The sequence below is a fragment of the Elgaria multicarinata genome, chromosome 3 (assembly GCF_023053635.1).
Source record: "Elgaria multicarinata webbii isolate HBS135686 ecotype San Diego chromosome 3, rElgMul1.1.pri, whole genome shotgun sequence".
Classification (NCBI taxonomy): Eukaryota; Metazoa; Chordata; class Lepidosauria; order Squamata; family Anguidae; genus Elgaria; species Elgaria multicarinata.
The window spans coordinates 121714543-121786631 of record NC_086173.1 but is presented as its reverse complement, the minus strand read 5'-3'; the positions used below and the strand labels follow the sequence as shown (position 1 = coordinate 121786631).

At 42.6% G+C, this 72089-nt stretch overlaps 1 protein-coding gene across 1 annotated transcript; it reads right to left on the bottom strand.

Moving 5' to 3' along the window:
- Window positions 1-25076: 25076 nt before the first annotated feature.
- C3H3orf20 (chromosome 3 C3orf20 homolog) lies at window positions 25077-68608 on the bottom strand. Its single transcript, XM_063121615.1, has 13 exons — window positions 68029-68608; window positions 65436-65546; window positions 64008-64136; window positions 62074-62167; window positions 57395-57586; window positions 53936-54088; window positions 51013-51133; window positions 49419-49550; window positions 44909-45029; window positions 34804-35008; window positions 33001-33319; window positions 32306-32413; window positions 25077-25223 (listed from the first exon to the last, which is right to left on the bottom strand). The coding sequence occupies exons 1-13, from the start codon at window positions 68606-68608 to the stop codon at window positions 25077-25079; spliced, it is 2412 nt and encodes an 803-aa protein (XP_062977685.1).
- Between the last annotated feature and the right edge of the window lie 3481 nt (window positions 68609-72089).

Below are 72089 nucleotides of genomic sequence, written 5' to 3'. Positions count from 1 at the left end.
TCTCCCCATCAGTACCACGGCTGAATAGAGATCTGAATTCAGGTCTCCATAGCCAAGTCCAGCACTCTGAGTCCTGGACAGATAGGGGAGCTGTGGTCCTCCAGCAATTGCTGGACTCTGACTTCTATCAGCCCAAGCCATCATGAACAATGGACAGGGATGACGGGAGTTGTAGTCTAACATTATCTGGAGAGCCACAAGTTCCCCACCTCCTGATCTAACAGCATCACAAACTAATTTAAGCCTCAGGATGAAAATTGCATGCTCTAAGTTTTGATATATAGAATTTATCATCTAAATCAATGCATTAATCAGAATGCTAGGGTGCACGTCTTTTTGACAGGCCCGCATTTCTGTTGTAATTTCCTAAACAAAACTAACTGTTCTTTATGAGATGCTGCTCCCTCCTGTGTTGTTTAGAGCTCTTGACAAACCATAAAGTGTACCCATTTCTAAAAACCTTACTTTTGAAAACATAAAGCCTATAGGTTGGAAGGCCACCTGGGGTATATAGGAATGGTGTGCATAGAGCTACATTAGCACATCTCCATATGCTTTAGGCTCACCAGGAACCCACACTGGTGCAAAGAAAAAATTGGTGATAGCTGCACGAATTAGGCTCCAGGCTGAAAGAGGCTTAACCTAGTCAGGGTTATTCAGGAGCTGCGGCATCCCCCAAAAGCCTCCAGTCACTTGATAACACATTACTTTTAATATAGTACAGGGGAGAGGAATACAGTAGCATTGGAAAAACACCAGCATTAAATAAGATAAATGTACATCGTAAGATGCTTGTTGGTGATGTCTGTTTCCACAGGAAGCCTTGCTTAGTTGCATCTAGAATGTGGTGATCAGTCTAGACATTCAGCAGAATTAAATGTTAAAGCTTTGTCCTTAGCTGTAACAGGGTGCATGGGCGGAGGTGGCAGAGGGGAGTCCTTATTGTCTTAATGTTCCCCCATGCAGAAGTAACACCCTCCCTTCCCACAGCACATAGAAAAATAGCATATGAAAGAGGACGCCAAGGCTGAGCCATTCTTCCCTCGTGTGCTAGTTTTGTATACACTGAGAGGGGATTTGTGTCGTGCACATTCTACCTCCGCCCCCAGGCAGCTTGATGTGCCAGAAAAGCTTTACCCCCTTGATTCTGGTAAACTATGTCCAACCACAGCACATCCTTGACTTTTCAACATGCATCTTCTTGTGAAACAGAAGCTTCAGCTCGTCCAACTCCACAATATCTATACCTTTAGGGTCAAACTACATGTCACGTTCATTGTGTAGCATGTAGCTGAGCCTTTTTTTTTTTACCTGAGAGTAAGTGACCATGGCTCTAATTTGGATCAGGAACAGCACACACTGAAAGGGTACAATTAGAAAATCCTCCACCAAACGTCAGGATCTTTTAAAAAAATAATAAAAAAAATTCCACTGAAGCCAAAGGAGGCCAGTTTTTCTCTTTTTTGTTAATCCCCACTCAGAGGGCAGGGGGCAAATTTCAGGAAGAAAATGGGTGGTGAAGGCTTCTTTTTCTTCTCCCAATGTGTACAGGACCTAATCCAAATTGGGGCCAAGCACACTTACTTTGAGTAGAAAAAGAATAGGCTCAGCAACATGCTACACGATTAACATAACAGGTGGTTTGATCCTCATTCTTCCTCTTATTTGCATGAGGGACCAAAGTTGGTAAAATCTCTTCTAGCTTTACCTTAATGATATTCCAGTTTTCTTGATTTTTTTTACTCATCCAGACACTTTCAGGTCTTTGCTTCCCCTGCCCTGCCATCTTGAGTCATTTGCCTTTTTGCTATTCTTTTTACATATTTCCACATGTGATGAGATTCTTTTGACCACATCCCCTACTTCCACTGCAAAGTCTTGTGGCTTTTGGACATTGTTAAGGCAGGCATCTGAGGCACGTAATTTCTCCTAGGACTTTCCCTGGCTATTTGGGGAACCAATTTCCAGATGTTTTAGAAAGAAAAGCTTTTCTATGAAAAACCCCAAGGCTGGCTGTAACAAGACCTCTTGGGTCTTGCTTTATAATGAATACAATCCAGTTAGCTATATCCACATCTGTGGGTACATAAAATATATCTGGGTACATCTATATCATACCAAAACAACAACAACCCCACATTCCTTCAAATCTCATTGTGCTATTTCTTTGTTTTTTTTCTTGCGCTGCTGACACGCTTTGACTTCGCCACCGTTTTTTTATCCTCCAAAGACGGTTGTTCCTCAGGTAGAAGCTCCTTAATTTTGGCCAAGTACAAACTAAATATAGAGAAAAATGAAGGGAGAAGGTTGTGTGATAAATTGTATGGCAAGGCCAATTATTTCCTGTTGGAAACCTTCGTAACGTATGGGAGACATCATTATGTAGCAGACATCATTATGTGAAAGTAAGTGCCCCATTGACACATCTGTGATAAAATTCTGAACCTTGGGTTCAGTTATAAGACAGCAGTGTTCGTGGAATATAGGGTGTTTCTATAAGTCACCAGGCTCTGTTCACATAACTGTCATGGGGATCATCCCACCTTTATGCAAACGTTCCGTTCAAATGCAGATTATGTGTTAATTGTAATAAACAGATGAAAGAGCATTAAAACACTAGACTGAAGTGTGTTATAGCCAACACTGGTTACAACAATACAAAACCCTAACCCTACCCAAACCCTATATGTTGGTCATGCTCATCAGTGCATTCAAACATAGAACCTAGAAAATAATTTTGCATCTTGAGAATAGCAGCTTCTATAGCAGTGTGTGTGTGTGTGTGTGTGTGAGAGAGAGAGAGAGAGAGAGAGAGAGAGGGAGGCCATAGCTAGATTTATTTATTTATTTATTTATTACATTTCTATACCACCCAATAGCTGAAGCTCTCTGGGCGGTTCACAAAAAAATAAAATAAAATGGGGCTTTATCCTGAGGCGATCCCGGGATCATCCCTGTGTGTTCCCATGACACACAGGGGATCCTGGGATCAGGGAGGGATGATCCCTCCCTTGCCCTAGGATAAGGCCCTACACTTTAGGCCTGCCTTTTCCATGGTCTCGGGATAATCCCAAGAACGCAGAAAGTGTGGCCCACCATCACTGTTTGTTCCGGCTCCTCGCGGTTACTCACGAGAAGCTGGGACCTGGGCATGGGGTGCAGAGCTCCTCAGGAGCTCTGCGCCCATCGGGGGTGGGGTGGGGTGGGGTGAGCGGGAATTTTTTTAAAAAATTAAAAACACTTACCTTTTGTGAACGAGCGCTCGTGCGCTGCTTTCTCTTAAAAAAAAAAAAACCAAAATGGCGGCCGTGACGTCCTCTCCCTCTGAGGTCGTCGCGCGCCACATGTAAACAGAGGGGGAGATCTCGCAATAAAAATATTGTGAGATCTTCACCCCTCCGTCGTGCTAGACTGGAAGGTCTAGCTAAGGCCAGAGAGAGAGAGAGTTTAAGTTCCTGGCCAAGAGAGTCATAGAAATATGTGAGAAACAACTGGTGAAGATTACAAAAAGTGGAGGCTGGTAGGCTGCATGTTTATTAATAAAGAAGTAAACTACAAATGCCTTTTAAAACTCATGAGACAGCACAGTGACAGTATCCTGCAGCCTCCTCCAACTAATCTACTGACTTTATATTATTCCCCCTGCTTGCTCTCTCACAACCATCTGGTAAGAAAAAAAACTGAAAACAAGTCATGGAAGTAAAATGCATTATGCATAAACAAATTTAATTTGTACAATTTATTACGAATGCATAATTTAGTTTTTGTGTACATGACCCTTTAAAGTTTAAACAACTGTAGAAACATATCCTATTCAAAGGGGATTCTTGCCGGTTTAGGCTGCAATCCTACATTCACTTACCTAGGAGGAAACACCATTGATCTCAATGGGATGTATTTCTGAGTAGACATGCATATTGCTCTGAAAATGTGGCTCCTAAGCTTTTCTTCTAGACCAACGTTCCCCAACCTGGTGCCCACCAGATGTGTTGGACTACATTTCTCATAATCCCCAGCAACTCACTTTCCATGTTGACTGGGAATGATAGGTGTTGCAATCCAAACCATCTGAAGGGCCCCAGGTTGGGGAAGGCTAAGGTCTGTTTAATCCAGGACAGTCTACTTTGACTGCAAGAGTCCAAGACCTCAGTCGGTTCACCAGCCCAGAGATCCCTTAACTGGACATGGCAAGGACTGAAAGTGGTCGTCATGTGTGCAAACGATGTGCACTACCAGTAAGCTGTGATTCCTCCCAAGTGAGTTTAGAATGTAAGAGGGGATCGACACAGCATACTGAAGGCGCACGCAAGCGCCTTCAGTGCGACCCGAAAGCGCGTGTGTAGATCCTGCCCTGGAAGAGGCGGAGGAGGAGGAGGAGGCGTCCTTGCCGCCGCCGCCCACCTCCCCACTGGCCTCCTGATCAGCCCGGAGGATATACTGGGGCTGGGGCTGGCCTGGGCAGGGAAGGAGGAGCCTGGTCCACGGCAGGAGGGGGTCTCGCCCCCCACCCCCGTGGCTGGGACGAGGCCGGCAGGGAGGTGGGTGGCGGCGGCAAGGACACGGCCGGATTCCCCAGCCTCCTCCTCAGCCTCTTCCAGCAGGATCTACACACGTGTTTTCGGGTCGCACTGAAGGCGTTTGCGTGCGCCTTCAGTACGCTGTGTAGATCCCCTCTAAGACTTGCCTTGCAACATTAAGCCAAACCCAGAATTCTGTTTCCAGTAATAGCCAGACAGATTCCTCTGGGTGCTCACAGCTTGTTACATAGACTGTCTTCCCTTCTGGTCCGTCCCCCAACGGCCCCCAGCATCTGCCCTCCAGAGGTATACTGCCTCTGTACAGGGAGGGACCTTTTACAAAGGAATTATTTGATTCAATGCATAAGAGCTACTTCCCTGATTATAGAACTGAGGAAGCACAAGCCTGTGTACCAGATGTACCGACGGGGTTCTCTGCACCATGGTGGTGCCTACACATCTTCTTTTTTTACCACATATATACTTTAATTGGTTCTGAGTGCCTCTGTTGAGTACATGCAGTGTACTGAAAGTGTTTTAAAAATACATTTATGGTACCCATATGTTATCATGGATGCATTCAAGGTTAACATGTACATTGGAAAATGTACACTGACATTTGTGTGTGTGTGTGTGTGTGTGTGTGTGTGTGTGTGTTGTTGTTGTTGTTGTTGTGCTACCTATTTATGTCCTTATGTCAATGGTTTTTATATTGTATAATGCATTTCAATGGTTTTTTAATTTTTGTGAACTGTCCAGAGAACTTCGTCTATGGAGAGGTATAGAAATATAATAAATGGAATGAAATGAATGTGAAGTGGCCTTTATGTCCACCACAGGGTAATTGCAGACATTTCTGTATAACAACACCTTTTTCATGTTCAGGTTATAACTTGTGATTGCATGATTAAGGAAGCCGTCATGGATTATGGCTTCTTGTCATACCAGCAGTAGGAACCCTGAGCCAGCTTGGCTAGGAGTCTCCCCACTGAAAGTGTGAATCCCCCATAAGTCACGTGGAAACCGAGCACTGAGCGACCACAGCAGAACTCAACTAGTGCTCCTGTCAGATGATCGCCACAGGTACTTCCAAACAACAAAAACACACTGGGGGAGGGGTTAATACTAGCACTAACCTTATCCCGTGGAAATTACAGCATTGTGGAAGAAGCAGGAGAGAGGAGAAGAGAGAGAACCATCCCCCCAAATTTTTGCCCAGGAGTTACCCTTACCATGGGCTGGGAACACTGGATGCCCTAGATTAATAATCCACTGAGGACACTTCTCTTATTCATTCACAGCAGATTGAGGATAAGAGAAGACCAAGGAAAATGTCATTGCACTCTCCCTGTTTTCCCTTCTGCCATCTCCTTTCGGTTTGCTTCCTCCCTTTTTATTCTCCCTTTCCTCCTCACTCTGCCACCTCACTCTAGGTATCCTTGGCTTGCCGTTCTCCCTCGTGTGGGATAGCCTTTTGCATCTTGACTGTGATCTCATCTATGACTGTGGTTTGATAGAACTGCTTTTCTGGGTTACATCCTAATGTCTCAGTTCTGCTTTCCTTTCTGGGAGGCCTTACTGAGATGCTCCACTCTCAAGGCCTAAGATCCTCAGCTGCTGACACTGTGCCTCTGTTAAAAGGGCAAATCATGCTAGTTTCTGGGTAGCTTTACCAGACTGACAGCAGCCTGTCCTCCAGCAGGAATAGTGCCAGGGGCCACAAAGGGAAAGAGTTCCCTTAGTGCCAGACAGAATTCCCTCAACTCAGAAAATAGGTTCAGATGGGTGTGAGGCACTTGTATCCCCAAACAAGCATCACCCCTTCAAACCAATCTGGTAAGAACATGAAAGCTTACAATGCAAGTCTGCTAGAAAACCAAACCTATGAAGAAACAGCATGGCATGGAAAAAGCACAGAAATGCAATGGCTTGGGAGGAGCATCATCTGGATTCTCAGTAATAAATGAGCAAACAGGTTGTTTCAATTCCAGAAAAAAAAGGACTCATGTGGAAGCAACCTCTTCACAAATTCACCCAAAGTATAACTAATATAACCTCCACAAGCACTGAGGTTTCATTTGAACAAAAATAATCGTTCTTTTCCATTTTTTAGTCCTCTCCAATCTGTATCAGTTGACTTACCGTATTTCTTCGATTCTAAGACGCACTTTTTTCCCTAAATAAAGCGCTCTAAAAATGGACTGCGTCTTAGAATCGATGGCGTCTTAGAATCGAAGCAATACGGTAAGAGGAAAAGAGGAAGCTCCTGCAGCAGCCTCGAGCCATGCGAGTGAGGAGCTAGTTGGGTAAGCGCCTGGTTTTTTGTTAGGCAAATTTATTCGTAAGTCCCATCGATTTCCATGGGACTTACTCACGTGTCGTCGTCCCCTGGTGCACAGACAAGTAAAGGGCGGGACTGGAGAGTTAAGTTTATTCTTCGTTTCAACGCCCCCCCTTCTTCCCACGCAAATGGCAGTTTCTTCTCTCACAGAGGGAAAAAAGAAAAGGACACAACCATTAGAAGAAAGCGCGGAGGGGTGGGGGAGGTTGGCTGGGCGGTGAGGGAAGTATTTCTTTGATTCTAAGATGCCCTTTTCCCCCAAATAAACATCTCTAAAAATGGGGTGCGTCTTAGAATCGATGGCATCTTAGAATCGAAGAAATACGGTATTTGAGAAAATGTGTGTGTGTGTGTGTCAGAAGAACCCAGGTTGAAGGAGCAGTTGATGGGGTGGCAGGCAGGGGGTGGGAAAGGATCAGGTAGTAGACGTTGAACAAGGCCTCTACCTGAGACTCTAGAGAGATACTGCCAGTCAGGGTAGACAACATTGGCCTAGATGGACCCAGTGGTCCAACTCTGTATGCAGCTCCTTCCTATGTTCATAATAAACCCATAGCTCTCAATTATACATTTTTATCATTGTATCCCGAAATCCCACCAATGGAACAATACAAACCTTTCTTCAGCGTCATAAGATACCTTCTTCGGAGTTTCAGCAGTGGGACTGGAAGGAAAAGTGAACAAAATCCATATGTTGTATTATTATTATTATTATTATTATTATTATTATCATCATCATCATCATCATCTCTATACCACCCCATTAACTGAAGCTCTCTGGGCAGTTTACGTAAGTTTAAAACAATTAAAAACAATATGTAAAATTTAAAACCACACAAACACGCAGCATACACAAAACATACATCTAAAAACAACTATAAACAACTTTGAGCTACGAACCTAAAAACAGATCCAGGACTGATGAAACTCATCACATATTGCTAAATGTCTTAGAGAAAAGTCTTGAGCCAGGGCTGAAAAGATAGCAATGTTGGCACCAGGCGGGCCTCATCATGGAGATCATTCTATAATTGGGTGGCCACCACTGAGAAGACCCTCTCTCCCTTGTTGCCATCTGGAGGAAGACCTTATATGTTGAATGTAGTGAATGGCTAGGTTTCATGCTGGTAGAGGTATTCCATCAGGTATTGTGTTCACAAGCCATGTAAGGCTTTATAGGTTAGAACCAGCACCTTGAATCGGGCTCGGAAATGTACAGGCAACCAATGGAAGCAGGCCAGAGTCTGTCTTATATGTTTGAACCTTCTGGTCCCTGTTACCAAGCTGGCCGCAGCATTTTGCACAAGCTGCAGCTTCTGAACCATCTTCAAAGGCAGCCTCACATAGAGGGCATTGCAGTAATCTAACTTGGAGGTAACCAGAACACAGACAAGTGAAGCCAGGTTATCCTTGTCCAGATACGAGTGTAGCTGGGCCACCAACTGGAGTTGGTAGAAGGCAATCTGTGCCACCGAGGCCACCTGAGCCTCAAGTGACAGAGATGGTTCTAGAACCCCCAAGCTGCAAACTTGCTCCTTCAGGGGGAGTGTAAACCCATCCAGAACAGATTGAAAACCCTTCATCCGGTCAGAAGAACCACCCACTAACAGCATCTCAGTCTTGTCTGGAGTGAGTTTCAATTTATTAGTCCTCATCCAGTCCATTGTCGCAGCCAAGCACTGGTTCAGCATGTCCACAGCCTCACCTGATGAAGATGAGAAAGAGAAGTAGAGATGTGTGTCATCAGCTTACTGATGACAACACACTCCAAAACTCCTGACGACTGCACCCAGCAGTTTCATGTGGATGTTGAACAGCATGGGGGACAAGACTGACCCCTGCAGAACCCCATACTGGAGAATTCACGGGGCCGAGCAATGTCCCCCAAGCACCACCTTCTGGAGTGGACTCACCAAGTAGGTGAGTCCACTGCAATGCAGTACCTCCCACTCCAAACTCAGACAGTAGTCCCAGAAGGATACCATGGCTGATGGTATCGAAAGCTGCTGAGAGATCAAGGAGAATCAACAGAGTCACATTCCCCCTGTCTTTCTCCCGACATAGGTCATCATACAGTGCAACCAAAGCTGTTTCTGTATCAAAGCCAGGCCTGAAAACTGACTGAAATGGATCCAAATACTTGGTCTCATCCAAGAGTGTCTGGAGCTGCACCAACTGAAATTCATACAAGAAAACTGGACACCTCTGGATGTGCTCTGGATACCTCGCCCGATTCACCTGCTATAACATTGGAGTCTAAGGTCTCATCTACACCAAACACGATATTCCACTATGAAAGCGGTATGAAAGCGGTATCTAAAAGGCAGGAGCCACACTGCTGCTTATAGCGGTATTGAAGTGCACTGACAACTGTCAGGGCCCATGACACACACCATATACCGTTTTCATTGTGCTATATCCTGCTTGGAATAGATGTGTCATGGGCCCCAACAGTTGTCAGTGTACTTCAGTACCACTATAGAGCAGTAGCGTAGATTCTGCAGTGGTTAAATACCGCTATAAAGCAGTAGTGTGGCTCCTGCCTTTTATATACCACTTTCATACTGCTTTCATAGTGGAATATCCAGCTTGGTGTAGATGAGCCCATAGTCCTGCTGGATGCAAGAGATTTTATTCTGGAAGTGCCTAGCAAATATATTAGGGAGGGCCTCAGATGGTTCTACTCTGAAAAGCTCTGCTGGGTGGCAGATTGATGATTCAATGGTGGCATCAAAATATTGTGGGTTTTTTTGCTGCCCTTACTGCCCCTGACTATGCCTTACTGCAGGCACTCACCAGTGTTTGGCTGCATCCACTAGGAGTTCTCCTCCATCTGCACTCAAGCTATCTCCTGTTTTGTTTCATCGCTCTCATGGAGCCGTTTGAGCTCTACACAGGAGAGGGCGCTCAGGAGCAATCGTGTCAACCTCCTGGATCATTTCCGCATTCCACAGATCAACCAGGTTTTTGACAGGAGCACCAGCCCTATCAGCTGGAAAACTCCCCAGAGCTCTCCAGATCCATTAGCCTCCGGGGTGGTGGTGGACCATCTTAATGGGTCCCCCACCCTTGCAGAGGGGGAAAGCTGCTGTAAGTCTAAACCTATGAATAAACATGTTTAGTCATTTTGTGCTACTCATTATGTATAGTTTAAATGAATTGTATGAAATTCTATTTTTTCTTAAGCCAATGTTGCAGAGAGCTGTTCACCTGGTGCAAATAAAAACAACAACAAAAACTCCTAACTATTTTGCTCATCCCATTGCCTTGGGACACACGCACATAGCAGAAATATATAGATAACAAAAACATCTTATAAAATCAATCTAATTGGATTGCTCTCATGGTACTTATGAGTACTTCGTCTTTGCAAGTTCCATTTCCCTTAATAGTAGTTACTATTATGTATTACATTTTATTTTATCCCACCCTTCTTTCAAAGAGCTCACTGTGGCATATATAACCCTCCACCCTGACTGTTGCTATCTTCAGAACAATCCTTTGAGGTAGGTTAGGTTGAGTGGGGATTCAAACCCAGGTCTTCTTGATCCTAGTCCAACGCTCTAACCACTACATTACACCATCCTGCTTTGTTAAGTGCAGACTTAAGCAATTTTGGACCCACCCACTAACCAAGCATGATGTCCCATCAGGGGCTCAATAAATTCCCTTTTTGGCTCCTAGCAAAGTTGAGAATGCAAATTTGTGCAAATTCAGGAAATTGGAGGGGGGGGGATCCAATTCTGTCCATGAGCAGACGATGGAACATGAGAATCCATGAAATGCTGATGGAATGGATTTTACGAAATCTGTACATCCCATGACAAGAAATAAATATAATCTATTGTCCCAGCCCAAATCACTCAAGTCATAGGTAAAGGGTGAAAGATCACAAGACCTCATACTCCACAGGAAGGGTTAAAGCATCACATACATCTCATGAACTGGAGCTGAATAATGGTCCTAAGAGGAGGGTTCTGACATTTGAAAAATATCCTCTGCTTATGCTTTAGCAAACTTATGTCCAGTTGATTCCACTGAGATTACAACCTAAACCTTCATTTAGTGCATCAAACTGGATGAGGCATCTTTAAAATGGTGGTTAGAGGTACAGAAAGGAAGTCTACAATGAGTCAGTTATAGCTCTGCAAACACCAGTTATTAGCTTCTGAGGTCTTCAGGGAAACAAAACAGCTTTACGGCATGCAAGCCATGGCTTGTTCACTTAATTATTTTTTAATTTGAGGATTCAATCAACGCAATAACCAGGAAACAGGCTGTCTACACAGAGGCACAGACTATGCTGATTAGCTGGTGATGAGTGAGGACAGTTTGTCCCTGTGCCTCTTCCTCCTGGACCAGTCAGGTGAGAGATAACCTCGACTAGGAGATGTCAGCAGCTTGCACCTCCCCTCATAAAAGGTAAAAGCTTTCCTAGGGAGCCCTGACTCACACTTGGAAAACCATCATCCCAAAATTAGTTATCTGCCATACAATCCCATAATACAATCCCATATATATATATATATATATATATATATATATATATATATATATATTCCCATACAATCCCATATATATATAAAAGTATCTCATACCTTTATATATATATATATATATAGAGAGAGAGAGAGAGAGAGAGAGAGAGAGAGAGAGAGAGAGAGAGAGTGTTAGGCCACCTTTTAGGGCCATGCCCTCCCAAGGCGACTTCCAGCATATAAAGCATAATACAGCATCAATATCACAACATATTAAAACACCATAAAACAGCCTCAGCCAATGTGTGGTCCTCCAGATACTTTGGACTACAACTCCTAGCATTCCTAACCAATGGCCATGCTAGCTGGGGCTGGTGGGAGTTGAAATCCAAAACATCTGGGGGTCACCAAGTTGAAGAACACTGCAAAAACATAATACAACAGTAAAGTCCAACTACAAGAAAATTATCAATAACAGCAGCAGCCCAGCATGATAGTATTAAAAATAGTTTACGACTACTTTAAAGCCACAGCATCCATTTTGGTTTAAGGCAATGGTTCTCAACTGTGGTTCCCTAGATGACAGACTACAGCTCATATCACCCCCAGATTTCCTGGCCTGTGGATGGGGATAAGGGGAGTTGTAGTCCAAAGGCATCTGACGACCCATGGTTGGAAAGTACTGGTCTAAGGATGGCACTTTGAAATAAACGGGACTTTGAGGATCTGAATCCATGGGGCCAGTTGAGATAGAAGTTCACAAATGTGGGGTCATGGCTATCAGTTGCAAGGCAGTAAGAGTAGGGCCGCCTTGAAGCTTCTGCCTGGCCATTGTGGGAGATTAGGGTCATTTCTACACCAGCCCAATAGTCCAGGCTGGTCACGGCTGTGTCCCTGTGCATCCAAATGACACACAGGGACTCCCAGGGGTGGCCGGGGGGGGGGGGGGGATGGGCACAGGTTTTCCCAGGGATAAAGGAACCCTGGGAAAACCCAGTTTTACCCATGGTCCTGGGAGCATCCCATGTACTGTGGGCAGTGTGGGCACCCGGCCCGGCTTCCATCCTCCCCTCGAGTAGCAGGGGTCAGCAGAGGGAAGAAGCCGGGCCAGGAGGAATGCAGGGGCATCGGGGGTGTGGAGGCAGCAGGGTCGGGGCATTCTTTTTTTACCTTAGCTTTTGCTGGAGCACAAGTGTACTCCAGCTCCTCTTCTTTCTTTCTTTCTTTTTTAAAAAGGTGGCTGCAACAGGCGCAATGCCCCTCTCCCCTTCCAGGACATTGCACTGCCATCTGGATGCCCTGGGACGATCCGGGATCGCCCCCCCCCCTCTACACCCTTACATGTAGAAAGGGCCTAGATAGAATTTTGGAGTGATCCAGCAGCGCTCTTCTTACCAAATTTAAATTGGCAGTCCCCATATATAGAGATTGCCAGATTTAATAGAGGACACATTCCCTGTACATTGAAGGGTTACAAAGTAGGTCAAATTTTATCCGCAACAGCAGTAATGATGGCAGAAGGGCCAATGGTTGAAATTCTTCCTTCTAAGCCATTGTGAACACCACAGAAGAAGCTCTTGACTCTATTTAATCTGGCAGCTCTGGTTCATGAAAGGCCTTGCCATTAACCCTAGCAACAACCTGCACTTGTGTTAGAAAGTACTCTCAGGTAAATTGTTCAGGCCCAAGACACATTACATATACTGTTCTCAAAGCATTTTCAAAGTGTTCTGCCCTGCTTGGTGTAGATCTGGCCTCAAACTCTGGACTTCCCCAGTTAAAGAGACATATACATAGACAGCAGAATCTTTGCTCAGAATTATATTTACTTCGCTCCTTTTTAAAAGGAGAAAGATTACAGCTGCGACCCATTTTCTTCCAGACTTGTGCTCCTGTGGTTGCAAGTTGCCTACCGAATGAAGGGAGAGGGATTGCATCTTGATCGAAAGAGACACCATTAATTTCTTTTTTTCTTATCCCTGCACAAAGTCTGAGGAAGATTTAGTTTACAATTGGGTTAGATAAGAACCAGCAGAAATCCCAGGGGGTCAGCAAAAGTAATTCACTCCTGTGACCCATCCTTCTTTAAAGCTCGAGGACCTCGTGTATAAAAGAAAATGCCTTTTGCCAAGGCAACTTCATTGGATGCTTAGTTAAGATTATGGGTATACAGGAGCATTCTTCACTCCCAGGGCCACCGGCAGTTCCCAGTCACCTCAAGTGCAGCTCTCCACCCCTGTCTCATTCAAACTCTCTTTCACACACACACACACACACACACACACACACACACACACACACACACACTTAACATGGGCTCCTTCTAGCTTTGCCTTGTCGTTTACTTTAGCGGTGGGCTGGCTGCTGCGATCTGGTCTACTAGAGGAAGCCTCAGGACACCCGCAGCTCATCACCTCTAAAGTATTGGCAAGTGGGTTGAGGAGAATGTAGGAGCAACCAGCCAATTAGCTGTGGTGGGTGAGGAGCCCCAAAGGCGAAGAGCACCATGATTGGCTAGCTACTGTGGTGCACCGCAGAAGTAGTGGAGAGGTAACTGAATGTGTGGGTGTGAGAGAGTAATATGGACTGGCACTGGGAGATTTTGCAGCACTGAGCAGAGTTCTCTCAGTGACGACGACAACAACAACATCCATCCCCATCCAATGCCCTAGAGTGAACCTACTGGAATTTGCCTGCCTGATGATTTGGGGACTGACTGATAAGGCCTTGCTTGGATGACATGGTAACTAAGCTCATCATTTTAATAGCTGGGCCAGCCTGAGGAGCAGAACTAGAGAGGGAAAGAGGGGCATTAGAACTGAAAGGAACTGTTATTCCAAGTTTGTTCAAATTTGTTGTGAGCTAGGTTTATTAGGAGGCTGATATGGTATTATTGTCCAACACTTATGAGGGTCCCTCATTATTATTATCATTATTATTTTAAAAAAAACAACCCTATATATCACCTCCCCTTATTTTATATCTTCTGTCTGAGGACAAAGAATTGTTTACAAATTCTATTATTATTATTATTATTATTATTATTATTATTATTATTATTATTATTATTATTATTGGTAAAAACAACAACCATTTCATACACTACCCGTTTGAATGCAGAACTCAGAAGTAAGTTACATCTGTTCAAATATGCAAACAGTGAAAAGGCTGTTTTTCATCCTCCCTTTCACCTTGCCACCTTCCTCTGCTTTTCAGTGAAAAACTCTCAGCTGCAATCTGCAGCTCAGCTCTAGCCTAAGCACACAGATTTGCATCTTGTGTCCCCCATTCTTCACACTGTTGTTTCCCTGTACTGTCCAAAGTTCAACTGTAAGCTCCTCAACTGTAAGACCTTTGCTTATATTTCTGTCTAAAATGCCATGCATATGTATGGTGCTATGCAAATACCAAATACTGCTTTTGGATCTTTATAGTGACTTCATACTGACATCTTATGTTCTCCCTAGTGATCATTCAGTAGTCAGGGACACTTATTTTCTGTAAGTCAAAAACAGACTTACAGAAGCAGGAAAGTCAGTTTTTCAAAGACTGGTATGAAGAGAATTGCTTATGCTACTGGATTGGGATTATCTTGTAACTTCATACCATTTGATTTAAAAACAAGGTCTGTTCTTAATTCAGTCTGGTGTATTGACTAAATATTAGTCTGGGAATTAGATTTCATGATTCTTAGTATAAAAGCAGTTGTGACAAATGTTGTAGGCTATAAAATTTCTGTTGTTCTTGTTACTGAACTTCTGTAATAGGATGGGAGATCTTTCGTAGGAAAGAAGAGATTCAGTAAAAGGTTCATATAGGACAACTGCAATAAGTCAGATTCAGGCCCCACAAACTTTAGCAATTTCCTAAGTATCTTCCTTTATGGCTGTTAGTCTTTACACTGTTCCTTGTCTCAAGATAAAGCAGCACAGCTTTACAAGAAGCCTAATTCTGAAAGGATGGTGTGAACGGAGGAAACTTCATTACAGGAAACTGGAATGATGGCTTTGCCTAATGAAGTGATCAGAAGAGCCCACCTGTGCACAGAGCTATTGTTATGGTCCAATGTTGGCTTGCAATTTTCTTGTATTAGCCATGTCCTCTTTCATTCTTAAACATTTTGGGGTGGAGCGGTAAACTGAACCATGAACCTGACTGCTTTCCAAAGCCCAGCAGGTTGTACTTGTAAAGTACTTTATATCGATAATACGTAGTGTGTGCTATGTATGTATATGAGAGAGAGAGAGAGAGAGAGAGAGAATGAGAATATCAGTGAATATAGTGTTCTGGTTGTATTGGCAACAAAACTGGCTAATATACATCAATTAGTAGAGTAAGAATTACAGGGTGAGGGTCCTTTCCTAATTTGGTGGAGTCTGGAGAATTATGCATTAATTCACATTTGCGCGCTCACACACCCTGCTTCTCTACTTCTGTTTCCAAAGCTGCTTTTTTAAAGGCATCCAGTGGGCTTTTGTTACGAGTGTATTTATATAACAGTGCTTTTCCACTCTGAGATTTCATTCTGCAATACTAGTTTAATGTTTCCATTCCTTTTAAAAAAACAAAAAAATAACCCCACTGAAATCTGATTTTAGGGCAATTGTTTTCCAAAGCCCTTGGGATGAGGTGAGTTAGAAATCCAACTAAGTAAAATACAGTTCTTGAAAAATGACCCCCAAGTAATACAGTGTGGGTAGAAAATAAGTCCCATAAGGAAAAAAAAGAGAGAACAATATGATTAACCCCCTCTAACTTATTCAACGTATATTTGAAAAGCTTTGGGCCATAGTCCTATCAATTTGCTTAAAGTCCAGTGGCACAACAGCAATTTAAGACTGCTGCCCCATGTTCAGAATCCATCCCTTTACACACACACACGAGCAAAACAGACATTATTTTAAAAGTGTGTCTAGCACCTATGTCTTCTTTTCATTTTTACTTGAGAGAAAGTGCAGGGGCCATGAACCAGAACTTAGAAGTCCCCTACCAACCCCTACACACACACACACACACACACACACACACACACACACACACACGGCCTAATATGAATCAGGACCCCTGCACCTACTCTACATCAGGCCGCCCTGTTTTCTTGGGGTCAGAGGCACATTTGTATTTTTGAGTGTCATGGTGGACATGGTTGGTCAGAGAACACTCATTTCCTAGAAACTGGTGAGACTAAAATAAACATAACTTGTCTAAGAACCTACGTACAAGGCAGAGATTAGGGCACAGCTCCAAAACTCAAAACCACTTTTTTGAACCCATATGGAAGTAGAGGTCGGCCCTTCACTTTGCAGCAAGTCAGCCTCCCAGTTAAAAAAAGTTTTTTTAAAAAATAATAATCTTAAGTAATAAAATTAAAATCAAGAGGAGCGGGGAGTCTGGCAGGTGCTAAGAGAGGTGTCTGTTGTCACAGAGGCCCTAGCTCTAGAGTAAAAATGAAAAAAGACATAGCTGCTAGACACACATTTAAAGTAATGTCTGTTCCCCCTCCCCTCACTCACAAACACATGCACCACTATCAAGTATAAGTGGCTGCATTAGGGGGCATGACGGATCCAGTCCCTATTCCCACTTGCACCAGAGGTGCATTCTGACTGTACCCGACATGTACTGAGATGAAAGCATCACTGCAATGGCATCAAAGGAAGATGCTTCTCTAGGCCTGGTGGTTTGGTCTAGGGCAGACCCTCATGCATTGCCCCCAAAAAGAGGAAATGCATCACTATGAGAGAGGACACTGATCTGCATAAAATTTGCATGTACTCATTTATAGGCATATGTGCAAATTTTAATAGAAATTCAATGCATCTCACTACAGTGGGGAAAACTGTGACCACGGGGTGAGCTGTGTGCCTGTTCAGTGTACTGTCCAGGTGCTAACAGGCAACTCCTGCTCTCCCAGCTTTTTATGGTTCTCTGTCTTTAAACTGGACTTGGACTTCAAACAACCCTTCAAACAGAGGACTGTCCTCTGGAAAGCAGGTCACATGGCCACCCTAGCGCAGCCCGACCATTGGTACAAGGAAGGAGCGAATAAGCTGTGCCTTCCTAGTGCTGCCAAGGTTCTCATACCAAATCCTATGATAGCAACCCATAGGACAGGCCTCAAACACTGTTTTATGTTTGGTGTTTTGAAAGGACAGAGGGGTTACGCAGGGGAACTCTGCAAAAGCAGTATCTGTTAGGGCTATTATATAAACTTCCAAACAGGCAGCAACAAAGGCCCAAATGTCTGGGGATCTGAACATGATTTACAGGCAGTTTCCATATTTCTCCCATTACTTGCTTTAATTCAAAAAGCATTTTAAGTATTAGCCAAGTTCCAGTGTGTGTCACCACACTCAATTATTCACAGCAATGGAGAGAGACATTGACCAACTGCACAAGCATTAATGCAATTTAGGAATAGGGACTGCTGGCTCCCCGATAATTTATTGCAGATGATTATGCAGACCAGGAGAAAGTCGAGGGCTTACTTACAATAAATGTACAATCCATAATCCACCACTAACTGAAACATACACTGCATATCCCCAGTTCCTTAGCCTCTTTGGGGTTCAAGGCCTTATTAGCAAGGTGATTTTTGATCTTCTTACATTCTGTTGTCCAAGACACTTAAAACACTCATTATCTCTCTTCCTATTGGACTATACAGATGTGCAGCAAGTGTGGGCATTAGTAGCCCCGAGCGGCGCTTTCTGCCCCATTACAATTTGATGCAGACATTTGCTCGAAGTCCACAACTCTCAAAAGTTCATTTTAAACTGGCTTCTGTCTTGCTTGCCAAAAAAGAAAATGTTTGAAAATGAGAGCTGAAAAACAGAGAACGTACCATGCAGCACCCAAATGTACGTTCTAAGCACGACTACATTTATATCCCTTTCTTAAAGGAAGTGTGTTGGAGTGAGGTCACGTCGGCTATATCACATGCCAGGCCTAGCAAATGCAGCAGGCAACATGATCAGGCAGTTGCCAATAGCCCTGTACTATCTCCTCCTCTTCCTCAGCCACTACACTGCTGCCCCTTCCTCCATCTGTGTTGCTGGTACTGCCTTCCCACTGTGTGATGGGATGTCCCACCCATCTGCTGATTGATGCTGTGCCTTATCCTACCCACTCAGATCCTGCTGTGAGTTTTCTTCCTGTCCAAGGGAAGAGAGGAAGGGGGTAATCTGGTTTGTAAGAGAGTAGACAGTTAATTCACTATCTCCTGACTATCTTGACTGGTGTAGCAGGAGTAACCTGCCCACTTGCCTCATAGAGAATAGTTCCTCTGCAAGAAGGAGGTTTAACCTTCTTCCCCCACCACACACATATGTTGTGGTCTCAACAAAACTCCCTCAGCCCCCGGATGCTATTTGTTCCAGAAAGAAAGCTGTCATTGGCTGGGATTACTTTTGCTAGGGTAGCAGTGGAGGTGGGATGTTTTTCTATTCTGACTATAGTCCAAATCAGTCACTTTAGACTCTCTAGCATTGCAGGAATCTTATATACTAATAGAGAACTCATTCTCTGGATATGGATCCTTACATAGCCAAAATGGCACCATCCACACACAAGAGACAGGTACTTCATTGGCTTCCAATTCACTTCAGAATCCAATATAAACTTCTCCTGTTGACCTACAAAGCTTTTCACTGTCTAGCTCCTTCCTATCTTTCCTCTCTCATCTCACACTATTCCCCTGCTCGTGCTCTTCGCTCCTCTGATGCCATGTTTCTCACCTGCCCAAGGGTCTCTACTTCCCTTGCTCGGCTTCGTCCATTTTCTTCTGCTGCCCCTTACGCCTAGAACGCTCTTCCAGAACATTTGAGAACTACAAGTTCAATCGCAGCTTTTAAAGCTCAGCTAAAAACTTTTCTTTTTCCTAAAGCTTTTAAAACTTGATTTTGTTCTGACTTTATACTGCTAGTTTTACCCTACCCTGTGCCTGTTTGGTGCATTCTCTTCCCCTCCTTATTGTTTTATTATGATTTTATTAGAATGTAAGCCTATGCGGCAGGGTCTTGCTATTTACTGCTTTACTCTGTACAGCACCATGTACATTGATGGTGCTATATAAATAAATAAATAAATAATAATAATAATAATAATAATAATAATAATAGTAGGAGGAGGAGGAGGTTCAGAAGAACTGCACTACAGAAAGAACAGAAACAGTACAGAAGTGCAGGGGGGGGAAAACTTTGTGGGGGTGAACCTAGGAGGGAACCGCACCCCCACCCCAAAATCAGGTAGGTCTTAGGAGGGCACTCCACCCTAAACAACCGAGTCAGGACTGCACATGGATTGCTGCCAAGTCAATTGATGGGGGTGGGTGGGAATGGATGGAAAGTGTGGGTGGGTGGGTGAGTATGGGGTCGAAGAGGACATGGCTGGCTGAAACCCTGCACAGGAGCACTGCACATTCTGGCATTTTGTTGCTGGTCCTACTTGCTTGCCTATTTATCTTCTGACAAAGTGCTTGTGTGTGCACCTTCCTCTCACTCCTACGATCTCTCTTGTTTTAACAAGATGTATATTGATTATTCCCCATAAAGACTTAGCAATCCAGTCAGAGGACAGGATGTGGAATGTGTTTGTTTGTTTTTAATTTGTTTTTAAAATGTCCTCCTCGTCACAAATTCAACCACCTTCAGCTTTTCCTGAAAGCTGATGCCAGAGATTTGCGAGGCTGACCTTTGAACGGACAGACTTTCCTTTTGACCGCTTTCTAGCATTCCTTTGCCATGTCGAATGCATCCTACTTGACAGGCCGTCATCCCACTTTCCTGCCCCCAACCCCAGGCAGTCCGCCGTGGCAGGCACAGAAAGAAACACAGCTGCTGTGATTTCATATGTCTGTGAGTCACTGGTTGGACTGAGACCGTTGCCCTGCTTAGCGTAAGCTGTACTATTACAAATAGTGTTCACTCCATAGGATTCACAAGAGGCTAAGTTGTCGACCTTATTCTCACCCTTCTTAGTTTCTGGATGTGATCATTTGGCTTGTTTTTTTTTAAAAAAATATGTTACCCCTTTCCTTGACTGATCACGCACCTGCAGTTATTTTTGATCTGCAACTCAACAAAAATGTTCACTGCCAGAAAAAAGTTTGACATGAACAAAAGTTAAGACCTGCTTGTCATGCGTTGTTGCTCTCTCATTGCCAATTCTTCCTCACTAATGCCTATACAAAAGAAGAAAGTGCAGTTGGCCATGCCCTTCTCTATTTTCACATGTTTTCCCAAATGGATGCCAATTCCTCTGTGTTCATTGTTCTCTTTTCCCAGTCGTTAGTATTTCTGGTCTTCTCTCATTTAAACTAACTGATCTCCTACAGGAATTCCTTCTGCTCTCCCTGCTGTTGGTTCCCCATTCTTCTCCCAAGAGTTCCGCATAGGTGGGATCAATGCCACTGATCCGAGGGCACCATTTTAACAGGTAGCTCCCAATACCTGGCTACAGCAAGGGATTAATTCAAGCCAACAGAGGAGAAGGTGGAAACCCATGAAACAGACACCACACTTTGTTATGAGCCATCCACGTGAGCAAAACATAACCAGACACACCTTTATGAATAGATGCCTTGAGTAGGCATGGGGGAGAAATTAGTTTGCACCTAATTTTGCACTTTCGAATCAGTATGCAATCAGAAAGTCTGTTATGCTTCAAAATTCATACTTCTCTGAATTTTGCAATGGAGTTCAACAATAAAGTTTCCATTAGAGGAAACTGCATTCAAAACATATAGATTAGTGAAAGTGATGTTCAAAATGCATTGTATTAGAAAATGTCTTGCAAAAATGTATTTTTTAAAGCAAAACTGCACACAAAAATGAATGCGCACAAAAATGCATATGTGTTTCCATTCCAACATAAAGAACCCTCAAAGTTCGGGAGGACAAATCAAACTTAGGAATGGAAAAATGAGACGAAGACAGAAACCAAAATAGACAAGTTGTCCATCCCTGGTCTTAAGAAGGAGGAGTTGAAAGTATATTTGAAAAATAAAGCATATAGTTAAACTATGCAATTCACTATCACAAGATGTTGCAATGGCCACCAATTTGGATGGCTTTAAAAGGTGTTTGGATAAATCTCTGGAGGAGAAGGCTATCAATGGCTACTAGTCCTGATGGCTAAGTGCAATCTGCAGTATCAGAGGCAGTAAGCTTGTATACACTAATTGTTGGGGAACATGGGTGGGAGGGTACTGTTGCACTGTGTCCTGCTTGTTGTTCCCTGGTCACCAGCTGGTTGGCCCGTGTGTGAACAGAGTGCTGGACTAGATGGACCCTTGGTCTGATCCAGCAGGGCTCTTCTTACTTTCTTTAGGATGTACTATATGGCTGACCTGAGACCCTCGCCAAGCTTCATCTGGCCCATTTTTAGTTAATATTGCAGAATAAAGTTCTAAAGAATGGGGAATGGTGTTGGTGTTGAGATTGTTTCATGAAGTGTCTATATAGCGAGAGCTACCCATAAAGTTTTCTGAAGCAAGAGACCCCTGTTCTACAAGGGCCAAGGTGGTCTAAAATAATAGATAGTAGATCCCTTAAAATAAAGGATGTCTAGAAAAACTACCGCTTCGTTAATATATAGCCAAGATTTGATAGTGTCACATGGATGGCTTATCTGAATATATTAACTTTTAGAGATGGGATCAGACTGGTCAATGCATTTTTTATATAAAGTCAATCAAGCAAATAGGAACTTGTTCTTACAATCTCATGAAAGAAGCCATGATGGCATCTGTTTATGACCTTGGAAAACGTTGCAGCGAGAACACCAAATCCCACTTCCCTTCCTTCTGCATTCAGATTATTTTGCAGAGAGTACCAATCCTTGCAAACAGTATACACAAATACTTCCCGATTTCCCCTCTTATCTTTACTTTATCCTCCAGTGAATGTCAGTAAGCTCACAAGCAAGCTCCAGTGACGCATAAAGAGCTTCCTTGTCTCCCCAGTTCACACAGAAACATCTTGTTATCAGCAGGCGGAAGGGTCAATTCCTACAGCCCACAAGCCCCAATCTGGCAAAAATTAGTCATGACTAAATTCCCCTGAAAGCAATGGATTGGGACACACGTGACTTAATGTGAGCCCCATTTCTTTCAATGGGACTTAACTTTTGCTGGACTGTGCCAGCTGCTTTTAAAGACTGTGGGATGTCTGGCACTTTTTTCTGTGTTTTATGGGTTAGTCATACCTGGGTATACCCATTGAAATTGAATGGGACTTAGACTAACATCGAATACAACCCTATGCAAAGACACCTATTACCATAAAGTTTGCAATACACTAAGATCGCCCTTACTTTCTAAGTAGAACGTAACAGTGGTGCCTCGTGGCTAAGAGCTGAAATCTATCACCCATCAAATTCCTACACACAATGAGTTTCTAACAGTGAAAGAATCCACAGCCCTTACTATAGCAACCTGACACCCTACTGTAGTTCAAGTCCAATGGCAACTAGTTTATGGGCTGGAGGGAAGCACAGAATGAACTCGTGCTCTTCCCAGATATCAGTGTCGCCACAGTAATAGAGGCCCTAGCCCACTTGAACGTGACTGCAGAGAATACCACAAGCACAAACAGCCATTAGTCACCCATGGCAAATGGTTTACCAGACTGTACTAGAGATGATACTATATCCATCCACTGAAGCCATGCTTTGAACGGGCTTTCTTCCCCCATTCAACTAAGCTCCTAAAAACAGACAGTAAATCTTGTTCAGTGCTACATTGGCTGTGAATGGGGCCCACATGACACAATACACGCCTAAGAACAGTGCTGGCAGACGGCTATAGCCTCTCACTGCTGCTGGATAATTGGGGCTGTGGGGGGCTGGATCTACACTACTGCTTTAAAGCGCTTTATAACAGTTTTATAGCACTTTAAAGCGCTTTATAACTGTTATAAAGCGCTTTAAAGCAGTAGTGTAGATCCTGCCTAGGTATAGGTAGAAAAAAATCAGTGAGGGTGTGTGTGACATTGTCAATTCAACAAAAAATTGAGCACATTTGGGGAGCATGCAGCAGTTTGATCCATTTGTCCATTTTGTTCTGTTGCCACAACTTGGGGAGTATGGACTTGGAATACAGAGTAGGACAGTGGAGGAGGGAATAATTAAGGTTGTGCAAAATGTTTTCCAGATAACCTTTTTGGCACATTCCTGGGGATGGGGTGGTGGTGGTAAAAGGGCTGGAGAGGAAAAAGGGCTGGAGAGAAACAACCAATGTCTTTTGGGGTATTTTTGCAGGCAGAGGACTTATTTTTTTTAAAAAAAAAAGCAAAGAGACAAGAATGCAGCCGAGGGTTCTATGAGTACCTAGGAGACCCCCAAAACACTCCCCCCCAAGGTCTCCTGCCTCTCCTGATTTTGTTATTTCTTTATTTATTCCTTTTGTCGACAAACTCCAGCTTCCAACCACCCAGCTGTCTTTCTTTCTTTTCGTCAGAATGCCTCAGGGCTCCATGTGGGCCTAAAGGCATTATTAGAAAAGGAAAAGGGCAGGATAACTGGAGTGCAGGTGCTTTTTATCCCGGTGTACCCAGGAAAACTGCCTCTTTAAAGAAAAAGAAGAGGGGAGAAAGAAAAAGGGACCCACCTGCTACCTGGTAAGGTTGGGAGGCTGCTGGGGAAGGCACTGGGAAGTTCCTTCCCCAGGCAGGACATGGAATAATGGGCTCAAGTTACAGGAAGCCAGATTCCAGCTGGACATCAGGAAAAACTTCCTGACTGTTAGAGCAGTACAACAATGGAATCAGTTGCCTGGTGAGGTTGTGGGCTCTCCCACACTAGAGGCCTTCAAGTGGCAGCTGGACAACCATCTGTCAGGGATGCTTTAGGGTGGATTCCTGCATTGAGCGGGGGGTTGGACTCGATGGCCTTATAGGCCCCTTCCAACTCTACTATTCTGTGATTCTATGATTCTAAGTGCTGAAAATACTTCGCTTTCTTTAGCAATAAGAACCAAAGGCAATCGAAGCTGCCATGGCTCAGGTAAATCCAATTGTGAATGCATATTTTAAATGTGGGTCTTCCAAAATACTGATGGGATTTGAACTTGTTTCATGTTTAAAAACCATTTGGCTCTGGTGAGTTATGTCATGGAAAATGTTCTATATCCCTAAGTCCTACGCTAGTGAAAAAGAAAACACTGAAGATGCTCTTTCCATATAACAGTGAGTGATGGACTGATATAGAACATTACACGAAAGGTAATTTCTTTCAGGAGAAGCTCCAATAGCCTCAAAAATAGAGCTATACTGAGGTTTTGGTAAGATGCAGATTTTTGGAAGTAAAATAAATTGATTAAAAGCCAGATGATTAAGCAATTAAAATTAAATGATTTATCATTTAGCAGCCCTAATTTTAAGGAACCTGAAATGTTGCAAGGAAGAATATGTTGTTCAACCCCCTTTTTTAAACCATTCCTCTTGTTCAGCCTTCCCCAACCAGGTGCCCTCCAGATGCCCCCATTGGCTATTGATGGGAGCCGTAGTCCAATACATCCAGAAAGCACCAGTTTGGGGCATGGGGCAGGCTACTCTAGCTACATGCTTGGTACCTACAACAGCTCGCAGTGAATTTATGGACGAACCATTCTTCTCATAATACAGCTCAGCCTTGGACACTTTGTACTACTTTGTCCAGTTCATGTTGCAAACACAGACCTCCACATGACATCGCCTCCCCTCTCCCCCATCCCCATCTTTCCCTTCCTCTGCACTTCCTGTTTTACCTAAATTTGAAACTCTGTGGCAGGAAGTGGCCCATCTTGTAGTCAAGGCAAGCTTGGTTGATCTGCTTCAGCAGGTCCCTCTTGCTGTAGCTGTATCCGTTGAAAACACAGCCCCCGAAGAGTAGCTTCCCTCCAGCGTACATCTGTTGACAAACAGGCAGGAAGGAGGGGGACAAAAATGCTTTGCAATAAAAAACAATAAAACCGAGTTCCAAGGCTTGGACCAAATGGTTTCCTTTTCCTGTTTTGCAGAGCAGTCTTAAATGTTTTCACCCAGACATGAGAGACTTGACGGCTACACACACACACTTCCTGCACATCTCTTAACACTACTGATGCTAAAGAAAATGCCATTCACTTTGCAGAAGCAGAAAGACCTCCAGTCCTGCAGCTTGATTGTTGAAAGTCTTATATACAGTGCCTTTGGCAGGCAGTGCTTGTCCACAAAACACAAGACATTTCTACCCCGCTTTTTAAAAACAACAACAGTGTAAATTCCCGTGTTTCTGTATTTCAGGATTCTGTGCCAGAAATCTAGGCAGGAGCATCAAATCAATTTTCTGTACACATCTGTGGCTGCAGCAAAGTTCAAAGGTACATTCTTGGATATACTGAAGACTGGACAGCCAAAAAACATGTATTTTTAAAGCCTTGGTTGTGGATACGTGTACATATGTGGTGGGGGTGCAGGGGTTATACTTAATAAGAGTTCCAGCAAGGCAAGGCAAAGAGTTACTTCCCTCGCCCCAAAGGACTTGCATCTCTATACAAAGGAGTATCTATTTTTTTGCTTCCCTCAGGCCGTTCCAATGGGACTTACTCCCAGGCGCGTGTGTGTACAGGATTGCAACTATGTATTCCAAAAAGTTGTGCAGTGTGGTATGCGATGTATGAAGAATCACGCAAATAGATTGCTCTCAAACAAATACACAGCACAACTGCAAACAGCAACCTAAGTTAAAGAACAGGGCCAACAATCAGTTTGTGATACAGTACAATCCTCTCACACACCTGAACCACCTCAGTTTTCATCTGGGAGAATTGTTTGTTTGAAAGCAATTGGGCAGAGCCTTGGCTCTGTGAAAGAAACTATCCTTTGAGAGTGTCCCTACTTCACTACAGTTCCATTCTAGGGATATAAATAAATATATATGTACAATTTTACATCAGAGGTGGGCAAGTTGTGGCCCTCCAGATGTTTGGGGCTACAATTCGCATCCGCCTTAGCCACCATGGGCAGTGGTGATGAATGATGGGAGTTGTAGGCCAAAACATCTGGGTAGGAACAAGTTGCCAACCTGTTTTATAGCCTTAGTAAAATTTTGTCTTGCCCAATACAATTCATATCAGAAGACAAACTTTATTACTTTATAGCAGGAATGCCCTGTGTGCCAAATCTAACTCACAGGATTTTTATGTGGCCCTCTGTGCCTACAGCTATAATAGACTCAACACCATAAAATGAATGCATGTAGGTCAGGGTGGAGCCTGACACAATGCTGAAGCCACCACGCCTACATTCATTTTACCCCTTATGATCATCTGTAAGGTAGTGGCCCTCGAATTAAGACAGAAGGGTTTTGGGTATGTGCAAAGTTAAATAAAAAGATAAGTGGAATAGCAAGAGTAGGCGGTGTGGCTGGATGGGGAGCTCAGGGAGTGGGAGGACGTGAGGTCAGCATAATGGGGGAGAGGCTGGGGCAGGTGTATGTATTCTCAGGATGGTAAGGTGGAGACTGCAAAGGCAACGCATAGGGTGGAGGGCCATAGAAGCAGGCACAAGGGCCAGGAGAAGGAAGTAGGTGGAGATGCTCAGGAAAACAAGGTGGGACCCAGAAAGAATGAAGCATGTGGGTGGAGGGCGAGGGGAGGGGAGGATATGTGATCACCAGGGGGGTGGGACAGAGGGACTCGGAAACTGTAAGGGTCTTGCTCATCGGAAATGGGTAGCTGGCAGCCACAAGCTCGTTTGATTTAGGGTTGCTTCCATGCAAGGAACAAAGAGTTCATTATGAAGCCAAAGGTCTCCGGCTGCCTCATCATAACTTGCAATCTGCTCTGTGCAGAACTTTGCCAGTTCAGAGAATCAGCAGTTCCCTCTAGTGGGCGACAGCTTCAAATGCTATAGACAACGAGCTGCAACGAGCTGCCCTTCCACAGCATCTCACAGGAGGCACAGTGGGTTTTTTTTTTTTTTTTGGAAAGCTTGAAAGCCACCTTTGCACAGGCAGTAATGAATATGCACAAGGTATTTCCTGTATATTATCATCATCATCATCATCATCATCATCATCAATATTTATATACTGCTCCATATCTAAAATAGATTCCAGAGTAGTGCACATAGGAATGAAACAGAAAAAAAAAAAGATTAAAAACATTAAAATTGTTCAACTTAAAACAAAGGACCAATAAAAACAGTGGCTGGAGAAATGTCTATATCCTCATGACTATGAGCAATCAGTTTGTTACAAATGCAGTTTCCTGAAAAGGGTTTTTTTTTTTTTGGTATATTAAGCAGAAAAAGGGACAAGCAAAGAAGGTGAATGTTCACCTAAGCCAAAGAACACTTGTCCTGTTACAATTGTCAGCACAGTTACAGGGCTTTGTTTGGCACCTACTATCCCAGGGGTTCTTGCATGAACAGATTGTCTAGACCCATTTCAATCGGGCTTCTGGACTGGTTTTGGGACGAAGACAGCTTTGGTTGCCTTAGTAAGTGATCCATACTGGGATCTAGAGAGGGGGAGCATGTTTCTGTTGGTTCTGCTGAGCTTCTCAGCAGCATTCAATATCATCGACCATGGCATCCTTTCGGACCACCTGGTGTTGCTAGCCATAGGAGGTAGCATCTTGCGATAGTTTCAGCTCTTCCCCAGGGGTTGGTTTCAGAAGGTGATGTTGTGGGACTCCTGTTTTATACCGTAGCTATTTATGCAGAGAATGCCCCACAGGCATCTACTGTGCCCCCCCCCCCATATTGTTTAAGATCTACATGGAGGTGCCGGGAGAGATTTTCTGGAGATTTGCAGTGCTTTGTCAGTAGTGTGCCGATGACACACGGCTCTATTTCTCCTTTTTATCTATTACTCTTGAAGTTCTGAAACAGTACCTGGAGACTATGATAGGCCTGTTGAAGACTGATAAACTGAAGCTGAATCCAGACAAGATAGAAGTGCTCCTGGCCGAGAGGGAGATGGATTCTGCGGGTGCTCTTTGATTCTGCCTTCCATATGGATACCCAAGTGGTGATGGTGACCAGAAGCACCTTTGCCTAGTTTAAACTGGTACGCCAGACTTGGCTATGGTAACAGATGCCTTAGTTACATGGAGAACAGATTACTGCAATGCTCTACATAGCTACCTTAGAAAAGTCTTCAGGGCTTTCAATTGGTCCAGAATGAAGCAACAAGGATGTTAGTGGGTTCTCACCCATAGAACCATACAACTATTCTGAAACTGCTCTGCTGATTGCCAATTTGTTTCCAGGCACAATTCAAAGAGTTGGCGATGGCCTTTAAAACCCTAAATGGCTTGGATCCGAGATACATAAGGGACTGCCTTCTCCCACACCACTCTGCCCACTGCCTGAGATTGGGGTGGGTGGGTCTTCTTTGACTCCCATTTATGGGCTTGGCTCATTTAACTGGAATGAGAGTGAGGGCTTTCTCAGTGGCGGCACCCAAACTGTGGAACACCTTGGCCCATGAAGGTGAGGTGCCACCCTGTCTTATTGTCTTCTGCCAGTTAGTGAAGACTTTGTTATTCCAACAGGCATTTGCCTTGCTGAAAAGTTGATGTTTCATCTAAAGATCTTGTTTTAACTGTGCTGCCTGTCTCTATCTTATTGTCTTTTATTATATCCTGTCTGGATATTGGGGTTTTATTGTGAAATTTTGATCTTATTTGTTAGAAACAATCTTGGGTGATATATACTTATAATAATAAAAAATATCTTACCCGCCTCTGTCTCTGGATTGAGGCGGGGAACAACATTGAATACAAAAATACAAAGTACATAAAACTGATTAAAACATATTAGAAAGATGAGATAAAAATGCATATATAAATGAACAAACAGCTGCAACAAAAACCTGACTTTGGAGCTCTTTGAAGGTTGAGCTAAAGCTCCATGAATTAACTATAACATTCCTTCTTGCATTTGGAACTTCCTCCGGAGAGGGCTTGTGATGCCATTTAGAGTGGGGACGGGAGCTGCCCTGTGCTATCATGCCTCAGGGAAACATCTTTCTCTCTAGCCAATTGCTTTCTCTGCATCAGTAATATCGCTGTCGTCACATTATGAATTATCAAAATCAGGAAAAAATGGTCACAAACAAGTGTTGCTCAGTGGGGACCAAGACTTTAGGTAGTGCAGAATTACATCTCCCCGCACCGCGCTACTGAAATGGCACCTTTTGCTTTAGTTACTGATTTTATGCAAGTGGGTTGTTTTTATCATTTTGGCTTTGGAATTTTTTTGGTACAGCTAACTGTTTTGTGTTACCTCTAGAGGGGAGAAAAGCAGGTTAGAGTTTACAAGTAAGTAAAAAAAAAATTCATGCAAAACTAGACTAAGGCTGCTATCTCACACAAACTTGCCTGGGAGTAAGCCCTAAGGAACACAATGTGACTTATTTCCAATTAATGTATTTCCAAGTGTTTCAGGTGGTAAGTTAACTTCTACCACTGTTGACAACTGAAATGGCCTTCTAATTCTGAATAATTGCTTTTGCTGCGCTAGTGGCTACTCCATCAGCCTAGGACAGATGGGCTATGTAATCGCCAGAGCTGATCAAGCAGTTGTTGACTAAAGATCAAGGGGCAGGTGCCATAGATTCTGCAAAATCAGCCCCAACGAACCTTGTGTTTGCATCTAGTTCAGCTAATGTGGTTCAGTTTGGGACTTTCAGAAAAATCCCCTTGTGTTGCAGTTTTACTCCCAAAGCAGCACTGTCTGAGCATTTTGGTTACCTTGTAATTTCTTTATGTAGCCTTTGGTGGAACGATTTATTAAACCCCTGAATGTCAAAGTTATCCAGGAAGACGGACTCATTAATTAGGACTTTCTTTGTGGTGGCACCCCAGTTGCGGAATACTCTCCCCTTGGAGGCCCAACTGGCACCAACGCTGGCTTCATTTCAATGCCAAGTTAAAACATGGCTTTTTATTAAAGCCTTTGAAGGCTAAAATTCTCCAAGGCTGCACATTGTTTTATAATAATTCTGATTGCTTTTAAACTTTTCTACTGGTTTTAGTTTGTTAATGGTTTAATACATTTTTAGCTGTACATATTTGTTTTTACATTGTTCTGATTTTATCTGTACACTGCCCTGTGATCCCAGTGATATAGGGCTGGATACAAATGTTTTAATAAATAATAATTAATTAATTAATTAATTAGCACTCATTAATTAGCCTCTGTGTAATGTAGTAGCATTGACAATGGAAAGCCCATGCATACATAGACCATGAACAAAGGCTGTACTCCTTATAAATGGTTTTACTGCTCTTTCAGGTTGGAGGAACAAATGTAAGTGCATGGTATATTCAAGAAGTCTTTGATGTGAAAATGTTCTAATTGATGTTAGCAGTAGAAGGAAGAAGATGATCTACATATAACTGGTCTCCTAAGTCACATCACAGTCCTGGTTTTGCCCCCAGCATGCATACCAAGATCGCCATCTAAGCATTCCATGTATGGTTCTTCGTATGAAGACTGCTTGCAAGAATACAAGGACCCTCTTTATTCTTGCATTTTTGGAGGAGCAAATTCTTTGGCTGTGTCTGGTATAAAAAAGTCATGTTTCCCGGAAATAGTTACAGATACCAACAAAGGGAACCCCATGGTGCTGCCTGGCACCAATTCATCCAATTATTATACAGGTTATTATTGGCTCACGTCACATATAGTATTATGTCTGCAGTTCTAAGCACGCTTACTTGGAATAACCCACATTTACTTCCAAGCAGACATGGACAGGATCAAAGCTTGTGTGGTGTGGGGGAAAGGTCAGCCAATGGATTCTGGTGTGCTGAAGGGAATGAATAATAACACCAGAACCCTTAGAAGCTCTGGACTTGTCTGCTCAGTGTGTTACACTTCCACATTCAGGAGTTTACAAGCATTTAAAAGAGCTGTATCAGAACACAGAAAGGCTTTCATTAGAAGTCTCTGTTTTATCTGACTCGGCGCCTCTGTCAAGGAGCCCGAATAAAAACATCTCACATGTGCCAAGGCTTCTAAGACAGAGCAATATATTCCAGGCATAACTAGAGTGAGAGACCCAGCCATTCAACACAGCAGTAGACTTTCTGCACAAAACGTGATATATCTATATATACGGAGAAGGCCTTCTTCTCTTGGTGCCTCCATTTCTTTTCTTTGTCTTTTTAAAGTCATGATGTTGGTTTCACAGGGCAGGTAAATAAGATTTTGAGTGTCATCAGATGGGGGTGGAGGTGGTTTGTATTTCCTTACTGTCACTTTTCCCCTGCTTCTGTCCCACGATACTTCTTCTTTCTTCACACAGGCCCATTCAGAGGGCATTTGTACTGCACTGCTTTTCCAGCACAAAGCTGGAAATGGCGGCACATTTTGCTCCCCCCCCAAATAATAATAATAATAATAATAATAATAATAATAATAATAATAATAATAATAATAATAATAATGGGTTTACCGAGGTCTTATTTGTGGCGGAAAATAGACCAGAAGGAGCAGGAGACACGTAAAGTGCCCTCTCCCTGCCTGCCATGGTCCCAAGAGTGCACAGGCTTCCCCACTAATGCTATTTATAACAACAGACATGCACGTTAATTACAGTCACACAATTAACCTTATGTCAAGTTTGGCCCTTAGGCAATATTTGCTAAAGTGCACAGTTCTGGATAAAACTTAACTCCAAAATGCTTCACATCATCTTGCTATGTCTTTTGTTAGAATGTACTGGGGCTTCCAGAGTTTGATGCTGATGGGCCACTTTCTGGCCAGGAACCTTTTTCTCTGCCTGTTAACATAATGAAGCCTCCCAGATGTATTAGACTGCAACTCCCATCATTCCCAGCCAGCAAAGCCATTAGGAATGATTAGAGTTGCAGTCCCAAATGCATCTGGAGAGTACTAGACTGGGGAAAGCTGGCATGATAAAGGAAAAACTTCCATCGTGTTGATGAACCAAAGGTGCTAATTGGCATTACAAAAAGAAAATGATCAGATACTTACCACCACCATGCCAGGAACGACACCGTGTTTCTGCACCAGAAGCGGAGGCGTTTGGTTCAGAGGGCTCTCAAGGTCATATTTCAGGAAGCGGTAGGGATCGTGTTTGCACTGGAAAGGGAGTAAGTCGTTCTGTCAGTGTATTGGAAAGGACTTCTGTTCTAACCAATCCAATGTACATCATGTTTCTGATGCTATAAAAGACAATCTAATGGAGAAACTAAATGACCCCAGCTCCATCAGGCAGGCAGATGAACAGAAGATAGCCAGGGGTCTTCCCTTAGCACAGGGGTGAAGTATGTTTAGGACCACAAATGTATCTGTTTCTAGAGGAGGGACAGGGACCGGGACTTAGGCAGAGAACAGATGGTCACTCAGCCATTGGAAGGCCTCAGTCTGCCTTGAGCTTCTGTTCACATATTTTCAAGTTTCACTTATTTACAGTAGCCAGATGATTTAGAAACCTGCTTTTCAAAACAAAGAAAAGAACAGGGAGATGACAGGAATTCTGCACCAGATATCAAATTCCATGTTCATGCAATGCAAACACAGCTGCATAATCACACAGCTCTTATGTGTTTAGTGGGTAGCAAATACTACACCCAAACAATTCCACAATGTAGCAGCAACCATTACCAGGCAGGCAAGAAGAATGCACTTGCCTTGGGGAACACGCTGAGTGCCAAAATTAAGCTTACTTGAATACAAGGGGAGGGACGGCCATGCTGCATTTGTATGTACATCTTTTCGATGGACCACTCAAAGAAGGGGGAGTAGGTATGGCTTTGAGGTGACAGCACACAGATCACGATGACTTGATGGGGATCTCTTCGGGCAGAGATAAACTTTTCAAACTCCAAGTCAGTAATTAACGGGAGTTTCACCACACACTTGCAGCATACACTATCAGTGTCTTTGGTCAAAACTTTGCGTAGCATAACTGGACAGTCCGTAGGAGAAGATGCCCAGGTCTCCGATGCAAGAATTGTATCTTGAGCCGAGATCTCTGTTTTGGTTCTGTGTGAAGCATGGGGTGTGAGAGAAAGAGAGGGAAATGGAAAGTTAAATAAATACGAGTCATGAATAGAAGAATCATAGTCATAGGATTTTGATGAGACAGAAATAGCCTTGTTATAATTATCTGCACTCAAGTCTCCTCTCATTTGGGATTACTGCAATGTGTTATGTATGTGGCTGAAAACTTCAGTTTATCCCAAACTGGGTAAGAAGATTGTTAATTGGCTGATGTGACCATATTATGCTAGAACTTGGACATGTACCTGCCTGGACCTTAAGATCATCCACAGGGGTCCTTCTCCATGAGCCCCTGCCGAAGGAAGTGAGGCAGGTGGCTACTAGGAGGAGGGCTTTCTCCGCTGTGGCACCCCGGCTGTGGAATGAACTCCTCAGAGAGGTTCGCGTCTACAGTGAATTCCTTCCGTCACCAGCTGAACACCTTTTTTATTTTCTCAGTATTTTAACACCTAATTTAACTCAAATTTAAACTTTGCTGTTTTACTTCCAAATTTTAATCTATATCAACCTCTGCTGTGCGGTTTTATCCTGGTTGTGCTTTTTATATTGTATTTTGTATTTGTGTTTTTAGACTGTTGTTTGTTTTATTATGCTTTTCATGGTTTTAATTTTTGTGAACCGCCCAGAGAGCTTCAGCTATTGGGTGGTATAAAAATGAAATAAATAAATAAATAAATAAATAAATAAATAAATAATAATTTTCCATCTGCACTGGCTGCCAGTCTGATTCCAGACACAATTTAAAGCTCTGAAGGGCTTGGGATCAGGTGACTTAAAGAATTGCCCCTCCTGACCCTAAGATCATCTTCTCTGGGTACCCCACCAAATGTGGTATTTCTGTGGGCCATTTCTGTGGTGGTGCCTCAGTTGTGGAATGCCCTCCTCAGAGAAGCTCACCTGGCCCCTATGTTGTGGTCCTTTCAGCTCCAAGTGAAGACCATTTCATTTTCCCAGGCATTTTAAATTTTAAGACCTTTTAGTGCCACTCTTCTGCTGTATTAATATTTTGCTGTTGCTGGTCTTATTTATTTTAGTTTTATGCTGCAGTTAGTTTTGCTCAGTTCGACGTCTTCTTCTTGGTTTAGTTTAATATTTTTAAATGTTTTAGTTAACCACACATAGAATATTTGTTATGGGGAGCTTCACAAATACTGCAACTAAATAAATAAAGTTATTGTGTTTATATTACCCTTCAATCATATTCCCAGGGTTGCTTAAAAAACAATAAAATGATTAAAATGTAAACACAAATCAAATAAGCCAAAATCCACTATTTATGTCACCCCATAGCATCTACCATCTAAGGCACCTGTCCCACTCTGCCTAATGGCAGGACCAGCCCTATGTGACCTATTCCAGTGTTTATTTTACAAGGGTTATATTTGAATCCTGCTGACCCACATGGTTAGTCTAGCTTCCCTGTAGAAAATAATGCTTCCACACACCGCAAATATAAACCCACTAACCGTGAGGCGGGCCTTTGCATTCCCTTGAAACTGACAGTGCTCCGTGCACGTGGTAGTTTAACACGTTTCCCTTTTGCTTCTGGAACTGATACATGGGTGTCTTCTCTTTGTTTCCGATCCCAGGCCTGAAATGGTGACTCCTTCATCAAAAACTTCACTTGCTTTGAAGAATGAAAGCCAATTGGATATTCTATACAACAAATTCCTGTCAGATAAAGAATGGTCAGTTATTTCATAAAGTTAGATTATAAAGTGCCATGGAAATTATTGATAAACAGTATTAATGTTAATTTTACTCATGCAAGAGATTGCTCCTTATGGAATATCCTTCAGCTCAGGACTTTCTGACCTTTGAGTGACAATATCCGGTGGTATTTATTATAAACTCAACAAGCAGTAAAATAGGGACATTGCTTTACCTGGGACCTGTAACAGGTAAGAGAGGGGCATGCAGACCTTTACATCCACATAGAGACATACAGAAAATGCATGGACACACCCGCTTGTCACGCTCATAGGCTGCCTTGCCTTTAGCATAATTGAGAAAGGGCCTTACATGTGCCCAGCTGTACGTGCATAGGCCTTCCAGTCTGGAACCTTGACCCAGTCAAGGTTCACAATTGCAACAACGGGTGGTGTATACATGGAGGGCCCTTTCTAGCTTAGGGTGACCATATGACCAGATTTGCCAGGATTTGCCCGGGTTTTTGATGGCAAATCCAGGAGGGGGGAGGGGAAATCCAGATTTTTTTTCCAAAGAGCAGCTAAAATGGGAATTAACAAAAATGCTTATAACTCCGTCATTTTTTAAGATAAAGACATGAAACTTTGCACCATGAAAGGATTTAGGTAGAGCTTTAGCCACAACAAATTTGAAACAGATCCGTTCATCCATTGAACTTTTAGGAATTTTTTAAAAATTGAGGTTTTAAAATTATTAATTTTTAAACTGTCATTTTTAAAGATAAAGAGCTGAAAGTTGGCACCATGATAGCTTTTAGGTAGAGCTTTAGCCATACCAAATTTGAAACAGATCTGGGGCCAGTAGCAAACCTTGTTAACAACAACAACAGCTTGCAATGAGTGAAGATACAGTCAGAAAAGATATTTGAAGGAAGGGGAGAATGTAACACACAGAGTATAGCCAAAGCTTCAAAGTACAGCAAAACCTAGGAAAGTAGGAGTGAGTGAAGTTAATTTCAGATACATTGAAACTCTCACTTGTTCTCTATTTCAGTGATTTTAACATTAAGATGTTATGTAGAACAGATTTGTCTTAAATGTGTGCTGTAAAATCAGACATGTGACCAAGGCTATGTTCGGGTGGGCACGCCCCCTTGGTGCTGGACATACCATGTTGTCCTCCTTTTTGGTTTCCAAAATATGGTCACCCTATTCTAGCTAAGGCTGAATATGTGGCTGCATCAGCATTGTGGGGCGTGTCACAATCCTGCTGTCCCTCCACGTTCCCACTGAGCTTGTGGCGGGACAAATGCATCCGGTTTTTGTCCCTAGTCAATAAGGACAGTCAGGAGGCTTCTCTACATTAAGAAAAAATTGCACAGCCTTACCAGGTCTTCGTCTTCCGGAGTCTTTGTGGATTTACAATGGGCATAATACATGTGCTTCCCATCCCCTTGTTTTTGTCCAGTTCCTTTGTGGGCACATTCCATATGTTTCATTTATACAGCCAGTAGATCATGCTGCACGATGTCTACAATATTGTGCGATTCTTGAATTACACCACCTTTTGCATGGCGTTTTTGTTTGTTTGTTTTTGTTTTGTTACTGCATTTTTGGCAATTTATCAAATGGCGGAATAAATCTAAAATGGCGCTCCGAAAGTTGCCGACGTTGCGAAAAGGACCCTTGAAAATCCATGAGTGAACAATCACGAGCGCATGATAAACGCTGTGTGTAAAAATGCCCATGGTGCATGATTCTTATGAATGCAAAGAGGATAGGGACAAACAACAAAAAGTGTTCACCTTCAAGAACATTCAGAGGGCTGGTCACTCTTACAGTCAGAACGCTGGATGATTTGAATGTTGTTCTGATCCAGTACAGCAATGCTTATGTCCACACGACTCATTTACTGGTTTTTAACCTTTACACCATCAATTGGGGGGGGCGGAGCTTGGCAGCCATGGCGGTGGCAGGTTTCTTCTGAGGCTCTGAGCGGCGTTGCCGGAAAAAGCAATTATCTATTTTCTAATGGGCATAAATCTTTGAGCAAACGACAGGAAATGATTATAAAAGCTATCGGAGCTGGAAAGTGTTGAGAAGAGCCGATGGGATGAGGTGAGCTTGACGGAATGTCTTTATAAACTGCAGAGGCGAAACCGAAAGTAACATGATTGATGTCGCAGTTTGAAAAGAAAGAACTTATGCTTGTTAGACGTTGATCTGATTTACAGCGATCCTCACTTCTCATCCTTTATCTTAAGTTGGAAAGATTGAAATACTGGCTTTGAAGTTGTTTGCTGTAATCTTTGTAAAGTGGAAAGTGGAAGCTGTTTGCGGTGTGCCGAGAAGGGGGGGGGGTGAAGGGGAAGAAACAGCATTCTGTGAGGGAGATGTGGGATTTTGAGAAACTGTGAATGATTGGATCTGATCCCCTCTAGTGAATGCTGTTGTGAACTGAATATATTTCCTCCCCCTCGGGAAGAAGGTGGTGTGTTTGGCACATAGAAGAGAAGCCAGTAAAAGTTGCTAAGGAAGTGGGGGCTCTAAGATTTATGCCCTACTCAGAAGGGTCCTATGTCCAACATTAAAAAAAAGATTAAGAAGTGGGAAAAGTTGAATATACAAAAAAAGAAACCTTCAAATCATAATTTAACCCACCTCTCCCACCTGGAAGATACAGCCCCTGGAACAGACCAGGAAGACGAAGTTATAGACCCAGTTTCTTTGGATACAGTACCAAATAAAGAAAAGAATATGGCTGAAGGGGGAAAAGCAATGGACAGCAACTTTCCCTCCCTAGCAGAAATTAAGGCAGTTATTGTAGAGAATAATATCATCATTTTTAAAAAAATGGATCTGCAAATGAATGAATTTAGACAACAAATGCGTGTTCTTTCGGATAAGACCGCAGAAAACTCGGATAAGATCAAAGAGACAGAGGCAAAAGCGGAATTGGACCAGAAGAAGCAAGAGGCCTTTGAAAAATCAACAAATATTCAATTTAAGGAATGGGAATTACGTCTGATCGCCTTGGAAGACCAATCTCGTAGATCTTCAATTCGAATAAAGCAGCTGAAGCAGATACAAGGAGAAGATCTTAGAGAAATCATTCTGAACTGGTTCAAAGAGCTGATGCCTGACATACCAATAGATGGATCGGATCTGGACCGAGTCCACCGCGTGGGGGGGCAAAACTACAAAGGGACTAGAGATATTTTGGTGAAATTTGGTAACTATTATAAAAAAGAGCAAATCATGAAAGAATTGAGATCTTTGACCCAGTTACAATATAAAGGCAAAGCAGTGCAAATTTATAATGATCTTTCTCAACATACATTAAATTGGAGACGGAGTATTAAACCAATAACTGGAATGTTAATGCAGAACAAAATTCCATACGCATGGGGTTACCCGGTTTTCGTAAGATTTACATATGAGAGGAGGGAACACAGAGTAACCTCATTGGATCAAGGTAAAGAATTGCTGAAGAGGCTGGGTCTGGATGGGGAAGCAAATGGGGCTGGAGTGGGTGGGGGAGGGAATGAGGCTGGGACATCTGGAGAGTAAGAGAATTGTTAATTATGTTTGGAGATAATTGCAAATAGAAATGCTAATATAGAAACCTGCCGGCCAGGCGCAGCACTGCCTCCCCCCCCCCTTTAAAGTAGATGGCTGGAGTGCTAGACTCACGGGGATATGGGGGGGATTAGAGTGGGGGGGTGGGGAGGGGGGGAAGGTAGGAGAGGAGGGATTGGGGTAGGAGGGTGGGGGTTTTATGTATGGAGTTTGTTTTCTTATGTAAGCAAGTTTGAACTGCTGAGCACAAGGGATCGGAAGAGATTTCAAAAGGGTGATTATGGATAAAAAGATAAAGGTATCAACACTCAATGTTAAAGGTTTGGGGGCAGTCGTGAAAAGGAAGAGAATAGAACAAATGCTTAATAAAGAGGGATCAGATATTATAATGGTCCAAGAGACACACCAAGGCTCCGAGAATTCGAATATGATAAAATTAAAGTGGTTAGCCTATTATGAAAAGTCATTAGGGACATCGAAAAAAAATGGAGTGGCCACTTTGATTTCAAAAAAAAGTGGGTTTATATTAGAAGAAGTAAAAAAGGATGATAAGGGCAGATATCTTATGTTAAAAGGTAAAATTGAGGGAAAGGTCTATACTTTGATTAATGTTTATGCCCCAAATGAGAGGCATAGAGAGTTTTTTATAAAGTTGTTTAAAGAAATAGAAGAATTTAAGGAGGGGTATGTTATATTAGCTGGGGATTTTAATATGGTTATGGATAATAAACGGGACAGGTCAAATCCCACTAATGCTGAAAAGAGGAACAATATGACTATATTGAATAAATTAGTAAAAGAAAATGATTATTTAGATTCGTGGCGTTTACTTAACGGGAATAGGCCTGGATTTTCATACTTTTCCCCAGTTCATCATACATACTCCAGGATAGATTATATATTTGTTTCAAAAGATTTTGCAACGAGGATTTGTAAAATGGAAATGGGGGTAATAAAAGTAACTGATCATGCCTTGTTAAGTCTAGAATTTACAGTTAAGAAAGATTATAAAGAGGCATATAGATGGAAGCTGAATACAAAGATATTGAAATATAATAAAATAGTAGATAAAATTCGGAAGGAACTGTCGGAGTCATGGGAAATTAATGAAAAAGGAGGAACAGCTGGGTCAGTCATTTGGGACACCATGAAGGCTGTAGCAAGAGGAATCTGTATTAGAGAAACATGTAGTTTAAAAAGACAACAATGTGCAGAACAGGAAAAGTTAGAGATAGAAATTAAAAACTTGGAGGAAAGATATTGGCGAGTTAAAGATAAATATAAATTAGTGGAAATACAAGCTAAGAAGAAACAATTAGAAAATTTAAATATAGAAGAGATTCAAAAGAATTTAATGTATATGAAAAGGGAATATTTTGAAAACAGTGATAAGAACTCGAGGTTGCTTGCCAAGCTCACACAAAAAGAAAAAGGGAGGAATGGGATAGAAACGTTGAAAGATAGCCGAGGGAATTATTGTCATGCAATGAAAGCTAAAATAAAAATTTTTCAGGAATTCTATCAGGAATTGTATAAGGGTAAAGAAATTCAACAAGAAAAGGTGGAGGAGTATATTGGAAGGTTTATAAAGAAGGGAATAAAATTAGAATATAAGGAGTTAATGGAGTCAGTAATAACTCAAAGAGAAGTTGAAGAGGTTATTGATAAGTTAAAAGTTGGTAAATCACCGGGAGCAGATGGTTTGGGTCCAGAATATTATAAGGTCTTCAAAGACTGTTTAGTTCCAAAATTAATGGAACTTTATAATAGGATATTATCAGGAGAGAAGATACCTGAATCATGGGAACATTCAGTGATAATTCTGATCCCAAAACCAGATAAAGATTTGACTAATCCCGATTCTTATAGACCTATTTCTTTAATAAATCAGGATGCTAAAATTTTTACATCTATTATGGCCAAACGGCTAAATAAATTTTTGGCAGAATATATAGGAGCAGATCAATGTGGGTTTGTGGTAGGAAGGCATATGCATAATTTAGTGGGTAGAGTTTTAAATGTAATAAATGTAATAAAAAAAGCAAATATTAAGGCAGGTATTATGGCATTAGATATTTTTAAAGCTTTTGATTGTGTGAGCTGGCAGGCACTAAAGAGTATTATAGATAAATTGGGATTTGGAAATAAATTTAAAAATGTAATAGAACAGCTATATTCCCAAAATACGGCGGTAGTGGTGGTAAATGACGGACTTACTGAAAAGATACGACTAGCCAGAGGAACAAGACAAGGATGTCCGCTCTCGCCGGTCCTGTTTGTAATGGTTATGGAAGTTTTGGCGAAGGCACTAAGGGAGGATGAAGAGTTAGAAGGAATTGGAGAGGTAAGGGAAATAAAGTTAAACATGTTTGCGGATGACACTTTATTGACCATTAAGAATCCATTAAGAAAATTAGAAAGAATTAAATATCAGTTGAGGGAATTTGAGGAAATTACAGGGTTAAAAATAAATTGGTCTAAATCAGAGATGATGTTGTTTAACTATACCAAGAAGGAAGAAAAGGATTGGGAATTTAAGGGAATGGAATTGAAAGTTAAGAATGAGATTAAATATTTGGGAATTAAAATTACAAAAAATTTGGAGAATCTTGAAAAGGAAAATTTAACGAGGTTAAAGAAAGAGGTATTAGAGAAATTGGAGAAATATAAAAGATTAAATTTATCTTGGTTCGGAAGAATAGCCTTAATAAAAATGAAGATATTAGCTAAAATTAATTTTGTATTTAGAATGTTACCTATAAAAATATCAGAAACCGAGATAAAAAGTTGGCAAAATATTATTAATAAATATTGTAATGGAGAAAAGAGAGCAAGAGTGAATAAAAATAATTGGTACCTAAGCCAAAAAAAGGGGGGAATGGGTCTCCCAAACATAAAATTATACTACGTAGCAAATAGATTAAGACATGTTGTAGAAGCAATTATGGGAGTAGGAGATTTATATTGGATGGAAGAAAAAACCATAAATAAGGTAGAGATGAATTTGGAGAATGTTTTTTTTAAAGACGGAGGAAGAAAGTGGGTTGGAAGTATAGATAATCCACTCCTGAGGACTCAATGGGAAATTTGGAGTAAATTTAAAGGGAAGCTGCTTCCGAGCAACTCTCCCTTAGCACCGATAATAATGTTAAAGAATTTCCCAGAGGATCTAAAGGGTAGATTATGTAAAATATTAAAAGAGAAAAATAAAATAAGATTAAAGGATTGGGTAAGAGATATTAAAACAAGAGAGGATATGGAAAATTTGTTAAAGGAGAAGAAGCTATCTTGGCTAGAATATGGTCAATTAGAGCAATGGAATAAAAAGTGGATTAAAGATAATAGAATGTGCAGAAAGATGACGAGGTTTGAAGAATTAGTAGTAAGTAAGGAGGAAGGGAAAGGAGGGAGTATAGTTTCAAAAGGATTAATGAGTGAAATATATAAAATATTGTTAGAGAAGGAGTTTAGAGAGAATACAGAGAAAATGGTTTGGGAATCAGATTTGAAGATACAAATAGGGCGACAGAGCTGGGAGGGACTTTGGAAACAAAGAGTGTTGAGAAGTTTATCAGTAAGAATAAAGGAGAATTATTTTAAAATCCTATGGAGGTGGTACCTAACCCCGGTTAGATTGAATAAGATAAGTGATCAACATTCAGCAAATTGTTGGAGAGGTTGTGGGGAAAAAGGAACGTATTTACATATGTGGTGGCAATGCAAATATGTACAAAGATTATGGAAGATGGTGTTCTCAGAAATTGAAGAAATAGTGGGAATGAAAATAGAACAAACACCAAAAATAGCATTGCTGTCACTATTTGAAGATATAAAGTGTGGAAAAGGAACTATAGAGCTGATATCGAATTTGTTGGTTGCAGCACGACTGATGGTAGCTAGGAACTGGAAGGTCCAAGGGGAATATTCTATTGAGGAATGGTATAAAGAAGTATGGGACATAGCCATTAATGATAAACTGACATGTAATATTAAGTGGAGAAAAGGCGTAACTAAAATAAATGAGTTCGAAGGAATTTGGAAACAGTTCCTAGTGTTTGTGTTTACTAAGGGAAGTGGGAAACCACCAGCAGAAGAAACGATTAGATTTTGGACTCAAGAATGATCCCGAGGGGGGGGGTGCACTTTTATGTTAAGAACGAAGATGTTGTAGTATGATAAGGTATATGTAATAGTTTTTGATATTTGTACTCAACAATCATTCAATATGTATGCAGCAGATATTTGATGTGTTTTTTTTCTTATTGTGTTTTGTTTCAGTTATATTTTGGTAATGTTTATCTATGTTTATATAGTGTTGAAAATGAATAAAAATTTAATAATAAAAAAAAAAACACACCATCAATTGACTATAGCATGGGTGTGAGAAGTGCAGGCCACAGGTGCCCCCCTCCCAACCCTGTCTGGTCTCTCCAGACACTCAGAATCTGTTAACAGAAAAACTGAAGGGAGAAATGCTCTAGAAACAGACGCGATGCTTCCTACCATAGAACTTTGTTCCTAGAGCATCTTTGAACGTTCCTGCCTACTTCCTAGGATGTTGTGTACAGTCTAGGAATGAGACTTCCATGCCAGGAACCATAAAGCCCATTTGTATAGAGAATAGTTTCCTTTTCTTTTTTTGCCGATTGGAACAGATGCTGTTGCTGCACAAGACCAAGATGGCTGTTGGGGTGAGTGTGATTGGTGTGTGTGTGTCCATGCACACATTTGCATCCGAAAAGGCAGTGCACCCCTGGGATATAGGCTTGAACAGAGTGGGACATACCTTTGAGTAAACATGCCTAGGGAAGCTCAGTCAAATACTACCAAAAGTATAAGGGGCTAGATTCCCAATTCTTCTTTTCAGAAGCTGTGTTTCTTGCTAGAGGAATAAGGGTCTTATTTATTTAATTTATTACATTTATATCCTGCCTTTTTTCCTCCTTAAGGAACTCAAGGCAGTATACATATTCCTCCTCCTCTCTATTTTTTCTTAACAACAACAACCCTGTGAGGTAGGCTGTGCAGAGTGTCTGTGACTTGCCCAAAGTCACCCAGGGAGCTTCCATGGCCAAGTGGGAACTAGGAACTGGATCTCCCAACTCACAGACAACACTCTAGTCGCTATACCACACTGGGTCTTCCCAATCATATGCCTGAAGAGGCTCTTTGGATGGTGGTCTCCACCCTGTTGTGCAAACCTGGAAGCAATATATATGCCATATAGCTCTTTTTGCACTGACAGGACTCATATCCAGATGTTTACTCAAGTAGGCATATGTAACTCTTTATGTTCCATTTCTTTCTTAAATACTCCACAAGCAAGTCCCAGTTTGTCACACCCCTCCCTGCCAGACTCCAGCTATCAGTTGCCCTGGCTCTGCAGAGCAGGAGGGCAGTTCACCCTGCCTCTGACCCAGGCCATGGGCCACTGGGAGGCTGCAGACCTTGCCTCCCAGGAAGAATATCAGGGAAAGCAGCTTCAAGGAGCTTGCTTTCTCCTTTCCTGTCAGAAAGAATGCTTATAAGGTTTCAATAACTAAAAACTAGTGCTTGAGTTTGCTTTTTTAATATATTATTATTTGTGCTGCTTTTTAATAATGTATTAGTTTTACATGTTTTTAATCAATTATGTATTTTATGGTATTTTATATTTGTGTTGTACCCCGCCTCGATCCAGGGGGAGAGGCAGCTAAGAATTATTATTATTATTATTATTATTATTATTATTATTATTATTATTATTATTAATTCTTCCTCCTCCTCATCCCCTTTCCTTTTGTGTTGTGTCTTTTAGATATGAACACCATATTCACAAACATCAAAAGAAAACAGATTCCAAGTTCTGCACCTTTTAGATTTTTCACATTTTGACGTTTGAGTGGAAAACCTTGGTTTCACCTTTTATATTTCCGACGAACCATTTAGAAACTAGAATTTGAACACACTAAGGGGGCAACCCTATTCATATTTAGGCAGAAAAATGCCCTACAACTCCCAGCATTCCCCAGCTACCACTGCTGGGAGTTGTAGGATTCATATACACACACATGGAATGCTGGGAGTTGTAGGACTTTTTTTCTGTCTAAACATGCATAGGATTGCTCCTTAAAGGACTTTTGACACCAACACTTAGTTCTCACTTGATGAAAGATCATTTGCCTATGTCTAAATTTAATCATTTCCCTCCCCCCCAAAATGTTATATTTGCACAGTTATTCTAGCTTTAGTTTTTATCATCATTCTGTGTGTGTGTGTGTGTGTGTGTGTGAGAGAGAGAGAGAGAGAGAGAGAGAGAGAGAGAGAGAGAGAGAGCGCACACGAACAGCAAAAATGACTATACCTGAGACCATCAAAACACCATTTATAAATTGTTTCACTATCTTCTCAAACCTCCTCTTAATCTCTGTTAAGCTTCTTTTCCAGTGCCCTTCCTTGTCCTCATCGCTATTTCTTACAGACAACTTTGGAAAGAAAGAAGGAAAAGAATCAGGATTATTACAGAATAGTGTAACTTTTCTGGCATTTGGACTTTTAGAGCACTTCTGCTGCAGTACACGGACTTCATTAAAAGCAATACATGTGGTAACATTAACATTTATGTAGCACGTTGCTAATGGTCAAAGCAGTTGAAATACATTATCTTCATATCCTAGAAGCGTCCTATTTATCATGAGTAAGAATAAATAGATTTGTTTTATACTAAGTACAACTTAACTGGAAGAGGCTCCATAATGAGTCCCTTTCTACCTATCAATGCACTGATAAACACACATACCCATATATTCCTCATATTTTCAAAACCCAGAGGATCACTAACTTGCTAAAACAAATCCAAAATAGCTAGGATTTGATGAAAGCGAAGAAGAAGAAGAAGAAGAAGGAGGAGGAGGAGGAGGAGGAGGAGGAGGAGGATTGTTTGAGTGGCTGGCCCATTTATAGATGCCAGAAAAATGATCTGCCTGCTGTTTGTTCTTGTAGGATTTTAGGAAAACACAATGGCTAAATCCCAGGCTGGCCTATTCCTGAGGAGTGGACCAGAGGGAAGCACTTCTCCTTCCAGTCTGCCTGCACTGACTCTGCACCCTCCCATCTGCTTCCTGATTGGCCCAGAGGAAAGCAGACAGGTTGGCTTGCCTACAATTGATCTCGGGTGTGCACACAAAAGGGGGCTCTGCATGTAATTGGGAGCCTGTACTAACTGGGCTCTAGTGTCCAAAATGGGATGCATACGGCCTGCCATACAGCAATAGTGGTACAATGTACTCACTGCTCTGGACTTAGTGCCTATCACACTTAGAACTTCTAAAATGCACCCCTAGAGGTGGAGGATGAACAGAAGATTCGACAAATTCATAGAAGATGAGTCTATTAACAGCTCCCAGTCATTTAACCTTAACAGAATGTCGATAGAGCAGGGCAGTGAGTACTAGATGCTGCAGAGAATCAACAGGAGAAAGTTTTGCAGAGGGCCCACTGTGCAGAGGTAGATCACGTCCTTGCCCTGGAAAAGGATCCAGGTTCAATCACTACCTAAAATGGTCAGGGAGAGCACTGATCTCTGCCTAAAACCCTTGTAAAGCCACTGCCACACAGAGTAGGCATTGCTGTTCAGGGTAGAAGAGGATACTGGGTAGATGGACAAATAGTCTGACCTGTGCTTGATGGACAAAAAGTCTACAGCATTTTGCCCAATGAGAAATGCAGGACACCAGTTGTGTCCATGTTATTCTAAGCTAAGGGGCAACCCGTTCCAAACCCCATGTTACCTATGTACACAGGAAGGACTTACCTTTCTCAGGATTCTACGGAAGGCACTTCAGTTACAAACTCTAGCATAGGAGTGGGCTACGCTTCCTCAGAGGCAATCTTTCAGGGGCCACATGCTGGCACTGGGGGAGGCCAAAGCCAATAGTAGGTAGAGCCAAAGCTACCCCACACTCTTTGGGTACTTAAGGGTGATGTTTTTGTTGTGTGTTTTCAATGCTTTTCCTGTCTTTTTCCTTACCATGGAAAAGGAGGGAAGGATGGAAGAGCTTCACAGTGTCTTTTGATTGGTAACACTAGGCCCACTCCCACTTTTCCCTCTTAAGATCATCACCATCAGACTCTCTCTCTTTTAAGAATCTAGTGAGAGAGAGAAAATGGTGGTGATCTTGTGTGAGAGACAGACAGACGGATAGTGTGTGTGTGTGTGTGTGTGAGAGAGAGAGAGAGAGAGAGAGAGAGATGGTGGGGATGCAGATGAGAGAGAGATGGTGGTGTACTGGTGGGGATCTTAAGACCAAAAGGGAGAGAAAAAGATTGGGATGGTAATAAACTTAATATCATCATTTATCATCAGCATCAATTCTCTCCCCCACTACTTCTTTCTCTTAAGATTATCACCACCACACATTTTCTTTCACACACTCACACAAACACCATACACATCATCCATTCACACACATGTCCATCCATTTCTCACTCACACACTTATTCAACGTGTGGATCTGGCCAAACTCAAGGTTGTAGAGTGCTCTTCTCTACCTGTCCAGCCAGGGGAGCCTTTTGAAAGCACAGATCCAAGTGGATCCATGTTTTCAAGGGGCATCAGAGGGCTTTGGCATGAGGTGCCCTGGGTTGCCCCCTTCAGCTTTGTTACATTTTATACATCTGGATTTCACATTTTTCATTTTCTTAACACATCGGCGGTTTCTTTCTTAACACACTGGCAGTTTCTTTCTGCACAACAAAAGCAATTAAAAACATATTTTTTATATTGTGTGTGTGTTTGTATTATATATATTCTTTATTTAAGAAGTGGGAGCAGTGGGTGGGAGGGGTGGGAATGCCAACTGGGACAACAATGAATTCTTAATCTAAAAAATGGCCCAATTAACACCAAGTGGCTGGAAAATATGTCATTCAGCCAGCCTATGAAGTCAGTCTGTGGGGTAATAAAACATTTTAATGCAAAGGCTGTCTTTCCACAAAAGTGCATCAACAATATAAATATTTAGAGGGAGGGAAAGACCTGAAAAGAGGCTCTTAAAAAAAAGAAGGTTGCTTTTAATGCAGGTGTAGTTCCTGGGCGCTACTCTTCAAAGGTCAATGGAACTCTAGGGAAGCAATTTGAAAAGAGTTAAGTGTGGCATACATATCCTTCCTTCTTTCTTTTAAGAGAGATGGGGGTGGGGAATGGTTTGTCTACTAGCCATTATAGCAGAGTTTGTTTTTGCTGATAAGCATAAACTCTGGCTATAGAGATGATGTGTTAACAAAAGGGCAGTTACATGTCAGGCTTCAGACAATGCCCTGTTCAAGGATCAGAAGACTCAGGGCCAAACTATACATGGGAGGCTAAATGCATCATTAATAAAAACCATATCATTTTCTTTAAAAAGAAAGAAAAAGAAAGAAATCAATGGCATACACCCAGACATTCCTCTCCCAATTTTCATTTTAAATGCGACATGTCGCATGAAGATCATTCCCCCTTCCCTGCTATTAGCCCCAGAATTTTAAAAAAGCTTGCCTTGGCGGCTTCAAGTGGCCATGTGTCAGGGGTGAGAGAGGGAGAGAGAGAAAAGAAACAAATTCAATTCATTTTAAAGTTACCTCACAGGCCTTGCATCAGCCTACCTTGCAGGGTTTTCATGAGGGTGAGAGAGGAAAAAAAGAAACAAATATAATTCGATTAAAGGTTAACTCACAGGCCTAGCACCGGCCTACTACTTTATGATGATTGCCTCGCAGACATATATCTTAGGGGGCCAGGTACATCAATGCCAGGTATATCAGCTAATAAAGAATAAATAAAGAAGAATTGTTCCCATTCTCAAGGAGGAGAACCCCTTGGCTGCTGCCTCTGTCCCCATATAAAACATTGGCAATGATTTGTTTTTGTTTTTCAAGTTTAAGGTGCGTGTTTTTAAAAAGAAAAGAAATAATACCAGCACCTTTATGCCACCTTGTATTCATGGCAAGGTCCCCTGATATATATTATTTATTTATTTATTTATTTATTTATTTATTTATTTATTTATATAGCACCATCAATGTACATGGTGCTGTACAGAGTAAAACAGTAAATAGCAAGACCCTGCCGCATAGGCTTACATTCTAATAAAATCATAATAAAACAATAAGGAGGGGAAGAGAATGCAAACAGGCACAGGGTAGGGTAAACAGGCACTGGGTAGGGTAAAACTAACAGTATAAAGTCAGAACAAAATCAAGTTTTAAAAGCTATAGGAAAAAGAAAAGATATATATATATATATATATATATATATATATATATATATATTTAGAATTTTCACCCCTCCAAACTCTCCCAGAATGCCCCCCATTTCACAGGAGACAAATAGCCCTGTGAAAGTAAGAAGTGGCATTTTTGATCCAGCATTAGTTTTTCACCCGTTGTGTGCTATTTAAAGTAGTTATTCATTTTTTAAATGTTTAATGAAAATGCATTATGTATGTGATTTGTTTGTTTGCTGGTAATATGTTGCAAGGTGGTCTATAAATGAGAGCAATAAATAAATAATATATGAAATTCTGTCTAGATCTATACAAGAAGGCTTTATATCACAGAAAGCAAGAATCACTGAAAAGAAATTGATGCCTTAAGTCTAGAGTGATTTTCTTTAAATGTTACTTCTGGTAGTTCCCCTCAGGGTTATGAGGGGGAAACATAATTTTCTTTAAATCAGTTTTAATAAGGCTGATTCAAGTCAATGGATAAAGACCATCATTTGTATTTAAGCTAATATGGCTAGGCACCAGAAAACAAGCAATTACTGAAAATCATATTATTACTCATGTAGCATAGCTGATGTCAAAAGTCATTTCCACCTGATGACTTCTTACCTGCTTGTCAGCCTTTGATCCATGTGTACATCCAGGTCTAACCAAAGGCAAAGTGACGGTTTCATTGATGGAGGCAAATGAAATTGTCATGGAATTTTGATTAAAAACCTTCAGTTTAATCTGTTCATTTATCTAAGGAATAAAGTAAGAAAGATGAATGTATTAGTGGCTGATTCGCCCAGTTTAGGAGCATTTCCTACTGCCATCACACATACAAGGCAAAAGCCTTCTTTCTCACACCTGGTGGCTCCTTCGACTTGACTAACATTTTTTACATAGAAGGAAAAATCATGTACAACAGGGATGGCCAGAAACAAGGTCTACAGATGTTTTGGATTTCAACTCCCAGAAGCCCCTAGCAACATGGCCAATGGTCAGGAATGCTACCTAAAGTTGTTCAGTGTTACCTAAACTTTAGATAAAGAGCCTGTTTAAACAACACGCTAAGCCATGGTTAGGCCACTAACACTTTTGCAGCAAATGGTTAGTGAGCGTGTTGAAACAGTGGTTATGTAGCCGCCATGGTTAGGAATGGTTCACACAGCACACTAAGCCATAATGTTTAGCTCAAAATGCTTAACCACTGTGGCTTAGCGTGTTGTCTTAACATGGCCAAAGGGTTAGGTTTCACATAATTACGCTGACTGTGGGGGCGTTCATGACTTTACATCAGTAGTAAAAACAAACTTTGGACAAATGGGGCATTTGAGATCCAAACTAGATGTGATCTTAATTGTGTGAATACAATGTATTATGCTTTAAAGTATTTTCAGCCTGCCTTTAAGGGTAGAACCCTTTTTTAAGGCAAGGTGGGGGAACCGTTTTCAGCCGGAGAGCCAAATTCAATTTTGGAGAAGCTCTTGGGTCACATTCCAGAGGGGCAGGACCAAAGGCAAATGCATTGGAACCAAAGGCAAAAGGGGCGTGGACAAAAATACCAGCATATTATAGCTTAAAGCTCATGCTCTCAGTAATTAAGCCTTAGGGGAAGCCTTTCAACCTTTTAGAATGGGGGAAAACTGCACAAAAGCCAGGAAGCCACCAAACAATCAGGGCAAAAGGTGTAGAGCTGGGGAAAGTGGGCATGGCCAACTGTGGAGCATCAGAGGGCCAGATGGAGACCCCAGGCAGGCCTGAGGTTCCTCACCCCTGCTTTACTGGTAGAACTTTTACCTTTAAGGGCAGGACCTTCTCCATCTACCTTTAAGGCTAAAACCCTCTCAAAGGGTAGAGCCCTCAGTGTAATTCACATTCACTGAGTTTTTTGTTATGTAAATAGCTGTTGCATGAAAGTCTAAGCTGGAAAACCACCAAATGATCGGTGGTCAGGGAAAGGGAGCGGAGCAATTTGGAGAATCTTGGAGGGCCAGATTTGGTCCATGGGCCTGAGCTTCCCGACCCTGGGTTAGAATGTAACAATGGAAAGTAGCACAGACCGACCATGGTGCAGTCTCTCCATCCATCATATCCCTAAGCCAGAAGAACACACATTTGGAGACAATTGTAGAATTGAAGCCAACACATTTGTTCTAAAAAAGTAAAATATTTGTAGCTTTTCTGTAGGATAATAATAAGCATGAGGTCATTTCCATACCTGAAATTCTATTGACTGTAGAACCTGGTTTTTCGAATACCAGCTCCATTGGTGGGTTAAATAACCATATTTGTCTATAATACTTCCTCCTTCATTATCCATCAGCAGTGCTATTGTGGAACTGGGAGAGGGAGGAAACATTTTATTTGTTTATTTATTTATTTCATTTTTATACCGCCTAATAGCCGAAGCTCTCTGGGCGGTTTACAAAAATTAAAACCATGAAAACCATTCAAAATATAAAACAAACAGTATAAAAGCATAGTATAAAATGCAATATAAAAACACAAACAGGATAAAACCGAGCAGCAATGCAGAAATTAATACAGATTTAAAATACAAATTTAAAACTTCAAAGTTAAAATAAAGTTGATGGACTGTTAAAATACTAAGAAAATAAAAAGGTTTCATCTGGCGTCTAAAAGCGTATAACGTAGGTGCCAGGTGAACCTCTCTAGGAAGCTCATTCCACTCCTGGCCCTCTTAGGTATTATGTGAGAGAGGTATTATCTCAGTTTTACAGATGAATAAACAGGAAACACAGAAGAGCTAAGAGATCTGTCCAAGGTCACATAACTAGCCGGTGACATGGATAGAGAAGCCAGGGGCTGTAACCCCAATTAAAACAAATGTGGCTTATCATTTACAGTCGACTTTTAAAATCAAGTTGTCTGGATCTTTATTCTGCCGTGGCAGGCCATTTTATTGTTATGATTACCATCCATCATTCTTTTTATATGTGAGACAATTAATTATCCCAATTCTCAGTCTTTAAAGCATGTGAGATAGGAAGATGTTAATGGTAGATGTTAAAAGCTTAACCCCACTGGGTGTAACTAATGGTTATGCCGCATGGCGTTACTCAGGGAGAAAAATGTCATTGGAGAGATAAGCATTTGGGAACGGGGTTGTATGAGGATGGGCACAACACAGTTCTAGAGCCATAAAGGGCTTAGGGCTGAACTAGTTTCATGGGATATTTTTTTTTCTTCCCTTTCTCATAATTCTTGAACCCAATGAAGCTGAATGGTGGGAGGTTCAGAACAGATAAAAGGAGGTACTTCCTTACACAGTACATAGTTAAAGGATGGAACTTACTACCACAAGATGCAGTGGTGGCTTTTAAAAGAAGATTCAGCAAATTCAAGGATCTCCATGGCTGTAAGTCGTGATATATATTACCTCCAGTATCAGGGGCAGTATACCTATATGCACCAGTTGCTGAGGAACATGAGCGGGAGGCTGCAACTGCACTCATGTCCTGCTTGTGGACCGCGCAATGGGGCATTGGTTGACCACTGTGGGAAAGACAGGATGTTGCCTGAGACAGACCTTTGGTTTGAACTAGCACAACTTTTCTTATGTTCCTGGGGAATAAAGAGCATCTGGGAAATCTCATGAAGAGGTAGTAGGGGGTCCATGTGTAAGATGGGTAGAGAGAGACCCCTAAAAGGGGGAAGCTCCTGTGGGGATGAAGAAAGGATAATGCTTGCTCCTTCAGGGTTTGAGAAGGCACAGCATCAAGTGGGATTGGTTAGTTCAGCAGTTCCATAATCTTTGGTCCTGGATTCCAGTATTGGCGCTATCTGAAATTTGGTCTTCTTTAGATTTTGAGGACCTGTATCTGAAGTGACCTGATGAAAAGGGGGCTTTTACTTTGTCTACCCTGTTCTGGAAGGGGATGGGTTTGTAGTTTAGGGGTGCTCCTGGATCCAGAACTGTAACTTAAGGCACAGGTGGACTCAATGGCAAAGAGCACCTTTTATCAGCTTAGGCTGATATACCAACTGCACCCTTATCTGGACAGAGATCGCCTAGCTACAGTTATTGATGCTCTGATAACCTCTCGTCAAGATTACTGCAATGCGTTATACATGGGGCTGCCTTTGAAAATGGTCTGGAAACTTCAGCTGTTACAAAACAGAGGAGCTGGATTATTAACAGGACTGGCCAATGAGATCACATTATGCCAGTCTTTTCCCAGCTTCACTGGCTGCCAGCCCAGGTCCAGGCCTGATTCAAAGTGCTGGTATTAACATTCAAAGCCCTAAACAGCTTAGGGCCAGGTTATCTGAAGGAACGCCTCCTCCCATATGCCCAGACCCTAAGATCATCTCCAGGGGTCCTTCTCTGTGAGTCCCTGCCAAAGGAAGTGAGGCAGGTGGCTACCAGGAGGAGGGCCTTCTCTGCTGTGGCACCCCAGTGTGGAATGAGCTCCCTAGAGAGGTTTGCCTGGCACCTACGTTATACTCTTTTCGACGTCAGGTGAAGACCTTATTCTCCCAGTATTTTAACAGTTTATCATAGTCTTTTAACCTTGCTGTTTTAAATCTGTATTTTTAATCTGTATAAATCTCTGCATTGGTGCTCGGTTTTACCCTGGTTGTGCTTTTATATAGTATTTTTATATTGTGTTTTTATACTGTTGTTTGTTTTATACTTTGATTTGTGTCTGTTCGTTTTAACTTTTGTGAACCGCCCAGAGAGCTCCAACTATTGGGCGGTATAGAAATGCAATAAATAAATAATAAATTAAATAAATAAGTTATCATAAGAAACTCAATATCAGCCCTCCCCAACATGGTGCCCACCAGATGTGTTGGACTACAACTTCCATTATTGATAGGCATGATGGGGGTTGTAGTTCAACAAATCTGAAGGACAGAGGTTGGATAAAACTGCTCTGCATGATCATACAGTCCTCTTCCAGAGCACGCCTGGTTGGTGCCAGGATTGGTCTAATTTGATACAAACATTAACAGAACCATTAATGACTGTTTTAATGGTGCTGTTCTCTCACTACAATTGTCATCTCTCCTTGTTTAGTAATTCAGGCATCTCTTCAGAATTCAGTGGACACTCAGCTGTTGCATTTTCTCCCAAACCAACTCCCCAAAACTGAGGATCAATCAGTGCTGCTTACCTGGCTTTAAAGGAGTACCGTACATACGACTGGCCCTGTGATATAAATGTACCCAGAAGTGTTTGATTTGGAGCATCCTGAAACAGAAGGGTGACTGTTTTTCCTATGCAGCATATGGGAAACTGGCACACCGCAATACTTCCTGATAGGTAACTTTGACATAGGTCAAGTAACATCACATCATAAAAAGGGTATTTATCTAGTTATTCATCAGGGGGAGCATGATCATTCATGCTCTCTTGGGCTGCTGCTTCAGATGCTAAGATTTCCTGAGAAATACAGGAGTGCTGCGCTCACCAATCCCAGCCCAACAACGTAACATGGAAGTGATAATTACACGAAACAAGCTTTAAGCCACAAATATTGGAGAACATGGGTGACTTGCCTGGTGGATTCCTGTTTGAATGCTCAGCAGGAGGTGGACCATGAATACTAGGGTATTCTATACATTGGTGGGGTATAAGATGAAATAATAATAATAAAACTAGCACATGCATGGTCTTTCAGATGTATCATCCCAAGTTGATTCTTCTCACTGGACTGTACCACTTCAGAATGCCTTGGACAGGGTGGGTAGAATCACTTGTTTGGAATCTCACGGCTTGTGGGAAACTATGAAGTACACATTAGCCCAACCTTACACCTTCCAAATATGTTGATTTGCAACTCCCATAATTCCCAACCAGCGTGGCCATCATGGGAGTTGCCCATGAGCGTGTCCGGATGGGAACTCTGCATTAGCCTTTCCAAATGCAGACAGAGTAGCAGACATGGAGTCGTATCCCTCTGTGTCTGGCCACCAGCAGAGTGGATGCCACTAGCAGAATAGCTTCACCTTCCTACTAGCAGCCCCTCAGATCTTCCCTGGAGGTTTGAAGGATCTTCCAGATTTGGGGAGTAGCAGGGGAAAGACCTCTTGCATGAGCAGACATCCACTCACGTGTCCGGTGTCTGGATGTTGCTTCGGATCTGCATCCAAAGCGGGTTAGCCTAGGCCCAAAGCAGCCCAAGTTGGATCAGGGCCAATTTGGAAGCTCTGAATCAGCCTCCAAAATGAATTGGGGTGGGTAGGTGTTGTGCATAGCCCTACTGAATAGATTGTGCGAGGGGAGCATAAGGTGGCTCTGTCTGTGAAGCAGCCAAGACTCCCGCCCCCTTTGAGAGATTATTTCCCTGACATCTTCATAAGTGCCACCACAGCAAATGAATCTATTAGCCAAAGTGATGAGCTAGAAAGAGGGGATTGTAAAGGTCTTGAAATGAGGCCTTTGTGTTTAACACACCGTGTTAGAAAGCAGAGACTGACAAATGGAGTCATTTGAACTGCAGAAGTGATATGAAATCGTGCTGCAAAAGCCCTTCATTCTTAATTCCCAGCTCAGTGGAAAGATCAAACGGAGCATGTGCTTCTGTGAAACATCTCCAAATGATCCACAGCCAAGTGGCTGTCAAGGAAGTTAAGAAGGGGGGAGAGAGAAAGAGAGGGAGGGAGGAACAAAGCAAAGGATTTGAATCGTTTGCTCTAGCCTTCCTCAACCTGGTGCTTGAATTACAGAAATGTGGGGGTGGAGGGGTGTTCACTCACCTCCCACTTTATTTTTTCTGACCTGCCCCTTAGGGCCTAACTATACATTGGTATGGTATGGTATGGTATGGTATGGTATGGTATGGTATGGTATGGTATGGTACACTTTATTTCCATGCCACCTTTCAGTAAAAAAAAATGATGCAAGTGGTGGTGGGGCTACAAATGGAAGATGTCATCATCTGAACTGCTCCTAAAATTCTGTGAATGAGCCAGGGCGATTGCACCACCACCACCACCACCACCACAACAAACTTGTCTGGAAGCAGAAGTTCTGACTTTCCTTCCCCAAACTGGAGAAATCCCTGAAAATTGCCTCTCCCCAATGGGAACATCCAATTAATGGAGTTCCACTTCAGGCAAGTCTAGATCCAGGCCAGAGATATTTCTCAGCAACACAGGAGCAGAGGGGAAATGTACATGAATGGAAATCTGCAGCACGCCGTCATTGAACAGCACTCTACAAAACGTGGACATTTTATAAATGGACCAATGAAAGGTTCCTAATGCGTTGGTTCCACTTGGGAAATAGGGCCAGCTGATTTGAGATCTGGGTCAACATTTGGATAAGGAGAATTTCAGAAGTCCCCCTCCCCTTCTTCACTAAATCAGGCAGATTAGGAGAGGCAGTCACAGCAAGAAAGGATGATTTTATGAAAACTGCCCCAGTACAAATAGCATGAGACTACCAGAGTCTCCCAAGACTCTTCCAGCCTATGCATGGAGACACCGAGAAATAGGTAGTTTTATTTTTTTTTAAAAAAAAAATCATTCCACCCCAGGAGAGTGGACATGGTTGGCCCCCTATGCCAGAGCAAGGGGAGAAATACATACTGATCTGTTTTGAGCGTTTGACTAGCCCAGCCCTCACATGTCTGTAGACTGCTGAGCCAAAAACCACACCAAGTTTAGCAGCTGGACTAAGAGGGATCTCATGCCATAGAGCAAGGGTGGGAAAATGTGGCCCTTCAAGTGTGGTTGGACTTCAGCTTCCATCAACTCCAGCATGGGCAGTGGTCACAGATGATGGGAGCTGTAATTCAACAACATCTGGAGTGTACAGATTCTCCATTCCTGTATCAGATGGAACAACAGTTGACCATATTCCCTAAACCAGAAGTCCCGAATCTTTTGGGGTCAGTGGGCACATTTAGAACTTTGAGAGTCATGGGTGCTCTCACAAAATGGCTGCCAAGGGGACATTTTGTCCATTTGTTAAATGTCTGCCATGGGCAGAACACTCATTTCCCTGAAGCCAAACTGGTGAGACTAAAAGAAACATAATGTGCCCAAGAACCTATGTACAAGGCAGAGGTGGGATTGGAGCTACAAAACTCATGACCACTCTTTTGAAGCCAGTGTGGTGTAGTGGCTAAAGTGCTGGACTGGGAGTTGGGAGATCCGGGTTCTAGTCCCCACTCAGCCATGGAAGCTCATTGGGTGACTCTGGGCCAGTCACAGACTCTCATCCCAACCAACCTCACGGGATTGTTGTTGTGCGGATAAAGTGGAGCGGAGGAGGAGGATTATGTATGCCGCCTTGGGTTCCTTGGAGGAAAAAAGGCAGGATATAAATGCAATAAATAAATAAATAAATAAATATAAATATGACACTGGAGGTCAGCACTTTGCCTTGCAGCAAGTCAGCCTCCCAGTTTAAAGAACATGCAATTTAAAACATCTTAAGAGATAAAATAAAAGGAGGGGCAAGGAGCCTTGTGGTCACCAAGAGAGGTGTCCGTGGGCACACTGGTGGCCACAGGCATCATGTTGGAGACCCCAACCCTAAATGTTGCACCTTTCTAGCAGCTTTGTTTGTTTTCGTACATGCTCCAATTGCCCACCCCTTTGTTTTCCAAAAAAACAAAGGATACTATATGAAGGATGTCCCATCAGGAAAGCTAAAGTAGAACTTCTTCCCTTTCATACGTCTGATATAGGTGGCTACTTGGGAGAGCGAAGCTCGTTTCAAGGCTTGAGATGGTGACTTATGGATAAGTACATAATTTCTCAGGGTTAAGGGTCTCGTATGGCCCTTGGATACGGCTGCAGCCCTCTCTTCCTCCCTAAAAGGAACAGACACAATGACATTGTCTCATGAACTTTGGTGGGTCAGGTCATTGGATGCCACTCTCAGGAAGTTGGGGGCATGTTTTAAAACAGTTCTTGAGCTCCAGCTGCCAGAAAGCGAATGGATGGGGCCCAGCGAGTAGCTAGTTATACAGGCAACAGAAATGAAAGGGGCTGAAACGTAAGAGTTGATTAGCACAGACATGCCCGCCACTTGGGAAAGATAGTCTAGCATAGTGTTGAAGGAAGAGACAACAATTGCATGAATTCAATTAAAGTCTAAAGAGCATCCAAGGGGCAGGGATGCCCGGGGGTGGGATGGGGGACCTAGGAAGCTGCTTTATGTATCAAGTCAGAACATCAGTCCGTCTAGCTCAATATTGTCTGCACTGGCTGGCAGTGACTCTCCAAGGTTTCAGGCAGGATTCTTATTATTTATTTATTTATTTATTTATTTATTTATTTATTTATTTATTACATTTCTATGTAATAGCCGGAGCTCTCTGGGCGGTTCACAAAAATTAAAACCATTCAAAGTATAAAACAACAGTATAAAACCATAATATAAAATACAATATAAAAGCTCAAACAGATAAAAACAGCAGCAATGCAAAATTACAAATTTAAAACACCATGTTAAAATGTATTTATAGATTGTTAAAATGCTGAGAGAATAAAAAGGTCTAAACCTGGCATCTGAAAGAATATAGTGTAGATGCCAGGCGAAATCCTTAGGGCGCTCATTCCACAGCCAGGGTGCCACAGCAGAGAAGGCCCTTCTCCTGGTAGCCACCTGCCTCACTTCCTTTGGCAGGGGCTCACGGAGAAGGACCCCTGAGGATGACCTTAGGGTCCGGGCAGGTACATATGGGAGGAGGCATTCCTTCAGATAACCTGGCCCCAAGCAGTTTAGGGCTTTAAATGTTAATACCAGCACTTTGAATCGGGCCCGGACCTGGACTGGCGTAATGTGGTCTCATCGGCCAGTCTCCCTACCTGGAGATGCCAGGGACTGAACCGGGGACCTTCTGCCCACAAAGCAGGTGCTCTTCTAATGAGCTCTGCCCCATTGCTAGGGGGCATGATCAGGATTAGGACCACAATTCAGGAGGAGAGGAGTAGTCCTTCTCTCCCTCTGCCATGTCCCAATGACAATCCCATCCATCCTTCCAGGAGCTGTAATTGGCCCCAGGAAGAAAACTTCTTTTTCCTTTACGATGCTGCAATTCAAATTCAAAGTGCCAGTAGAAACATTCAAATTGGCTTGGGGCAAGGTTATCTGAAGGACCACCTCTTCCCCTATATACCTTCCTGAACCCTAAGGTCACCTTCAGCAATCCTTCTCCAGGAGCCCTTTTCTACTGTGGCATCCTGAAGGTAGAACCTGGCACCTGCATTGTGCTCTTTTTGGTGTCAGGTGAAGACCTTATTGTTTCAGGCACTTTAGACTTTCAGTTTCTGTTTTAAATCTTTGCTCCGCTGCTAGGTTTTTTTTAGTTTTTTGATTTTATATTGTATTTTTAAACTTGTATTTTATCATGTTATATTTTATGGTTTAAATGTTGTGAACTGCCCAGAGAGCTTTAGCTAAAATAAATAAATAAATAAATTTGCTATTTTACAGTTGGTTTTTTGTTGCTTACCTTTATTTATTATTCATGATTAACTTTTTTATATTGCTTTATTTAGTAAAAAGCCATCAGAGCAGTATAGAACAATTGAAAACAACAAAACCTTAATACAATTTAAAACACACACACCAAAATCAGTAAAACATTAAGGGTGCAATCTTATGCCTGTTTAGACAGAAAAAAGGCTGGGGCACGTTGGGAGTTGTAGGCCTTTTTTCTCTTTAAACATGCATAGGATTGTGCCTTAAAACAGCTAGATAATTTGAAAGGCTAAATTAAAAAGATGTGTCTTCACAGCCCTTCAAGTCTTCCAACCATGGGTAAAACATAAAAGTAATATGGGATTCCTGCACTTATAATCACCATCATCCCAAAGGTCTTTCCACCTAGGTGACCATTCTTTTTCCCAAAATGGACAACCACATGCATCTGGGATGCCCCCATGACGGACTTGAAGGCAACACATCTTTCTCACTGTTGCTCCCAGCGCCTGGGATTCAGTGACATGCTGCCTTTGAATCTGGAGGCTCTATCTAGCCATAATGGCCAATAGCCATTGACAATCTTCCCTTCCTGAATTTATCCAATGTCCTTTTGAAGCCATCCAAGTTAGTGGCTATCACCACACCATGTGGGTGGAAAAGATTCCCTAACCCTGCCTTAGGACAAGAGGCAAGTTTACAACTTGTTAACAAGTCCGGGTACAGCATTGGTCTTCGACTGGTCGGTCAGGAGGACCAGCTACTGGGTCACATGGGCTGACCTAAGGTGGGTCACAACAGTGGCATTGCCACCATACAAATTTACAAAAATAAATAAATAAATAAACAACAAAAAAAGTGGGTCCCAAATGCATATTTAGGTTAATGGTTGCCATGCTGGGTCTGAAAAGGTGGAAAAGTAAGATCCCATGTTTAATCCCTATAAGGTTGCAGGGGGAGGAAAGACCCATGGCTGTGACTATGGAGAACTACTACCTATCAACAGGACCCAAGCATGTGGAGAATTGAAGGGTTCACTTTACCAGGACCCTATTACAAGGGTTAATTGAGGCTAAATTGTAAGTCATGCCTGAGCATATTTATGGAACTTATTTCCATGTAGATATGTAACCAATCCCAGAGTTCTTTATGTATCGGCAAGAGGGAGGAGCAGCTGATGGGACATTGTTCTCAGGTACAGCAGGAGCTCATAAGATTGACAGGCATGGCATATATGTAAATAGGGGTGTGACCACCTCGACCCAAACCCTAAATATGAGTCAAAGTGGGCCAATTTGGCCCACCTCAACCCAAATCCAGTTAGGGACCATATTGGGCTACCTTCACCCAAAGCAGCCAAACTGCTTCAGGCCAATTAGGCCCAATGGCCAGCTGCTGCCCCCTGCCTGCCCATGCATGGAATTTATCTGAAGCCTCCATTCACACTAGCCAGCCGCTCATCCTCCAGGAGAGTTGCTCTGCATGCCATAGATCTGCTGTTGTAAACTACGGGTTCTGGAGCAAGCAGGAGGGGAGGGGAGTCCTACGGACTCCCGGTCAGCATTAGACCCAGGAAACTGCAGCAGCCAGCCTGCTTCAGATTTGGAACATCGTACCTTAGAACCAAATCCGAAGTGGGCTGAGGCAGTTCCCAGGTGACCCAAGTCAAATCAGGGCTAATTTGGAAGCTCCGACTCAGCCTCCAAGGCAAATTGTGGGGAGGCTGTACACAGCCCTATATGTAAGGAAATGTCTAGTTCCCATATGTGCAATGCACACATAGACACACAGAGGAGAAGAACAATTAAGCCACTGGGCTATTTTGTCTATTGAGTCTGAACCTGAAAGAGAAATTGACTTTGAGGAGGTAAGTCATGATTTTGCAATGCAGAAGGTCAGAAAAATAAAGCTTTAAAATGAATATTGGCCTAGGTATAAAATCTTTGCAGCCTTTTAGGGAAAAAGGAATCAAAACAACTTCAGGATAAGACTTCTGTTAGGAGCAACCCAAAAGTTAAAATAATAGGAAGCTTTGAAAAACTGGATATTATGTTAAACAAAAGTAGCAAGGACAGCAGGTGTTTATGGGGCATGGCATGGGCCAAGGTCTAATTTCAGAAATTTAGAAAATGTAATTTCAGAATTCAAGTAGAAACTTTTCCCTCATGAGATTGTATGAGTGGGATGGAATATGGTATGTGTACACGAGGGGACCTGCATTGCAAGATTGTACCAGGTCCTGAAAAAAAAATGTGCTTCGGCCCTGTCAAACAGAGAACAAAATACAGGACTAGAAGGACCTAAGTTCTGACTTGATATAAGCCATCTCCTTGTAATCATGCCATGAGGCAGCGCAGTGAACTTTCTGGGGCTGGGATCAGATATCATGCTAACCCATGATGGGTGGCCAGCTATGCTGGGTATGTGGTTAGGCAAACAACCTACTGCATTCCTGTCAGATGATCAGGCAAACAAGCTACACAGAGTAGTTTATTTCACCCCTCCCCCTCCTGCTGTAGTTCTCCCACCTAGCCCGGCAAGTATCCCAGCTTCCTTGCAGCAGGAATAGAGATTGCTTGAGGGGAGCAGAGAGGCGGCAGCATTTTTAGCTGCTTTTGTTGAGCAACCCTATAGGCGATTTCTGTAAACCACGCTGGCCTTACAGACAACACACTAAACCACCATAGGTTTGTGGGAAATAACCCACGGAGCTTGTGGGAGGGGGGGATTCCACAGACAACATACCATCATGAGTAGTTCCAGAAAATAAACCAGCATGGGTTAGCGTGTTGTGTGAACCCAGTCAGTGTATTAAAACGACCTGTTAGGCATAAGAGGTGTCTTCTATCCTAAAGGTTTGAAGATGCTTACATAAGTCGGCAAATTGCTCGGAGCTTCGCCCTGGCTTCAGGACATGGGTCAAGTCTTTCATCGATACTTGCATCTTTCTCAGATGCACCAGCGCCTTTCGTTTTAAGAATACCTGCAGCAAGCATGTATTTGGAAGTAAAGATTAGGCAAAGTAGTTCTCCCAAAGTCGCTCTATAGCTCTCTCAATAAAACCAGGGACTATTTTGCTACTTTTTCTATCAAGCCTGTCCCATAACAGGAAAGGTGTAAGGGATTCTAAAGAAGAAATCCTAATAACAGTGCTGACAGCTTTTAGTGTCCTCCCTCAGTGACAAAAACTGGCCTTTTTGCTTAGTTCAGGCCAAATATTATATTGGATAAAATTCAATCATGTGCAAATGGACTTCCGGTCACACAACAGGTCTTTCTCCCTCCTCTCCTCCCTGCTGCATCTGCCCCATCACTGCCCCAAAATTTGTTCCAGAGTAAACCCCCTCTGGAATAAATTCTGAGAGAGTGCAAAGGGCTGCAGGATGGAGAGTGAATGGCCCTCTCCCCATAACGCTGACAGAAGCTTTTTCTATGGATAGGTTCTGTTGATACCAACCATTTGGTCCCAGATTATTTTTTAGATATCTTTGTGGGCTGTTTGTGCAAACCACATTTTAGTAGCTTTTTGAAAGTAACACTTAACATTTGCACTTCTAAAAAAATATATCTCCATAATGCAACACTAATCCAGTCTAAAAATTAAATCCAACAATTAAAAACCAATAGTTGATTCAGATTATATTTTAAAAGATATGGTTGGTAACGTTTTTACGTATTTTGTATTGCCACAATTTGGGACACTTAAATAAATAAAATTCTTTTTTTTCAATTTGGCCTCTTGGGAAAATAACCCTGTGGGTAGCCCGGCCCTATGGTCCTGCTACACTAGCAACCAGTGCACCATGGTTACACTGACCTAGTGTAGTCAAGATCCTGTGCACCTCTAGTGGCCAAGCGTAACAATGCCAAAAAAGAAAAGAAAATACCAATAGAAACAAAAGATAATGTAGCAAAACCATAATAAGGACTCCCACAGTGTGCATGGAAACTTTGCCGCCACTCACTATTCACAACATTGTGCCGCAATCATTGCCCCATTTTACCCATTTACAGAAGGCACCAATGAACACATGAAGATGGGGTGGTAGATCAACCCCACGACACCATTCGATCCAGTAGCCACCCACTTCCTGCATGCAACACACAACGAGGCAACCATGGAGAGACTACAACACCTCTCCTTGCACAAACCCCATAGAATATTCATGAACTACAGCATGGCAACAGACACAGCAGCCATAAATGCTAGACCACCCCTTGGGCAGGATTTAGGATACCCTGGCAGCATGCTAGCAAGCCTCCTTTTGCCAGACAGCCAGACACCAAAGGAACGGACTAATGTTCCAGAGCATGCACCCATCCCCACAGTCCAGTGGGTGGGAGACCTAAATGGAGAACCCATATCCCACCCACCCACCCCCGCACACATACACATCAGGAGAAGGGCTTGAGTCTCGCCATGAAAACAATCCTTCCACTTAAGACAGTTGTCATAACATGCATTGGTGCCCATAGCCCTATTCAGGTCCTCAGCCTGAACTCATAAGTAAATGAAGTGTGTAAGGACTGGTGGTGGGTGTCAGCAATGCCCTTGATGTCTCTGTGCATGCTGACCCCTGCTTCCTCCCCCCGCCACATCAGACCTTCATTCATTCACTGCGAAAAGTGATTCTTAGTGCTCAGTCTTGGATATATACAATATCAGGCATTTGGACTTTTGCTGGGAATCTCTCATCATGCCCTCCCCTTACAAAGGTCAAACCTGGAACCTTAAAATGGTCCCCCAGCTTCAGCTATGAGGTAAAATAGACTCCCCAGGGAGTATTTCTCCCTGAATCATTTACCTGAGCCCTTTTGCAGCTTGCTATCTTTGAACGCCAACGAAAAGCAAAGACAGGAAATGGACATTTGCTGTATAAGCTGGGTGGTGGAAGAAATAGGAATCGCTGGAACTGTTGGTATCATACAACGTCCTGTTGCAATAAAGAAGAAGCTGGGGGTTAGAAGACAGTGAGGGAATTATGGAGACTAGGAAGTAAACTGCCTCAGAGGCAACAACAGCCCAAAACGGCAGAGAGCTGTGTCTATCCGCATCAAGAAGAAAACAAGTTCTGGCACTTTTCATCTTCCCCAGTCTTTTGAAAAGTTCATGGAACTTAACTGCCCACTCAAAGACCAAGGCCCGCAAAATACTCTGCAGTACAACAGGGATCCATGTACTGTTGCTGAGGAAATCCCCGACCCCATTGCCAGCTACTGTGAGGGTTACAGTTAAGCTTGGAGGGAACAGAGAGTCCACCTGAGGGATGTCAATGTCCTTGGTAATTAAAAAAAGCCCCAGTGCTTCAGCCCAGTGAGTCCTGAGCATAGCAGCTTAGTGGGAGCATTACAAAGAAGCTAACCAACATCTGTGTGGCCAGAAGAGGGAGCCAAGTGCTTACTGAATGTTTTCCACACTGTTTTCAGTAGGGATGTAGTACAAGAATTTGCTTTCCAATCCCAAATCATGCAAAGATGTCCAATTTGCCATCCTGACTGTGAGCGCGAGCAGGGGTGCTTTTTGCCGAGACAGGCTCGCAAATTCCTGAATTGGCATTCAGGTTTGAAAAATAGGCTTGTTTGGTTGGTTGTTTTTTAAAACACACACACACACACACACACACACACTTTAAAATTCAAATACTTAAAAGAAAAAAGCATTTTCATGCCTTAGTCAATGGGAGGAAAGTACACACTTCTGAAAAACATGCATAGAAAACCAGACTTGTTTCATTCAAAATGCACACTTTGCCCATTCAAACGAGCTGAAAAACAGGTCAAAAACAAAAATGGGAAAGAGCCAAAATGAGCTTTGAAGTGATTTGGGAGAATTTTAACAAGCTTGAAAATTGCTGGTTCTCCCATCCCTACTTTGGCTCTTACATCAGAGGTGATCGTACAGATGTTCTGGCCTACAAATCTATCTAAACATAAAACTATAATGGTTCTACTGCCTAGGGCATGTTGTAGACCAAAACAACTAATTTGTAGGGATTGGGCCCAGCACCTGCAGAGGCACTCCCAAAAATGTGGGAACTGATTCGGAGCCAATGCCGCAATGCCACTCATCAACTGTTGGAGGAAGGGAGAGAGGGCATTCTAAGACTACATGATCCCTCTTCCTCCTGTGTGTCCATAAAAATTATCACCATCGTAGCCAAGTCTAATATCAAGAGGTGTAGGCATAGAGCATCTGGGGTCCAAGCCCATGGTGACACCGTTTCTTCCCTGACCTTTCCTCCTTGGTTCTCTTGCCATTAATATATTTGCCTCTTCCTTGCTTTTAGGACTTAGCAGTAGACCACGTTCCAGAAACCGCCTTGCAGTATCTTCAGTACTAGGGCCTGAAAAAGAAACACTGAGGTTAAAAACAAAATGCGGTATGTTCCAGTTCGGGTGCCATATGAAAAGGAGGACAGGGCTTCTGTGTCTTTAGCAGTTGTATAGAAAAGGGAATTTCAGCAGGTGTCATTTGTATGCATGCAGTCCCTGGTGAAATCCTCTCTTCATCACAACAGTTAAAGCTGCAGGAGCCCTGCCTAGCTTGACCAGATACAAAAGAGGGTAGGGCTCCTGCAGCTTTAACTGTTGTGATAAAAAGGGAATTTCACCAGGGGCTGCATACATACAAATGACACCTGCTGAAATTCCCTTTCCTATACAACTGCTAAAGATACAGGAGCCCTGCTCTCCTTTCCATATGGTCTCCCTAAACAGCAACAACAGGAGTCAGTTTGTTCTGCTGGGAAACTGAATGTTAGAAGACTGATGTATGATTATGGGCTCTTACCACCTTGCATAAAAGATAATACCTTGAGCAACAGCATTTGAGTTAGCAATTGGGGATTGCCCTGTGAATTAAAGTTAAGGAATCTACAAAAAGGACTAATGGAATATCCAGCATCTTGAGAAACCAAAGACACTTTGGGACTGGCCTACTGAAAGGTTGCGTGGAAGAAATCCATATTTTTGTTTAGACTCAGAAGGAATAATTGTTATAATTATTTGTACTGGAAAATTGTTGCATGTTTGTGTAATGTAATGCTTATTTATTTATTTATTTATTTAATTATTCATTGCATTTCTAAACCGCCCAATAGCTAAAGGCATATTTGTTGAAGTTATATCTTTGCATGTTTTATTCTTTTTAAGCCCCATAGGACCCACATGAGTAGAGGTCATGCGTCCACACACACAATTTATTATGCTCCTACTGGTCAGGTAAGAGGGTCAGGAGCTACACTGCACAATAAAGCCTACCCTCTGGCTTCAGGAGAAATCATTCTTCCATTTGCACTTGCTAACATGCTCCAGGCAATGCCCTTCTACTTTCAAGTCTGCCTTGGAAGTCATAAGGTCTAGATGTAGTGCCGGATCCTGGCTTTGGAGGGCCCTTGGGCTAGACAGTGGGGAGCCTCCCTCCGTGAGTTTACTTTCTTATTAGCATGATTGCCAGCTGCCGCAGTTCCTCTTCCTCCCCATATCACCTGCTTGCTTGCCGGGCAGAGAGCCAGTGAGCAAATAGGCAGTGGCATCTCTGCTCCTCCTCCTTCACACGGCCAGAGTAAGAGTAGGGTGAACAAGGAAGCTGCAAAGGGGAAGAGCAGGAGCCCCTTGACAGTAGCACACAGGTGGGTTGTGGGCCCTCAGCAGCTACCCAATCATGCCTACCCTTGATGCAAGCCCTTGGCTGGAAGCTTGCTTTGAAGGAAGGAAGGAGAAAGAAGAAAACTAGCTTGCCTGCCTTCCTTCCTTCTTCTGCCACCTCAGAATTTGTCAGCAGAAGAATTCATCTTCTAGAAGTTCCTACTCCCTGTAGGTTATGATCATGAAATCAGCCCTGAAAAAGCCTCATGGAGCATATCCTGTTCAACTTTGGAATAAACAAGGTTCTATATTAGAAACAAGAAAAAGTAGAGGCTTCTTCTATAACTGTTCAGAACTGATGCATTTATATGTGGGTGATAGATGTGATTTCAGAGAAGCAAGGGGATGTGTTTCCTGAAAAATCTCTCTAACTCTGCCAGTATTTCCCCTTGGAGCTGCTATTGCTGCTTCCACACTGCTTTTGTTAAAGCTGCTTTTCCTTCTCTGAATTATGTTACTCAATCAGGGATCTCATAGTGAGCATGATGCTGTTGACTATATAATGAACTTTCTGAGAAGGCAAATGAAGCCAATTCATAGTGAGGGCCATACTTCCTTTATCACATTGCCCTTGCTCTGAATTGGTGCCAAGGTAGTTTAGCCCAGCTGCTGTCTTGACTGCCAGGCAATGCCGGCACATCCCTAAATGTGATGCCATGGGAGCTCCATCTTATGCGCTCTCATCATTGTTAGCTGGTAAACCCAAATTCCTGGAAGAATGATCACTTTTACAATCTTTTGAGCTTCCCCCTAAACATTACACAGAATTCATGAAAAACATTCCCACTTTACATTCTAGCCCAACCTGACCCAGTTTCTTCAAATAGTGACTTGTTTGAAGGTTATCTTTTGCACCTAAAATGAGAGCACATACAGCAGAAGGTGGCAGGATTTGCCCATGCTGTACACTTCTTCTATTGTACCTTCACAATGTGCCAACACTCATACTTTGTGTAGGCAATGCTCAACTCCATCAGGAACCTTGCATGTTCAGGGTCCCAGATTGCATTGAGCAGTGGCTCTGCTTGCATGCACATTGCAGACATGTAACGCCTTCTGCCCTTGGCAACTTCATAATACCCATGGAAAATAAACCCTTTCGTCTGAATAGGCTCAGGATTTCCAGAGATTACAAAATTCCATATGTACTTATAAGGAAGCTATCACAGGTGATCTCACCAGCAACTGCGTCGATCAGTATCTTCATCTTCATCTTCAGGAGTTCCGTCAGTAGGTGGACAGACCGTTTTTGGAACTTGAGAAGCATCTGTTGATTGTCCGACGAAGGGGTCATGTAATTAGGCTTTACTGTTGAGATCGTAACACCTGCCTTTGGGGCTCTTGAGGCAGCAGGGGAAGAGGTGTCAGCCTCCTCAAAAGACGAGAATTTGACAAAGGGACAATATAAACCAGTGAAAGATTTCCTTGGCAATGACACCATGAGCTCATCCCATGTAAACTCAAAGATGTTCTTGACACCTCGCGGCACGTGGAAGCCCATTTTCTGCCATGTGATAAGCATCCGGACCATCTCAGTCAAAATGTTTGGTGCCCTGGCTTTAATTTGTTCATAACTGAGGTCTTTCTTTGTTCCAGCCTTTTGCTCAGTCTTTTGTTCTGTCTTTTGGTCACCTTTATGGTCAACCTTTGAGTCGCTCTTTTGATGCTCCCTTTGGCTGTCCCTCTTAAGTTCCCCCTTTGACTCGCCCTTCACCTCACCCTTTGGCTCACCCTTCGGCTCGCTCTTTGGGTCACTCATATCACCAGCTCACATATTCCACAGGCTGCCGTTGATGTGAGGAGATCTAGCAGAGGAGAAAAATGTGGAAATGAGACCTCTGTGCCACTACTTTTAGGATGAAAGTGTCATTCAGTGAGTGAAGGATACCCTTCATAAAGCTGGTTTGTTGACCCATTTGTGCAAAGGGCAACACACACCACCATGCAGCTAGCTCATACCATGTCATATTAAAAAAGAATTTTGGGTTTGTTTTAGATGTTAATGACTATGGACTGGGGACTGTAGTGTGAGATGGACCAGCTGCAAAGAAGAATAAAGTATGGAGGAAAAACAGGATGTACATATAGAAGAACACATGGTATCTCTTCTGCTGTTGTTTTCTTAAAACGTAATGCATAGGTATTTATGGATTGTGGGATCACTTCCAACAAGTCAAAACTCATGCATTTCGTACCTACTTATTACTGCTTCTGATACTCTTGAAAATATGTCCTATAAGAAATTGCTTGCAGTGGCTAGCACAATAGGCTTGAAGAACAAGAGGCGAATTGAATGATCATGTATAATTGCAAAGACTGTGAGAATGAAAACATGGGATTAGAGAGGCATTTAAACTTCCCAGCATAAGCAGCCATGCTTATTTTTATTGCCCCTGCATTACCAATGAGAAGTCCAAAAATAGTCCCAGGCATTTCAAGCGTGACAGACAAATTACTGTTGATTTAATTAGAAAAAGCAACTGAAGCACTTTCTTAATTACGAAGTAAACTTTCAGCTGGAACTAATAAACTGTCAGTCTTAAATTTTATGTAAGTTCAGGTTTCTATGGCACTTAGGGGACGATACTGTCTCTACAGAGGAATGGCTAATTAAGTCCGGCCTCCTCACATGAGCCAAGTCCATGGAGAGTTCTTGTATTCATTTAGGGCTTGCTTTGTTCAAACCACTGTTGCCATTTCAAACAGAATCCAACCAAAGCCAGCTTCCTAAAGCATGGGTGTTGAACATCTTCCAGCCCATGGGCTGGCAAAGCTCTTGGGGCCGCATGGTTGGGACTCTTTAGAATGGGGAAAAGACTGCGTAAAACCCAGGAGACCACAAAATGATCAGAGGTCAGGGGAACGAGAGAGGGGCTAGGGAAAGAGGACATCAGTATCCAGGGTGGCCATATGGAAAGGAGGACAGGGCTCCTGTACCTTTAACAGCCGTTTTGAAAGGGGAATTTCAGAAGGTGTCATTTGTATACATGCAGCACCTGGTGAAATCCTCTCCTCATCACAACAGTTAAAGCTATACTAGAGTGACCAGATACAAAAGAGGGCAGCTTTAACTGCCCTCTTCTGTGAGGGGATTTCACCAGGTGCTGTATGTATACAAATGACACCTGCTGAAATTCCCCTTTCAATAAGACTGTTAAAGATACAGGAGCCCTGTCCTCCTTTCCATATGGTCACCCTATCTGGGGAATCCCAAAGGGGCAGACTGGGATCAAAGGCTGGCCAGATTTGGACCGCAGACCTGAGTTTCTGTACCCCTGACCAAAACTGTAAACCAGCCCTGCGAAGCACTTAGAGAGCAATCCTATGCAATCCTAGTCAGAAAAACGTCCTGCAACTCCCAGCGTTCCCCAGCCAGCCTATATATCTCCAGGAACCCCCATTGAATTTGAACTTCTATCGAAAAATAATTGGAATTGCCTACTGTTACACAGAGGATGTTCCGATAGCCTCAGCGTTGGCAAGTGGGAGATGTAGCAATGCAGCACATTCTATGGGGCATTGACCATTCTTGTGTCATAATTGGAGAGAACTTTATGATGTAGGTTCTTTGCTAAAGAGCCTCCTAAGTGCTTTTCAGACACAAAAATTCCTACAACTCCCAGCAGGCCCCAGTTCCACAAACTTTCTTAAGAGCACAATCTGGGAAGGGCTGGAGAAGGGCTGACAGGGGAATGATGGGAGTTGTAGGACTTTTTTCTCTCTAAACACACAGGATTATGGCCTTACCAATGAAAAGAAAAAGCTGTAGAATGGCCTTCCCTCACCTGGTGCTCTCCAGATGTGTTGGACTACAACCCCCAGCATTCACAGCCATCATGGCCATTGGGCATGGAGTTGCAATCCAACATATCTGGGAAACACCAGATTGGGGAAGGCTGATGTAAATGGTCTACCTGCACTTTCTAGAGCACAATGCAGTTTCCCCAGGGCTTCCCACTGAAAACACCTATTGAAAGGACTGCCAAAGCATCCAACATCATGCGATAGAGAGGGGCTGCAGCTCAAAGGCAGAGCACCAACTTTTCATGCAATAGGTTGCAGGTTCAATCCCCGGCATCTCCGATAGGGCAGTAAGACTCCTGTCTCTGAAGCCCTGGCAAGCTGCTGTCAGTCAGTGCAAACACAATTGACATAGATGGTCTCCTGAATGGTCTCCTGAAATACAGAGTTGGGGACGGGCTATAGTTCAGCATTAAAGCGTCTGCTTTGCATGTAGAAGGTTCCATGTTCAATCCCTAGCATCTCCACATAGGGCTGTGTTAGACCTATGTCTGAAACACTGGAGAACTGCTGCCAGTCAGTGTAGATCAGGCAACTTGGGGTGGTAGGTCTAATAGTTGTTTTAAATGTAGATTGAATAATTGTGTTAAATGGATGTTGTTGTTTTTATGCTTTTGATGATTTAAATTTTTGTATATTTGTTTTTAATGTTCACTGTTTTTAACTTTTGTAAACCGCCCAGAGAGCTTTGGCTATGGGGCGGTATATAAATGTAATAAAATAAATAAATAAATAATTTCATGTAGCCTTCTGCAGGTGATCAGTTCAGACATCTGGCAGGAATGATCTTTCCTGCCCTGGCAGCCTATTGAGTCAGAAGGAGGGAGATTAATCTCCAACATGCAACATATTGGAGAGGTGGGTGGAGCCAACACGCAGTCCCCAACAGATGGAGCTTTGATTCTCCTCCATGTGTAATAGTGTTAATTCTGTGGAGTTGTTTGCAAAAAGACCCATCTCCAAACTAAAATAGACTTAGAATTGTTTGCTACTCTCTCTTTGAAGAGACTTCTTCATCAAATTATACTGGAAGCTGAAAGTTGCAAGACATTAGGGTATGCTTGGAATTGACGCAAGACTATGATGTGGAATTTCATGCAGCTTGCTGCATCAGTATGCTCTGATGGCTCTGCCCCTCCACTTCCAAGTCACTTCTAGCAACAGGTGAAGGTTGGGCGGAGCCTAGCTTCCTTCCTCACTTACTCCCTGCTGCTGCTTGTCTCCAATGGTAGAAACTAGTAGAGGAGGACACAGATCAACTCCTTGGGTTCAGCTGAATTATGTGGCCACTGCCCCCAGCATGTGGACATCAAAGTGAGCAGCACAAAGCCAACAGTAACAAGAGAATTAATACACACAGCCTGAAGCTCCAACCAGTACCTCCCCACCCCCTGCCCAATCTTTCCCACAGCCTTACAAGAATGGGGATGAGAAAGAAA

Coding starts and splice junctions, on each gene's coding strand:
- C3H3orf20 (XM_063121615.1), bottom strand. CDS start 68,608: ATGAGTGACCCAAAGAGCGAGCCGAAGGGTGAGCCAAAGGGTGAGGTG. Junction 49,551..51,012: donor TACAGTCAATAGAATTTCAG/GTATGGAAATGA, acceptor TTTATTCCTTAG/ATAAATGAACAGATTAAACT. Junction 33,320..34,803: donor ATGCAAAGGCCCGCCTCACG/GTTAGTGGGTTT, acceptor TGCTTCACACAG/AACCAAAACAGAGATCTCGG.